General features: G+C 51.0%; 1 protein-coding gene across 1 annotated transcript; it reads right to left on the bottom strand.

Annotated features, from left to right (window-relative positions):
- Window positions 1–9493: 9493 nt before the first annotated feature.
- Window positions 9494–52261, bottom strand: LHX4 (LIM homeobox 4). The gene is made up of 6 exons (XM_032650704.1): window positions 52186–52261; window positions 34333–34504; window positions 17379–17581; window positions 12621–12775; window positions 12048–12219; window positions 9494–9888 (listed from the first exon to the last, which is right to left on the bottom strand). Exons 1-6 carry the CDS (start codon window positions 52259–52261, stop codon window positions 9494–9496), a joined length of 1173 nt encoding a protein of 390 aa, XP_032506595.1.
- Window positions 52262–52839: the final 578 nt, after the last annotated feature.

Below are 52839 nucleotides of genomic sequence, written 5' to 3'. Positions count from 1 at the left end.
ATATATACACATTGGACTTTCTCCTTATAGCATAAAAAGCCTTCAATGCAGTCTTTTATAATCATGTGATTTGAAAAATTATTATGATCATTACTGGAGCTTTACCTTGAGCATCTTTAACTATTTCGGTAACCATACACAGCTACTTAATCAGAGGGGTTTAGGTCAAAGTATAGTGATTATCAGACAGAAGAAAAAAAAAGCTTCCCTGTTATACTTATCATGTAAAGTTTATTATGCACCAAGTATGATCAGGTTTTCAAATATGCATTAATTGGCATTACACTAAAGGACTGAACAGGAAAAGCGATTTGATCTCATCTTTATTCACTTACCCTTGAAATATTGTTGTCACGCTCCTACTTGAAAAGCAGAACTTAATGGCTTAATCCTTGTACGGATCATCATAGTTATTAGGAGTTTATAGTTTTTTATTTATTAGTGTTTTTACTTTTATATATAAATTATTAAATTTTTTCTTTCCTGTGTTTTGTTACATCACTTTTTCTTCTCACAGTTATAAAATAAGTGATTGTTTTACATTTTTGCTCTCTCTTCTTTTGGAAATTCATGAACTGGAGTCATTTCTGAGGGCAGTATTCCTTCTTCCAGCAATAGAGAGCCCCCAGCCCTAAAAACCAGATCAGGATGTTCACAAGGTACATGCTCGTTTACACTCAGGACAGAATCTTCCTTGTTTCCTTCCTACATGTCTTAGAAGGAATGAACATGAGTTCTCAACTAGAACACTGAGGTTAAAACCAGAAGGGAAACATCCAAGGACCTGCCCCTATAACACGCATCTGCCTCGTAGTAGAACTCTAGGCACTCAGTGTGTGTTTCTCTTATAGGTGGAAAAAGACCATTTGAACCTAAAACTACTGGATGCAGTGGCTGAACTTAAAGGACTGTGAGGGCATTAAGGAATAGAGAGGTGCCTTTCAGTGGGCTGCCCTGGGCAGCAGCAGCAGCAAATTCATCATCCACGCTCAGCCAGGGTTTATTTTTCCTCTCACTTGTGTAGCAATCCCGGTTCCCATTTTAATGTTTAGAAGGTAAGTTCAGTTGATGGACACTTTGTGTAATAAAAAGCTCTTTTAAAGTACGTGCACACGTACACACACAGGATAAAAAGTGGCACCGCCAGTGCCCGTGGCTTTCACGGAGTACATTTGCAGAGCCCAAAGCTTAGTCCTGGATATGTTTATAGCACTTTAGCTCCGTTTGTGAGTTTGGAACCCTTCCAAAAAAAGAAGAGAAAGACATATATTATTGTTTATAATCTGCTTTATTCCGCCAAACCTTGACTGAACAGACTTGTGGATTGCTGTTTAAATCCCTCAGTGCCTTTAACTACTGATACAGAAAGTGGTTAATGCACATTCTAAACGAAGCTTGGCATCCACTCCAGGAAATCACTTTAATTGAGAAGCATTAAATGTTAAAATGATTCTGAAAATAATAATAAAGCCAGCAACATACTGAGTATAAAAGTCCTGGCCCATCAGTAATACAGGTTCTTGGTTACCATATTCCTGTAGACTGAGCGAGCTGTAGTTTGACAAGTGTCAAAAAACGTGACATTCAATTCCCTAGGTCACAGGCAGCCCCCCCATCAGCTTGCCAGTGAGAAGACAACCTTCACCGTCTCTATTTTAGAGATGAGGAGAGAGCTGTCAACTTTATAAATGTTGGTTTTTCTGGAATAATATGCCAGTCCCAGGTGACTAAAATAATGAGATTGAACCCCAAAGTCCTTGCCTGGGCTTTCCACTGCTGTGCTGAAGCCATCTGTTGAAACCTATTTACCATCTTAATGGCCTTTGGGAAAAAATACTGCTCATTTCCAACTCCAGGTGTGTGCCAAGACCACTTTGGGGGGTTTATATTATATCTTTCAGGAAGCAATAACCAGCCTTTCCAAAATCCCCAAGCCCCTCCCAACCAACAGGAGATCCTGGTCCAGGGTTGGCAAGCAAGTGAGAGAAACATAAATCTTAGCAAACGAACAAAACAAAAACAAAACCAAAAAACTCTCCCCCAACTCTAGAGGCAGCCTCGCCTGTGTCAGCCTTGGAAGTTCTGACCATTTCAGTGGTCTGCTAGACAACCTGAAGGATGAATAAGTCACGAGGCAACCTTTTTCTCCTAGGAGCCCCTTCCATGAGAAGGGAAAACATGGTTCTGTCAGGGGTGGCCTGTGACTGGTCCGTTTAATTACAGAATAACATACCAGTTAATAACATACCTAAATTCAGTCTTTGTGTTTAACAGGGGAGATGGCCAAAGGAAGAATCACCAAAGGAAAGGGTTTTAAAGGAAAATCCTGAAGTCACATTGGACAAAAACCAGAGAAGAAAATGAAAGAGTGACAAAGGGACAAATGTTACATGCAGAAGCCATACCCCCTTTCTCTGACAGGATGTAATACACCCTCCTAGGGCAGCAGCTGATCATTTGGAAGACTTAATTTAATAGTTTGGATGGGTTATTTTTATTACTTCTTTTAGAATTATGATAATAAAAAGTTCCCTCTTTCCTAATGATTTGGCCCCATTTTATAAACTTTGTGGGGTTCTTTCCTCCCTCCTAACTCACAGGGTCTCCCCAGCAGCAGTGGCTGACCATTGCTTATTTCCCTGAGGCAGTCACGACCCAAATAAGCATCCAGACCCAGCTCCATCCCTCCCCGCTCACAGCACAGCCATAATGAGGAGAGGCACCAGGAGTTCCAAATGATAAAACCGAAATAGCCTTTCTAGGAGGCTTGGCAAAGGGATGCAACAATTTTCCATTTAGACTGTAAGGGACAATTTTTAAACTATGTCTCAAATATCAAATCTGAGAAGATACATTCAGATACACTGAGGATCACCTCTCACGATTTTACTTCTAGTTTGGCAATTGGTTAAAATTTACAACATACTGACTTGCCTTTGATTGCTTTTTATCCTTTTCTGATTTGAGCTGTATAGCTGGGAAAGAGGTGGAAAACGCTGACTGTTGAGCCTTTGATCTCCTGAGTTTGCGTCTTATTTCATTCTTTCTAGCCAGTGATTTCTTTCCTTTACTTGTCTTTAAACAACTGTCCTTTTGAAAAGCCACTGTCAGGAGAATCACACTGCTCAGGAGCTGGTCTGAAGTGACCAAACCAAAGGTAAACTTAAAAAGGACCACATCCTCCCTCTGCTTCCTTTGTGAGCTGAGAACACATTTCATAATTCCAAAAAGTTACTAGATTATCATCGTGGTGGGAACTGTGTGCACTAGAGCACAAAGTGGAAATGGTCCAATGAATTGTCAGCCTGATACACTCAAAACAATTGTTAGTGTATGGAAAGCAAAGACTCAGCATAAACAGGCTGGTGATGAGGGGTTTGAGAACACCAGACTAGAGACATGGTGCATAGGGCACACACTGGCAGAATTCTCAAGCCCTGTTATTAGTGCCTCAGGAAAACGCATAGCCTCTTTACAAACTTCCCTAACAACCACCCAAGGGACTGAGCTAGTGAAGGAAAAAAAAGTCCCTGTGTACCTCCTGTGGTCCTCTACCCACACCTCACTCCATTAGATGCTGTCACCTTCACCTTCCGTAGTGCATAGCCCGGAAAGGTTTTTTTGCCTTTCTCAGCCTAGTCAAGTATTTACCACCAGAGATGATCTGACAAAGGACCATCAACCCCTTTCCTTGATAGCAGAGATCTGAGTTTCCACTAAAAGACTTTTAAACCCTCCAAGAGGCTCACTGGACATGCTGCCCAGGAGGCAGCATCCTTCCTATTGAACTGGGTAGACTGCGGGGCACAGGTGGGTCTAGGACTTGGGTTGAGTCAGGACATGAGACTGCTCAGAGGACCAGGGCCCAGCCTCCTGCTTCAGACCTAAGCAAGTGGTTCTGGTGTGTAGTGCCACACACAGAATCCAATGGCAGAGAAGTTGGTGCTACCCACAGAGTCTGAGAATACTTCAGCAAGTACTCCAGGATAACTAGTAGCTAAACAGGTGATGAGTTATCTCTGCCCATTCTCCTCAGCCAGACTGTCAGCACTGTCCAATAGAACTTTCTGCAATGATAGAAACGTTTTATATCTGTGTGTCCAAATACAGTAACCACTAGCCACATGTAGCTGTTGAGCACTTAAAATATGGCTGGTGTGAGGAACTAAACTTTTAATTTTATTTAATCAATTTAAATAGCCACAAGTGGCTAATAGCTACCGTCTTGCTCAGTGCACCTCTGTTCGGATCTTCTCTTCAACCAAACAGAACTAATCACTAATGCAGAAAGCACTCATTTTTCCTGGATGGAATCCCACCGCTAAAGAAATGCTATGACTTTAATTTTTTTTTTTTTTATTAAAGAATCTCTGTTGCTCTTTCCACTCTAGCTAAACTTCAGGTCCTGTACACTAATAAAGCCTCCTGCAGGGAAAAAACCTGAATGGAGATTTTCCTGGAAAAGCTTGTCCAGGAGCCCTGATGAGGTGCTTCTATCCCTCTGTCCACCTCTCACCCAAGTATAGACATTTGCACATGCTTGTCTAGGGAGAAAATGTACACATATAAAGGACTTTAAAATACAACAGGACATACAGTAACTAAAATTTATGTGATCAGCAGGTTTTCTCTGCCCATTCCTTAAGCCTAGAAACAGAGGACGGGGCCCCAGAAAATTGGTATTAGAAAAATCAGAGAACTTCCTCTATCCAACACTTATACAGAGTAGTGCAGGTATTCACAGTTGCAAGTGGTTCTGCATTCAGAGTTGTATCTTGAGTTTCCTTCTGGTGATGAAAGGAACCCATGTCAGCACAGCTTTTTCCTATGTCAAGAGAAAAACTTCCAGAAAACCAAATGAAAAGCAAGACACGCTGGCTTCTAAAGAATTTCCATATTTATTGGACATAGCTTTACCATACACATCTCATGCCAACACACAGGAGGCACATACAAACAAACGCACCAGCTTCTGTGTTCCAAAGTCACATGGCAATAAATAAGGATGGGTGGGTCCTTTTTTTTTTTCCTTTTTCTTTTTTTTTTTTTTCCAGGAAAGGAGACTTCATTTCTTTTTAACTGTACAAAATTTACACTGCGAAGGGTGAGGGCAACAATCCAGAGCTTAGGGGATCTGAGGCTTTGAGGTCTTGAGTGCAAGTTCAGAGCAGCTTCTGGGATCCTGCAGCCCTGAACCTGCGTGCTTGGCTCAACACCGTCCTCAAGTGGGGAACGAACGTACAAATGCTTCTTGTCTCTAGGTGGGCAGCGGATGAGCATGGGGTGTCCCGCTCTGTCCACCTGTGCTCTTCCTCCCGGGGTGAAGGATGCTTGGCGCACCTCCCAGACCTGCGGCTGACTCCTCACCAGAGCTAGCAGCGTGAAACTGTGCTTTCAGTGTGGTCCTACCAAGCAGCGTGTGGATGGGATGACTTTGCTGCGCTCTCTCTTTTTGGATCCAGTCAGTGTGTTAGAACAGTTGGAGCGACGACTGTGAAAAGGGCCAATTGACCAACCCAAGAAAGAGAGAGGCAGTGATGTGCTTTTTATTTAGCTTTCAGCATGCCCAGAGCCCTTCAGCAGCAGGCAATAAAACAAAACTCATTTCCGCTTAATTGAATTTTTCTTCATCTCACGGTTTCCAATTTCTAAAGTGCAATGTTTAAAAGTGAGCCTCCTCGGTCCTTCCAGACCCTGCTGGCTGAGGAGGTATGGTCATTATTTCCATGGCTATAACCAAGTTGTCGTTATAGTGAGTGGCGTGCGGGAGCGGGGGCGTGCGGGAGGGGGGCCGGACGGTGCCCTGTCACACAGCAGCAGCTTTTGCTAAGCTGAAGACTTAAACCCCTCCAGCCAGGAGGCAGTTGTTTCAGAATAACCAGCTCAAGCTTCAGAGACGGTAATGTCTTTTGTTTGTCAGATTTCTTATACTTCTTGCAAAGTGAACTTCATTGTGAAGATCTAATGGCCCCCAGGGATCTTACCAGATTTCATGTTTTACATTGGCCAAAAACAAACAAACAAACAAAAAAAACACCTTATTGAAAGACACTGCTAAATGCTTTTCTTCTGTCTTAATTTTATCCTCTTTTCCTGGTGTTTCATGGTATTAGTTTGCAGGAGTAATGTTATCAATGTGGTAGTTGATTTTCATTTTATATTTATAACTGTCAGATGAGGCAAGAAAGAGGAAACACAAGGACAGAAAAGAGTTGGCCTCAGGGTGCACAGCAAGTCCCTGAAAGGGCCGGGATCCAGGCTTCCCCACAATGCGATTTACCCAGTGGCCAGCTTAGCCTTTGCATTTGGTATTTCCTCCACGGTCTTACTACTTTTCAGCAAATATAGATTCTTCCATAGCCCCACAGATCCCGTTTTTGCTTATATCAGTTACCATTGGAAACTTGGGCTTGTTTTTTGTTGTTTTTTTTTTAAATATTATTCATTTGCTCCTGGATTCAGAAGCCTCCTACCCTCGGGTCCATCAGCCAAGCACTGCAGATAACAGTTGCTAGTAAACAGCTCTCCTAGAGCCAAAGACAGGTCCAAGTATTGTCAACGCCTCCAGAAGGTCTCATCTTGTTTTTAAAATTCATCCGTGTCATTTCGCAAAGGGGAAAAGAGCTTCCGTGTAACACCTTATACATCAATAACAGACTACTGAGCGATAGAGGAGTGCCTGGACCCGAATCTCAGGGTAGTTCTGTTCTTCTCCATCCCTGAGCCTCAGAAAAGCCAAGGAACCGTCTTGGCCTGCGGCTCATTGGTGGCACCAGCCCATGCATAACACTAATCCCACTTGCCAGGAGATCCACTTAAAATCTGAGACCGATTGTGACTGTGCTTCTAAATGCAGCACCAGTGTTTGCTGCTCTCTGGCGAGGTGGCCCTGGGGAACTTAAATCCAGCTCTCCTGGCTTTCTGACCAGGGCTCACTCAAGAGCTCTCCCAGCTAGCCAACCCCACCAAACCAAAGGAGCTCCTCCCGACATCATGACGTCACCTGCACTATTGACTGGGTTCCTCGAGAGACTCCTGTTATTGGATGAATGAGGAAGGCCTCCCATTTCTCCTGCCAGTGAATAGGGAGTGAGCACGATTAACCCATCTAAAAAACAAAAACTGGTCGATTTCATCTGGTCTCCAAAAGCAGTGCTACACAGGGGGATGTTCCCCCTTAAAGAGCCTGCTCTCATGGTACTGCACTCGCCAAAAATACGAAGCGCCTCTGACGCTTCGCCAAAAATACGAAGCGCCATGAGATACTACTCCAAGTAATCAAGCTGAGACAGTGGTCTGGGTGGGGCGGTTTTTAACTGGTTTTAACCCAGCAGTCTTTCTCCTGTGTTTTGTAAGCAGCCTGCTCAGAACAGTGAGCTTAAGAAGCTGTCCTCCAGAAAGATGGACACACGACTTGTTACCTTGTGTTTGTGTCTCCATCCCCACCCCGAATAGTCACATTATTGGGGAATTCCCCATAGCACAGAATTGGCCAGGCTTAATACACCATCATCCCTGCACCTGGAACCTCCGGCAGAGGGCCGACATTTGCAGACTCCCCAAGCAAAAAATCACAACAATCGAGCACATCAAAAAATAAGGGTACACTACAAAATTGATCAGAGAACAAAGATGGCCTGAAGGCTGACCCAGGAATTTACTGACCATATATTTTAAAGAAGCTTCACTGACCGTAGTTTAGTCCTGGAAAGGAGTTTACAAAAGATGAAGCATCCAAAAAAGGAAGTGTTTATCTCTTCCTTTAGTCTGCCTACCTTACGCCTAAATCTTTGCGGTCCTCAAAACCATTCCCGGAAGGAAGGGTCCTTAGGTGCTTTGGCCCCATCACTTGCTGTGAAAGAAAGGCAATACCATCTTACCCTTACCCACTCTGCTGATCTTGTTTAAGAGAATGGGAGGCCAGGAGAAGCAAACCACCATTTCCCAAGGGGACTGGAATAAATTCCACCTGGCTATATCCAGTATGCACATGGAGAGCTTCCTGATGGACAGATGTGTGGCATAAAGAGGGACTTGTAGCACCATTCGCAGCGGTATTTCCTGTAGAAGTGCAGTCTGTTGCAGAGAGACAGCAGCTCATAAAGCAGGGGTTGCCCTTGCCCTTGCCTCAGGCTTGGTGATGGGCTACTGCAGACCCGCAAGCTGAGAGTCTCTGCACTGCCACTGGCTGGAGAGCTCTGCCTTTCTGAGTGCAGAACTGGAGCAACCCAGGGCCTGGCATGAGTCCAGCCAGCAACCCAGAGGGATGCAGCCAAGGACCATTTGGAACCCTCTGGACAATATTAGGGCTGCTCCCTAAATGATTCCTCCCAACCAAGATAGGCCAAGAAGCATTGCTAGTGCTCGGAAGAGGCCAAGACCGTCCTCCAATTGAGTCAACTAGCACAGCAGAGAAAGCTCACATTTTTAAAGGGCTGAGGAGGGTTGGCTGCAGGTGAGCGGGGGCGGGTGGAGTTACAAGCTCATCTAAACCAAGTCCCTCAAAAGAGACACAATGTCATTTCGCCCTACCGGATGAGAACTCTGGGAGACTGGCATCTGCTGACTTGGCTAAACAGACTGCACTTTGGAATCCAAACGTCTACAAATGTTTTCACTGATTGTCGTTCTGTTCTCTCCATATTTTAGCTTTGATCATTTTGGAACCCACAGCCTGTCTTGTGGAATAAATAATACAGGCAAATTGAAAAGGCACATTGTGTACCAGGGGGACTTGTCATGCAGTCGCTGTGATGGTCCAGGGCCACTCAGCTCCAGCCTCAGAGTCACCTGCAATGAAAAGCACTTCTTGCCGTCAGGGATTCAGTGATATAGATGGGATTTCGTAAAAACCAAAACTGACCAAATGGTCTCCGGCATGTATTTCTGGGTAGGGAAGAAGTCATATTTTTCGCAGCAAAAAAAAAAGTAGGAGGGAGCATGTTTTCAACATCGAACTCTGGCCATCAAAGTTTTCCACTGACCTTTAATAAGTGACTTTTTATTTTGAAAATTAGGGTTCAATAAAGGTGGTCCAGAAATCACTTTTATCAATACTCAAGGGCCGTGATGCCTCTACCTCAGAAATCTCGGTTCTGGTGAGAGCAGTGGTTCGGGGGGGCATGATGAGACACTCCAGTTGGAGCAGAGTTCCCAAAGAGCAAGGTGGCCTGACACAGTCATGCCGTCAACCAAGCACTGTGCAGCCAAAGCCTGTAAGCAGGGCGGGGGAGGAGCCAACAAGCCAGCACCCTAGCGCTCTGGGCTCTGTGGCCCTGTGCTGTGTTCTGAGACGAGGCTGCTCTCCCACCACTTCCCAGGAAAACAAGCCCTAGTGGGGTCCCGCGACCTCCCCGGGATCGGCAGAGGACTTCCATTGAAAATAATGGAAATTCACATTGGCGCGCTTTTGATCCTTAAAAGGCAAGTCTCTTTTGATCCTTGAAGATATTCTGTCAAGCCAGAGGATGGGTAGGGTGGGGAGGAGAGGTGCTTAAAAAGGAGGAGGATCCATTTCATCGAGCCAAGAGGCTGGGCTAGTTGGAAAGTCGGGATAGCCTACACTGCTTCCTGTGGAGATGTCAGAGGTGGGTCCCCCAGCCATGGCTCTCAGCGTCTGGCTTACTCCCTGCCCTGCATGCGCAATGATGCCCAAATTACTGTCCACCGTGTAATCCAGCCCATTGAGCAAAGGAGCGTGGGATGGCAGGGACGAGATGGAGGATGGAGACTGGGGGATTCCATAGGGGCTCCCATCCCTCAAGTCCTGATAGGATTGTCCTGTCCCGTCCATGGAGAAGCTCCCATTCATTAACTGTCCGCCTGTAACGTCCCCCACGTTGCCATAAATCCTATTGGTGTGGCCAAGTTCTGAGAGAATTTGATCCTCTGTGGACAAAAGAACGGAGATTTATTGTCAGCCGCCAGGACTCCGGTGGTCCCCTGTTCTTCACAACCTAGGAATACACACGACCAGGAAAGAAGCCCAAGCATGAGCCAGACGCCAACACGTCAGCCTGGCATCCAGAGACTGACCCACGTCAAGGGGAAAAAACAGAACCCACACCTGCAGAGACCAAACGCCCAGGTCCCAGAAGGCTGGACAAATGTTTGGTGAGTTTGTTGGTCCCATGTGTGCTCAGGTATGAAGATGGCTACACTGAGGAATACGAACGCCTGAGGTTTGGTGGGTCATACGTTCTCCACATCACAAACGGAAGAAACTCTGTACTAACAAGATTTCATCTGAAAGTTTTCAAGCTGAGAAAAGTGCTTGGTTCAGTTAGTTGGGAAACAAGCAGGTCCATGCGGTCAGGGGGGCTGAGGACCTCTCTAAGACATGTGTACAAAAGCCTTCTGGTCTACCTGGGAAAGAGGTTCAATATTAAAGTACTTGGTTTCTCTGTGTACCAATAAGCTCTTCACTGGGGACAAAGTATTGGACTGATTAAGGCAAATGACCTTCTTGTTTTACGAAGAATTTCATTAAGGGGATCTAATGGAACCTTTGCCACCCGGAAGAATTCCTCTCTCCAACCGAGGTGAGCAATTTTAGTCTTAAGAAAAAGAAGATTATATAATTACCTGGAGAGACCAATGATATGTCTGGGGACCCACCTGCACCCAACAGAAAGGAGCTATGAAACAAGACTTAACAATCCTGTATGTTCCAGACATTGATTTCAGCAGCTTAGAGGAGATTAAGTGGCTTTCCCCCTCCCCCGCCAAGAGGCCTGGAAGGTGAGCATAGGGCCCTTGAACCCTCCCCAGGGCCCCACGGGCAGACCTCTGGGCTGGGCTACAGTCCTCTCAGGACATCACGGTCCTGGCGGGCAGCTCATGCCATCTGCTGCCCCACAGACTTCCTTTCTATTCCCACCTGGGCCTGTGCATCCATTCCTACCAAGGCCACCCCAGAGTGGACTTCAACACCCATCCCTTCTGACGACCTGCCCTAGGCTGTCCCTCACCCCACCCATAAAAATGAAGAGGGGGAGGGGAGTCATGCCCTTTAGAGGGGGCAGGGGTTGAAGGCTCAGCTCCACTGTAAAACGGCCATTACCTGGCCTTTTGCCTACACCTGTCATCCCGTGCGACCAGGGCCCTCTGTGGGAGCCACAGGCTCCCTAAAGGGGATGGTCGTGTCTTCCAAGTGTGAAAATGTGCTGAGCTTTCCCCAAACACATTCACAGTCAGTTGTGTTCGTGGATCCCCAAGAACACTGTGAGGTGGGCAAGGATGTGGTTATTTCCCCATTTACAGATGGGGAAACTGAGGCTCGAGAGAAGTGAATCCGTTTGACAGAGCCATAACCGGAAGCCAGATTTCTGATCCCCCAGCTCAGGACTCTTCCCTTCGCCCCACAACAGAAGACCTTCCACCTTTGAGGACTCATTGCATGAGAACCGTTATGGCTATCTGCAAACAACCGAAGGATCCAAAACATGCAGCCATTTGCAACTTTGCTGACGCACAAATTTGAATATAGCACATGCAGCAAAGCGCGTGCGCTGGACCGGATGACAGGAGCGGTGGGGGAAGGGATTTCAGAATGAGGCCGGTCCCCACCTCACGTGCACTCACAGTACTGACTTCCGGGGGCAAAGGGCCCGTTCAGCACATCCTCCCACCGCCAGGAGAGGAGGGGGCTCACTCTAGAGGGTCACGGGAGGGAGGCCAGTGCCCCGACCGAGGGGAGAAGTGCAGGAGGGGGGGCTCAGGGTGCAGGCAGAGACACAGCTGTCCTGCACAGCTGCGTGGGCTGGTGAGGGAGCCCCGGGCCGCAGGCAAGGAGGGGAGGCCTTGGGGCCCATGGGCCTGGGAACCCGGCTTCCATGTGTCCGCAGCAGAGCTCTGGTTTCCTCTGCCCTGTCCCCTCTGGAAGGGCCACTACCCTTTCCCCCCTGCCCTTTACCCCAAGTTGCAGGGAGGGCTGTGTTCGGGAGGGAGGTGGCCAGGCGTCCAGAAAGACCCCTCGTGAGCATCGGGGATGAGTTTCCCAGGGGCCTCTCCTAGGGCCTGGGCCTCACCCCGGCAGCCCTGCTCACCTCGGAAGCTCAGCTCACTGTCACTAACCCCACAGTCCTCTGCCGAGCTCTCCTTCTCCTGTTTGCTGCCTCCCCGGCTCCTCTTGACGCTCTTATAGAACTGCCCCCAGCGGTGCCGCCCCGCGTCCTTCTTCAGCCGCTTTTCCTTGGCCCTTCTGTTCTGAAACCAAACCTGCCACACAAGCACAAGGGACAGTCTCGGGGGGCGTCCACCACGAACCCAAAGCCCCCAGGGCCCCCGAGACAAAAGACAAAGACCGAAGCCTCAACAGAGCTCAGGGCAAGGAATGGGACGTGCCCACCACTCCCCCTGCCTGGGCCTCAGGAACCTATCTCTGATTCAGCAAATTTCCGGGGCTTGTGGCCCTGAGCCCAACTCCCCCAGGGGATCAGTGACACCGTTGATGAGGTGCCACGGTTACCACTCCCGAAGCCTCCCTCACGTGGAGGGCACAGATGCAGGGACCCGCAGGACAGCCTCCACCCCTGCCCCAGGACCGGCCTGGGTGGCGCCGGGCCTGGGATCCCCGGTCAGCAAAGGAGGCCCGGGGGCCAGGGTGGCTGGTGTCTCACCTGTACGACCCTCATGTCCAGGCCTGTCTCCGAGGACAGCTGCTCCCTCACGTGCCGGGCAGGCTTAGGGGAGTTCTTGTAGGCGTTCTTCAATGTCTCCAGCTGCTTCGCCGTGATGGTGGTCCGGGGTCGCTTAGCTCCGGCCTCTGAGTCATCTGCAATGAAAACCACTTCTTACTGGGTCCAGCCCATCTGAAGCAGCTGGGTCTCAACCCGCCTTCCTCCTATTGCCTGCTATGGGCAAGAGTGTGGGAAAATGGGAGAATACCAAAGGGGCGTGGTCCCAAACCCCAGGGAGCCCACAGGCCCTCTGAGTCACTGAAAAGTGAGGACCATGTCCTCCTTGCCTCAGCTCCCTGCCTCTCCCCTGCCAGCCCAGCCACACAGGGGCTTTCCTCAGACTGAAGGTGTACCATTCCATGCGTTTCCCCATCATGACAAACACTCTGACTGGCCAACCATGTGAGTTACTGCCAAGGCTGCAAAGGTGAAGGAGTCAGAATGAAGTCTGTGCTCTGGGCTGCCCCAGAGGCCTGCCCCTCCTCCCATCAGGATGGTCCGTTCCCCCAGGTCCCACCCACGGCTTCGCTGCCTTTCCACAGCCCTGGGCTCATAGCGGGGGTGACCTGTACATTCACCCTTCACCTAAGCAGTGTTCATAAATTATGGGTCAGAGCCCACTAGTGTGAAGTCAATTTAGTTGATCGCAAACTAAGAGAGGAAATAAAATGGGACGGGATGGAGTGAGATGGGATGGGTTGGGATGGGATGGACGAGGCCGATGAGAGCAAGTATTGTCTCATGAAACTCGATCAGTGCTTGCTGTATGAATATGTGTGCTGAGTTGAAACATAAAATGAGTCTCTTACTGTAGATCATAGTCAAAATTTTTGGAAAAACACTGGTCTGAAGAGTGTTCAGGACAACATGCTGACTGTCTTCAGTGGATTTTGAGCATCAAGTTCCTGTGGGTCAAAGGCTGTTTATTCTCAGTCAGAGTCAGGCACAGAGAGAGGCACTGGGTGTAAGCGGTTTGCTCCTCTCCCAGCACTTAGTCTTACTTCCGTTCTCTGCCTAGCACCCCCGAAGTCAAGCAAGAGGGAATGGGCAGCTGCGTCTGGCCCTCTGGGTTCTTTGTGCCCCTCCCACATGTGTACTTTGAAGGGGGTCTGCTCCATGCCTATCTTCCTGCCTTTCTTCCTTTCCACCCAAGAAAACCCTCTCTTAGGAACCACAATAAAAATAGCTAATGTTTATTAAGTGTTTACTGTGTGCCTGGTGTTGATCTAAGAGCTTTATGTGCCTATGAGCCTCACAACAATTCTAAAAGGTTTCTCTTGGAGTCAGAAGACCTGGGTTCACCATTCTCATTGAGTGAGTGACGTGGGCAAGTCCCCTCGCCCCTCTGAAGCCTGGATGGGTGGCACGTTGTAGGATTAAGTCATCCTTAATGACAGTAAGCCCAGGCTCACACTACGATCGATTGTGCACACAGCGGAGGGGGGACAAGGCCCCCAGTCCTCTCTCCTCCTTGGGCTGTTTTCTTCCCCAGCAGAGCACTGTCATCCTCAAAGCCCACCACTCAAGTCCCTCCCTGGGGTCCTGGACGCAGGACCAGGAGGAAGGATTCCAGAGCCACTGAGGCACACGCACTGAGGAAAACCTCCAAAATTCTTTAAATTCTGTCGTTAGGAATCACTCCCGTCTGCCCGTATTTACAGAGATAAGAGCACGACAGAACTTGATGCAAATACGAAACAGTGCACTTTAAAAGTATCCATACGGTCTTTACGAACAAAATTTGAAATGATAAAACCACCCAAAATGTTTTCAATTCATCGAGAATTGCTTAATTTCAAAATAGGTTGGCCTAGTGCAGTAGAGATTGTTCTCACCACGGCCAGATGGCAGCGCCACTGGACAAACCGCTGTCATCCTGGGCTGGTGGACCCTTGGTTCCGCATGCCTGGCTACGTACGCGGAACTTTCTTCTTGTGATTATGGGGACTATTATGCTGTTATTTTAACATTCACTGTTATTATAATTTAAAATCTTTTTTATATCCTATAACAATATCATCCAAGTATTCATTAAGTAGCGGTGGCAGTGCTCGTGCTGAGAAATGTACCCGAAAATCAATAACTTTGGTACGGAAGTTAAACGTGATAAAATGCTATGAGGAAGGCCAAGCAAGACCATGATACCCTAGGCTGTTAATTTAGGAGAGAGCATCCGGGAGAGACCGAGATAGTGCTGAGAAAATAAAAAGTAGCATTAAGGCAAAGATACACTTCACTGGTTATGGATTTATGTGCTCCCAGGATACATGCCCGCCCCTCGACTTTTTACATTAATTCCTATGGGAAAATTAGTCTTAAAATATGTTAGTTTTGAATTATGCAGGGTCTCCTAGCAGTTGTCCCTGGCATAAAATGCCACCTCATTATACTGAAAATGCAAATATCCAGGGAGACTAGCAAATGAACAAAGTCATTCACACCAAGATACAAATAGCTGATATTCAGTCTTTTGGGTAGCACCAGCGAGGGAACCTAAGCCTGAAAGAGGGTTTAGATTAGCAAGGGAGGAATTAAAACATAAAAAGAGAGAGCCAAATGCCCCACAGCAGACCAAGGCCCCTGCTGCACCAAGGAGCACCCAGATTTCAAGGGATGGAATGGCCGCTGCCTCACTGACAGTCAGAGGCAGGAGGAACGGACCAGAAACACTGTGTAAGCCCCAGCTGCTGGCAAACCTACAACAGATCTCACCTACTGTTTGCATTTCTTTTCCACGTTGGTCTCTCCCTCGTGGAACGTCCCATTCCACAAGTGTCAGCCTCTGGAAACCTCAGGACACAGCCCTATGTGACAGGCGCTCTGACCCACCCCTATGGAGCTGAGATGCCGAGGCTCAACCAGGTACACAACTTGCCGGGGGAACCCCCAAGTTAGTGCATGACCCGGCAGAGATGCCCACCAACCTCTGAGGCCAAATTCGGTGTCTTTCCACCATCCTACAGAGGTCTGCTGCGAGGCAAAGCATCCTCGATAAGAGCGTTAGCCCCACTGGGTCATTCTTGCCTCCCCAGCTGGTCTCCCCTTTCTCTCGACCCATCCACAGCAGCAGTGGACGCCGGGCTGCACGTGCTCAGGGTCTAAAGGAGGCCTCTGACTGCGAGAAGCAGCCACTGGCCCTGGGGGTGGCCTGCATCCTTGGGGTCTCTGGTGAAGGGCATCAGAGTTGCACAGGCAGCTTGGGCTCTCTGAGTCCATCTGCGCTGAGGGTTTATCCCTAATCTTCTGTGACACCATAAGTGACTCCAAAGTAACTGCACCAAGTGAGTTTTAAGGGGCCAGAGCAGATTAATACATTAAGGCAAAGAGCCTGGGAGCAGGTTTGCAGAGGCCCCAGAAAGAGGAGAAGAGACTGAAGGGCGGTCCATGTCAAACGCCAGAACTCTGGGGGTGGGGGCAGAAGAGAGAGGAGGCCCTGCCCCGCAGTCCCTCCCAGCCTGAGCTCGGTTCCCGCGGCCTCACCAACACAAACCCTTGAACTGCATTCGTTAGCAAAAGACTAATTTCTCCATGCATTGATCGTATCTATACAATATATATGTGGGGACCGAGGAAAGACCTGGAAGGAGATACATGAAATTGTCGTTCCTTTGTTTTTTCATCAAGTCCAGAGCCATCAACAAAAGTGTTCCGCAGTAACACCCTGAGTCGAAATAAACTCTAGTCAAAGGCAAATGACCTTGGATGTTTCACGAGTTTGTGCACCTGAGATTCCCAGGTTGACTTTGGCCAAATGCCATATTCAGGTGGAGGGCACAGCCGTGAGTGAGAAGCCTGAGGTGAGGCTGCAGGAGGTGCGGAGTCAGGCTTGGCTTCCCTGCGTGGAGCGCTGGGGATTTGGGGGTGGGGTCCGAGCCCTCTCTAGGCCCTGGGAAGGCCCAGCAAAGACCTAGGGCTGCCCAGGAGCAAGGCCTTGGAGGGCAGGAGCCGCTGCTGCCCAGGCCGCCCCTGTGAAGGCAGGCTTTCCAGGGTGGTTACTAAAGGCTGGGGCCCGACATCAGCCTCCGCCTGTGCTGCGAGCTTCTGTGCAGACCGTGCACAGGGCCCTGAGGCGGCCAGGGAAGGGTGGCGGGGTGCATGGGAGCAGATGGTTGAGATGGTTGGGTCTCCCTGAACGAGGAGACTGGCTGAGCATCTGCTCCCATATGAGGGGCTTGGGAGACACAAGAGTCGTCACCCCTAAGTCCCTGCCCTCGAGAAGCCCACAGTCTGAGAGGGGAAACACAATACAGTTAACTGAAAACCGAGCTGACCCGTTCCACGGGTGACCTAGGCCAGTGCCAGGGCTCCTGTTGGCCGAAGCCTCTGAGGTGGAGAGGTAAATGTGCACCCCGATATGTGACACTGATGCGCAGCTCCACTGTAGACGGAGCACCCTCCCAGCCCCGCCCCAAGCGAGAGGCCTCGAGATGATAGGCACGAGGTCCTCAACTGCTCCCCAGCCAACGTGCTGGCGCGCGAGACAGGCAGGCGCTCAGCGGCCGGAAACCGGTTGACGCTTCAGTGGAGCAGCGAGGGCCAAGGGCTGGGGGCTGGGGGTTCCCCCTCCCTGCAGGCATCTGGGAAGGTTCTAGAGGAGGCAGGGGGCGAGCAGGGCTCCGAGGGGTGGGCAGCCCGGACTCAGGCAGGACAGGGGGCACGGCCGGCACGGAGGCCGGGGGGAGGGGCCGCGCTGATTACCGTTCTGCTTGGCCGTCTCGTAGTCCTCCTTGCACACCAGCCGTCCGTCCTCCATGAGGTAGAACTCGTCCCCCGTGGCCAGCTGCCGGTTACAGATGATGCAGGCGAAGCAGTGCAGGTGGTAGACGAAGTCCTGCGCCTTCCTGACCACCTGGGTCGGGGGGATGCCCTGCTGGCAGGCCGTGCATTTCGTGCCGAAGCGCCTGTAAGGGCAGCGTGGTGTGAAAAGATTAGAGCGCACGGCAGGGAGGCGGGGTCTGGCTTTGCGCGCACTTTTCATCTGTCCCTCCCCCACCCCACCACTGCGGGGGGGTCCATGGGCCTCCACCCCTGGGCGACCCAACTGTCCGATTAACAGCTCGTCAGTTCACCCAGGGCTGTAGGATTTTCCAGGTCCCACTGAGCAGGCAGCTTCGCCCTCTGCCTCCTGATTTCTTCAGCTTGACGGTGAGGCCTAGAGGACCAGCCCCACGGGGCAACTGTGTGCACCCATGTGCATAAAGCATCAGGTGAAACGCCTCTTCCCGTGCTCCCCACGGGAGAGGCCCGTGTGGCTGGGACACGCCACACGCCAGGGTCCACACGGGGCTCCGGAGAAATCACACTTCGGCCGCAGAGCGGGCCTCTCACGATGGGTTCTCTCTCCTGCCTCTCCCCTCCATCTGGCAGACACCAAATCCTCTGTAGCAGACTCCGTCCCCTTCCCACGCACAGCCCCTGAGATGTGAGCCCGGGAATCTGCGTTTTATACCCCTGCCACCATTCGAGGTGCGGGGCCTGCAGACCTCAGTTTGAAAAATGCTACCTCAGACCTCTTCCCATCAATCCCTTTCTGGAGCAGCACCGAGGCAAGAGGAAGGTGCCCACCACCCAGGCCCAAGATTGGGAAAAGAAGAGAAGTAGACTCATTGCAACTATAGTCCAGCTGGGTCATTTAAGCCCCGTTCCCTGTCCTGGCCATACACACAGAGCCACGCCAGTGGTCGTAGAGGCCAGAGGGGAATTGGGGGCCAGTGCAGATGTGACGATGAGGCGGAGGTGCGTGGGGGGCTCTGCTGCAGGAGGGAGGTGGGAGGGTTGGGGAGGAAGGGGCAGAGTTTAAAACAGCAATCAACCTAATTATTCATGACATTTCACACAGCAGAACTTTATCTTCTTCAGGATGAAAGACTTTGCCTAATGGATCTGGGGAAGGTTTGATTTTAATGGTCCTTTTAACTAATGCTTATAGGCAGCCTGATTTCCCCTGAAAGGACAGTACATATTTCATCCCCATTAATACCAAATAAATTAATTATGGTCATGGCTATCATGATGAATCCCAGATTAATGCAGAATGATGGGTCTCTTGTGCAGTAATGATACCTGCCGGGGGCTGCAGGGGCCTGAAGCTGCGGCTTCAGCCCCGTCCCGGGGGCATGGGGTCACAGAGAGAAGTGGGGTTCTCTAAGTCTAGATGGGTAACCCCGAAAGAGCCAGGAGCGTGGCCCCAGGGACTGCTCTTCTGAGACGAGATCTGAGGAGGGTGTCGGGGTGTGAGGGCCTGAGCTGTTTGGCTCGGAAGGACCCCAGGCTTCTGAACTCCTGGAGTGCCCCTCGGTTTTGTGAGGACGGTGGCATGCATGGGAGCAGGCCTCTTTAGAGCAGGGTTTCTCAGCCCGGAGCTCAGGACGGGCTCTGTCAACTACCCCTGAGTTTTTTCAAAACTGTGCATCAGGAGGGGGGGCCTGGACTTTCAACACATTTTCAAAGGGTTTCAAGGGTTTCACCAGATTTCAAGTCCAGGACTCAGAAAAGTAGAGATCAAGTTTGTTGAAAAATAAATCAGTGAATAAAGAACCATGATTTTAGAGATTATGCAAGGAGATGGCTAAATCTGAGAATGGAGAACAAAGTCTACTGTCAGTCCTAGATGGTTCTGAACCTCCCAGACTGCTTCCACAGCTGCTGTCTAACCATGCCGCCTGTATTAGAGAGGAAGGCAGGCAGGCCCAGCTGGTGTGTGTGTGTGTGTGTGTGTGTGTGTGTGTGTGTGTGTGTGTGTGTGTGTGTGTGTAAGGAAGCCTGTATATGTGTTACTAGAGTGTGTTTTCAAATTGCCTGTAGTTTGCTATCCAGTCCAGGCCAATTCACAAAGCAGGTGTTCAAAATGAAACAATCCTGCTCACTGCAAAACCCTCCCAAATAAACCACCAAAACCCAAGCATCCAAATCCTTTGCTGCAAAGGCTGGAGCAGAAGCAGCTCCAGAGAAGAACTAGAGTGTTCCGAAAAGCAAGTCCTATTTTGTGGCCGAGTAACGGGGTGGAGACCGGGGGTGGGGTGGGGGGTTGGGGGGGGTGGGAGGAGGGCTGAGCAGACTCCAGAACAGAGTGGAGACCCTGCAGCGGCCCCGCCCACAGGCAGGGCCACATCCTCTCCCCACTACAATGCAGGCTGTGGCTTTCCGTAACCAGAAACCTAGTTGACACCAGAGCCCCAGAGACATGAAAGATAACGAGGGTATAAATTTAATCTACATACCGACAGTGATTCATGCGTGAGGGTGGCAAGTGCACAAGAAAAATGAAAAATAAATGGACTTTCCCACCGGTGTTTTTTAGCAATTGAAGCAATTTTCCTGATTGTGGGATTTATACCGATGGTAAGTGGAAGTTGCCCCTTATTACCCCTCTCCCCTGGAGCACGGCCAGCGGGACCCTCATCGAGGGGACTGCGTGCACCCCCTGGGCCCACAGGGCTCTCCCAGCATGGCCCAGTCCTGAGGGGCTCCCCACCCCAACTTCTGGTCAGAGCCAGCGGGCCCAGAATAAGGCGCCGTCCTGTGGGGCTGCAGATGTGGTGACGACACTGTCCTGAGTGTCCAGATCTCAGACCAGCCAGAGTCACAGGTGAGGCAGCCACGGCCTGGAGAGGCTACACAACTTGTTCTGTGGCGAGCAATAATGAGATGACCGCGGCTAAAACTCCCAGGTCCAAAACCAGGTAAAACTGTGAACCTGGCTGCTACACAGAACCAATAGTCTAACCAACCTGACCAAATCTGCAGGATGCTGGGGGCGGGGGCCGAGCAGGACACTGGCCAAGGAAGAGGCTTCCGAGGAATTTTCTAGTCAGCATTCCCTTCGTCCTATCACTGAGCCCCTACCGTGTGCAGGGCCCTGCCCACTCGGGTGCAAACCGCACTGGCCTTGCTCACCAGAAGGACAATCTCTCTCTGGTCAGCCCTGCCCGCTAGGCCTTCAGGGACGGCCGGTCTCCCCAGGGAAAGCAGCTGGAGCTGATCCAAAAGACAAAGAAAACACAAGAGAGGACTTGCTAATGGCTAACGTTACTTCCTTCTCAGAGCAACGTCACTGGCAATGCTCTTATCTCTGCCCCGCGAGCAGCAGGCAAGCCACAAAGACCCACCGAAGGAGGGAACGAATGCACACAGGGAGGAACGCGTGCACGAACTGCTCCTTCAAGCACGTGTCCGAAGCAGGAGGGGAAGGGTTAGCACTCACCATAATAACTGCAGCTCCCGGCAAAGGCTCTCCTAAGAAGGGAACTGAACCCCCCGGTGAAATGAGGCCCGAAGTTTACGAAAACATAAACTTTCCACCCCACTTTGCTCTCATCATTGCACTCATTCCACAGATGTCTCCTGAGTGCCCAACCTGGAAGGCGGGGATTATGATGCCTTCTGACAAATGAGAAACTGAGGCTCAGATGGGGGAGGTGCTGGCCTCAGCTCACACAGGCAAAGAGTAAAAAGACCAGGATTTGAACTCGGTGCTTCTGACAGCACAGCTGGCGCATGGTGGGCATCAAAGGCAGCAAACATCACGGAGCAGCCAGCCGTGGTGTCTCTACTCTGGACTGGAAGTGGATTCCAGGGGCCCTGTGCCCCTCAAGCATCCCCAGCTGCTCTGAGCCGCCGAGCATGCAGCTCCCAGGCCTGCGATGCGGGGCTGCCCCAAGAGCCTTCCCCCGCAGCGTTCACCTCAACACACCAACTGGTCCTATCCACACCTTCCTGCACCTGTAGCTCAGGCGTGAGGGGCCTGGGCTTCTGGAAATGCACCAGACGTCATGGCTGACATTCAGGGGCTGTCCCCGACCCTGGGAACAGGGCCAGGCCTGTGTCCTTGGCCTCCCCCTTCTGCTCCCGTGCTCAGCCTGAGTTCCCTCTGCCCATTCATCTGTCCACGCCAGCTGCTCTCGACAGGCCTGCCTGGCCCGCTGTCCACTTCAGGGTGTCTGGATGCTGCAGGAAGGGCGACAGGCAGGCCTGGCAGGCACCACATCTTCTAGAAACAGGTGCATGTAAATCCTACACCGCAGATGTTCCAGCACATTCCTGATTTTAAGTTCTGACCTACCATCAGGCCAGGTATCATATTCTGGTCACCAACACGATTAAAGAGCAGCTCCCGTTTACCAAGCACCTGCCATGTGCCCGCGTGGTACGTAACCTCACTTGATCCTTGCAACTGGCCCTCAGGCTACACCGCTACCTCCCCGGGGCAGTCATTGTCACCCAGGCCCACGCCCCACCCCGGGGCGAGTTTCCCTCCTGGCTCACTGTCGCTCTCACCGTCCCTGCTGCCGTAATTCTCAGTGGCATCAGTGTCCCCAGAGTCCCTCCTGCCCCTGCCCTCTCGTTTCCTTGACCTCTTCTCCTGAAAGGCATGGCCTCCCCCGTTCCTCAGCCACTCATGCCCATGGTCCGCCCCGGACCGTGTCACCAGGAACTGTGGTGCCTCCAGGAATAACTTCCAACCTTTGCACCGTCCTGTCCTTCCAGCTCAGTCCCCGCAGCAGCCTGACGCCCACAGCCCTGCAACCCGGCCCCTCTCACTGCCCCTCCCTCCCCTCGTGGCCTCACATCCCCTCCCTTAACCAGCAAAGACTCCGTGGTCCACCTTAGGAATCCCTCTCGCGCCCACACCCCGAACCCGCGCCCCGCTCTCAGTCCTCTGCTTCCTCCATGCAGCACCGGGCGTCTGACAGCGCCGAGGGAAACCTACCACCTCCCTGACCGGCCTCCCCTTAAACTCAGGCTCTGGACCTCAAGAGGGGCCGGGAAAGCACAGGGCGCTTCCCTAGTGCATTAGCCCCCCCACCTTCCCATACCTTCTCTCTCTCAGGCCCCTCATCTTCCGTCTCAGCTGGCGGCCCGGCCTCCTATTTCCAGGAGAAAAACGGAGCTCTAAGCAAAGGCCTGCCAGGCACTCCCACTGTCCCGTCCACACACACCCCACCCCCGCCCCGCCGCAGCTTGCCCAGGTCTCTCGGCTTCCTGCAGCTGACTCGGCTGTGCTCCTGGTCAAGGCCGACCGCCCGCCTGGGCACAGAGTCCGCTCCTTCCTGCCTAATAAGATCATTCACACAACAACTGGCCTCCTTGCCACCCACATCATTAACTTCCCCTCTCTACCACATCTACCCAGCAGCGGACAGCATGCTATTATCAACAGTTCCGCCACTTAAAAAAATAAAACCTCTCTTGACCCTACACCTCCTTGCATCTACCAGCCCTTTCTCTACTCCCCTTGGAGCAAAATCCCTCAGAAGACGGGTCTCTAGGCAGGGTCTCTAATGCCCCTGCTCTCAGTCTTCTCTTGAATCCACTCCGATGGTTAATTTCATGGGCAACCAGATGTTTGCTCAGACATTTTCCTGGGTGTGTCTGGAAGCGGTTTTGGACAGATTAACATCTGAATCAGTGACGGAGTAAAGCAGATTGCCCTCCTCAATGCGATGGGCCTCATCCAATCAGGTGAAGATCTGAAGAGAACAGAAAGGCTGGCCCTCCCAAGAGTGAGAGTGAACTCCCCTTGCCTGACTGCCGGGAGCTGGGACATCGGTCTTTTCCTGCCTTTAGACTCGAACTGAAATGCTGGCCCTTCCTGGGTCTTGAGCCTGCCATCTTTTGGATTGGGACTTACACCATCAACTCTCCTGGGTCTCCAGCCTGCTGACTGCAGATCTTGGGGCTTCTCAGCCTCCAAAATCATGTGAGCCAATCCTTAAATTAAATCTCTTTACACACACCCCACACACACACACCCCACACACACCCTGTTGGTTGCATTTCTGTGGAAAACCCTGAATAATACACGCTCCAGTCAAGGTGCCACCGACAAATCAACCCCAACTGCACTTGACCAGGTCAGCGTGGCCCCGGCATCGCTGAGTCCAGTGGTCAGGTCTAATCTTCCCTGACCTTCTACCACATCGGCCATCCCTCTTCCTAGAACGCTGCGCTCACTTGGCCTCGGGACCTGACTCTCCTGGGTCTGCTCCTTCCTCGGACAGCCCCTCCTCCACCTCCCACACCTCTTCTCTGTCCCCCCCTACACCCCAAGCCCAGACCTCCCCGCCCAACTCCAGACGGGTACATCCCATGACGTCCTCAGTATCTCGATTTGGACGCCCAAGACCAAACTCCTGATCCAGATGCAGATCCCAGCATCTGTTCCTCAGGAACAGGAACATTTGCAATAGCATCAAAAAGAATCAAATATTTTAGGATAAATTTAACCAAACAGGTGCAGGACATGCACACTAAAAACCACAAAATAGGGCTTCCCTGGCGGCGCAGTGGATGAGAGTCTGCCTGCCGATGCAGGAGACACGGGTTCGTGCCCCGGTCCGGGAAGATCCCACGTGCTGCGGAGCGGCTGGGCCTGTGAGCCATGGCCACTGAGCCTGTGTGTCTGGAGCCTGTGCTCCGCAACGGGAGAGGCCACAACAGTGAGAGGCCGCGTACCGAAGAAAAAATAATAAATAAATAAAATTCAAAAAAAAAAAAAAAAACCACAAAATATTTCTGAAAGAAATTTTAAAAGACCAAGACAAATGGAAAGATATTCTATGTTCATGGCTTTAAAAACTTCATATTGTTAATATGGCAATACTATTCAAAGGGATTTACAGATTTAATGCAATTCCTATCAAAATCCCAACAGCACATTTTGCAGGAATTGAAAAGCCAATCTTAACCCTAATTTCATGGGCAACCAGATGTTTGCTCAAACAAACATCTATTGCAAATGTGTCTGTTCCTCCAGTGACCTTCCCCGTCTCAGAGAAGGGTGATTTCATTCCTCCAGTTGCTCAGGCCGACGGCCTCGGACACCCGCATCTGATCTGTCAGCAAATCGCGTTGGCACCACTCAGTTATGCCAAGAACTGGACCACCCCTCGCCGTCTCCACCACTGCCTCCCCAGCTGAGGCCACCCTCTCCCCTTGCCCACAGCTCCCCTAAAGCATCCCCTGGCTACAGCCCTTGCCCCACCATCTATCCTCCACACAGTGACCCTGAGTCAGACCATCTCACTCCCCTGCTCAAAACCTTCCGGGGGCTCCCCTCTCACTCAGAGTAAAAGCCAAAGTCCCCTAACTGGCCTCTACAATCCTGCACCATCCGGCCTGCTTCCTAGGCTCGGAGCTCTTTCCCCAGATATCTACATGGCTCACTCCTGCATTTTCTACAGGTCTCCCCTCAGATGTATCCTTCTCAGGGGGCAGTCCTTAACCACCTCTCCTGCACCCCACCCCAGCACTTCCTTTCCCTTCTCTAAAGCACTCATCTCCCATGGATGTACTGTGCGTTTCGTTTGTTTATCGTATTGTCTTTTCCCCTCTCTAGAAGGCGAGCTCCGTGACAGCGGGGCTGGATCTATTTGGTTCACCAGTGGACCCAGCGCCTGGAGCAGTGCCTGGCCTGGGATATGCGTTCAGTGACTATTTGGTCATACGTAGTGAATGACCCACTCCTATGGTATGCATTAATGCACAATTCCCCCATTTGTAGATGAGGAAACAAGTTCAGAAAGGGTAAGAAACGTGCCAGGGGCCTCACAGCCATAGACCGTGGAGCTGGGATTTGAACCCAATGTTCTTCCTTTCTCTGGGCCGTTGAGAGCAGTCAGTGGAAGCCAGCCCGAGCCCACGCCAGCCTCCCATGTGTGGGAGCTGCCACAGTGCGGTGCACTGTCCCGAGGAAAGAAAATACCACACAACTTAATTTTATGCTTTAATTGCTTGGTGGTGATTTACTGCCGGCCGTATATTTTTTTTCCAGTTGACACTTCCCTCCATGTATTTCTTTTATCTATCACCACACTTGACAGGTAAGTCGCTGTTATTTACTGTTACTGTATGTACCAATATTTCCAACATATATCACCACCACAGCCATGTCACGGCACACAGAGCTCTGCCCCAGAACGGTCAGCCTTCTCCAGACATAAACGGGGGCCATATTTGGAGAAGGCCTGACACCGGAGAATGTTAGAGCCTTAGAGAATACGGACACAGCTCCCCCATACACATACTCACACATAAAGCTCCCAGGCCCACCAGAACTGCCCCCTCAGGCTCTGCTTTTTGTTTTTAATATAATGTTTTTCTTTTCAGCAAGCATTCAATATTACTTTGAGATGAATACAACGGGAAAAGCTGTAGAACCAGTGACGTAGTCCAACCTCCTCATTTAACACAGAAGCAAACTGGGGAAGCCCAGAGAGGGTCAGGTGCTTGCCCAAGATCACACAGCCCAGATAGTGGCAGAAAAAGGTCTACAGCACAACTCTCCCTTCCCCCAGCCATCCTTCCCCGCTTTCCCTGCTGGGGGGAGATTTGCTTCCCAAGAGGCAATGGGACGTGTAGGATCTGACCCTCTTCTACGAGAGTGCAGCCCATCTCTCCTAATTTTTGTGAACATGCATTAGGCAGTCAGTAGGCACCAGGGGATTTCACGTGAGCTATTTCATTGAAAGCGCACAACAGCCCTTATCGGTAGCTATTATTATTCCCGTTTCACAGATGGGACAGGCTGCCAGCTGGCCCAACAACATCGTCCCTCCTTCCCACTCCTCTCCTCTAGGCACCTAATCGGCTCTCCTTACTCCAGACTAATTCTTCTCTGCCAAGGTGTTAGCCCAGCTGTCACCAAATTACCCTGTGCAGAAGTACCACCTGGGATGTTTGCTTAGAAGCAGAAAAGCCACCCCAGACTCCTGATTCTGGGCCCAGAACCCACACTTTTAACAAGCCCCACATGGACGACCCCAGTACAGCTGTGGCATGGACCACTCTTTGAGAAACCCTGCGTAGTGGACGCTCTTGGCCCTCTCGCAGCGTCTGCAGCTTGCTTGTTGACTCTTGAGCCCTTCAAGACCTAAGGACTCACTCTCAACAGTGGTGCGGCAGACACGGGGACAGGCAGCAGGATGGACGTTCGGGGACAGAGGCCCCATCCCACCCCCTCCCACCATACCCCCGGCCAGCCCGCTGCATGGACCCATGATGCCCGCCGCAGGGTCCAAGGCTGGTCTGTGGCTTCTCCGAAAGCAGCGCTTCCAGGGGCACCGACGGACCCCAGGAGCCAGATCGGCAAGTCAGAGACTGGCTCTCCCTGGACCTTCGTGTGACCTCGGCCAGAGAAACAGCAGGAAACGTGGTGGAGCCAGGCCACGGGTTCCTGAGCACTGGGCTCGGGAGATTCAGGAGCCATGGGGGCAACGTGGCCAAAGATGGGCTGCAGCAGGAAGGCATAGACTGGCAGAGAGGGGATCGAGAGGGGAAGGACAGCCGATTAGAAAAGCTTCCAGCGGTGCAGAGGTGTGGTGACAGGGGACGGAGAGAGGAGAGAGGCAGTGGGAATGGAAAGAGAGGCCCTTTGGAGGTGGGACCCCGTGTCTCGGTACCTGAATGGCTGGGGGTGGGAAGTAAAGGAGGGAGGAGGTTGAGCCCCAGTGATTAAGAGAACGGGACTTGCTGCTGCCAGCTGGTGTGTTTTAAGCTGCCCCCATCTCCCATTCCCATGTCACCCCATCCCTCTTTGCCTGGGGACCGTGTTCCCACAGCCCAGATGCCATCTGACTCCCAGGCTGATTTGCAACTATTCGGTTCCAAACAGATTCTCCCAAGGCAGAAAGGTCTCCAGTATGCAGGTTCCAGAGATGTCAGGAGGCCTTCACTGAGAGCCTGGGCTCTGGGAGGGGGGGCAGGCACCGCTGAACGGGGAGGCCTCTGGGGCAGGCAGACAGATAATCCGTGGACTCATCACCGCCTGATATACCGCCTCAGGTCCCAGGGGGAACTGCTCAGCTAAGTAATTGCTTCTGCCTTGATTACAGGCCTTTGCAAATGACTATGGGCCTGGTCCCACCAGTGCTTGAATCTTACAAATGTCCACGTGCACAGCTACTATCTGGACCATCTGATCGTTACCTTAAGAGGTTTAATTTGCTTAGTGAGGGAATTAGACTATAAACTATTCGGAAATTATGGAAAGTCACACGTCAAAGAGACCCTCCCCTTGTGAGTTCTTCAAGCACATTTTGCTAGAGTGTGTGTGTGTGTGTGTGTGTGTCCTAACAGGTGTGTGGTTATCAAAAATAACAAGTGGCTCAGCAAGAACCTGGCCCCAGATTGGACCACAACCAGCCCCAGAACTGAAGTGGCCTCTTCCTGGGGCAACAGAGTACAAGCTAGCTAGAGGCGGCCACACAAGCACAGGCGGGACCTCCCGCCAGAGTTGGGAACCCAGCTGTGGGAAGCGAAGGCTGAGGGCTGCGGTCACTGCCACAGAGCTCTGGACCACACAGGGAGGGATGGTCTCCTGTGGGGAAGACTCACAGCAGCTCCGCACACCAAGAGGTGGACAGTTGTTCCAATCACCTGACCTGCCATTGCCACTGGACAGGCCCCACCTCCCTCCCCAGGACCCCTGTCTGGCCCAAGGCCTTTTGTAGCCTCTGCCCCAGGACCCTCCTTTTCTCTATTTTTCTCCTCCCTACATAGATATGCCATCACGGCCTTAATAGGAATAGCTGCCAATAATGATGGCTACCGAACACTTCATTTGACTCAGTCCTCATAGTAACTTGTGAAAAGTAGACATTTTTATTCCCATCCCTTTTTCGAGATGGGAGAGTGAGGCTCAGAGAGGTCTAATGCCCCAAATTCACACTGAGCCTGGATCCAAACCCAGCGCCTGGTCCCTCTTCAACGTCCACCTCGGAGAGAGGTTTCTGGGCCCTTATCAGCCCATCAGGCCCATATTGCCCGATGTCCTGTGGGCGTCTGCCCAGCTGAGGAATAGAGGCCCTGGTCACCGGAGTGACTGGCCCAAGGTCACTAACAAAGACCTGGCCAGAGCCAGCAAAACTACCCTGCAGCTGGGCCAAACTCAGAGCGAGCCAGAGCTGAAACAGGCTGTTCTGAACTGCGGGGATAAATCAGCAGCTCCCAGGCTCCCAGGGACGCCACTTACCTGCCCTTAGCTGACAGCCGCCTGGAGACTGACCGGCTGGGGGAGCGGACACAGCTCCCCAGTGACAACGGCGCAGCACCCCTCCATCCCGCTGGGTCCCCGCAGTGTCAGGCAGGTGAGGGCCTCAGGGACAGGGAGACACCCCCAGAGAAGCATGAAGCTTTAGATAGGAGCCCCCGGAGTGGCAGTCACCCCAGAACGCCTCCGACTCTTCCCCACGGCTCCCTCTGGCAGGCAGATGCCAGCACACACACCTGGCGGCCAGGGCGTGGCTTGAAGCTCCCCTCAAGCCTGGGATGTTCTTAAAGGCTGTGCTTTGCCTTAAAAACATACACGGACTCTTGCCCTTTCTTTGATTCTATAGCTGTTTGTTTTCATATTATAATAATCACGGGTTTGTTTCTCAAGTCTTCATGTAAATTGGCATGGCATCTTTGTCACCGGCCCACTGCCATGTACCCTCTCCACCTGCCAGGCTACCCCCGCCTCCATCTGAGGAGTTCTAGGCCTTTAAATGTCATCTAAGTGGGAAGGTCTCAAAGCTGGAGGGAGCAGCGGGCAGGAGAGGTCAGCTCAGGCCCAGCCCGAGGGACAACTCTGCCAGCTGGCCCTCCATGGCCGCAGGTCAGGTGAACAGGGCCAGAAACCCAGATATACAGCACCTAGCATGAAGCACCCAGCAGTGCTAGACACAGTTTACACACTGTCTTCTTCCATTGATGGCGCAGTGGTTGAGAGTCCGCCTGCCGATGCAGGGGACGCGGGTTCGTGCCCTGGTCTGGGAAGATCCCACATGCCGCGGAGCGGCTGGACCCGTGAGCCATGGCCGCTGAGCCCGCACGTTCCAAAACCTCATTCCCTTACCTGTTAAGAGGTGACATTCTAACCCACAGAGTTGCATTTCACAGCAACTCTGTGGGTTAGAATGTCACCTCTTAACAGATAAGGGAATGAGGTTTTCAGGAAGGCCTAGTCACTTGTTTGCTGACAAACAGCTTGTAAAACACAGGACAGGAATTCGGTCAAGCTCCGTTTGGGTTCACCAGACCACTCCACTGATAAAATAACTCCCCTTTGCGAAATGCTACTGTGTACCAGGTCTTCTAAAGCAGCCACCGTTAGCGTTCCCATTTTTCCTGCAGAGGACACTGGAGCTCAGAGATGTTAAGGAACTTGCCTAAGGACCCCAGCACTTGAACCAGTTCCTGGAGCAGAAAACCTGTTTTCACCACGCCTCAGAGTAAGGGAGCTGCCAGGCTCATCCCAGGACCAAATCAGTGATGAAAAGGGGGACCCGGAAGCCCAAATCCCAGACCCCTGCTCTCCCCAGGCTCTAGTCCTTTTGCAAGGAGCCAGGGATCCTCCACATGCTGGGTGCACAGTCCAGAAAAGACCTGCTCAGCAAATGCAACCCAAGGAGTTGTTGGCCCCCTGGCTTGCGATTCAAATTGTAATAATCTTAGAAGCACGCTGTATGAGTCAACTAAGCCTCTGCTCTCAGGCCCCAGAATGTTATTTCCTTTGGAGAAGGGGATCCGAGGACCCAAGAGTCAAAACAACAAACAACAGCAAAAATCAGCCAATGTTACTGAGCAAGACAGAGTTTAACAGCCCCCGCCCTTCAAACAACATAACAACCACAGAGTGCAACCTTCCGACAGTACTTCTTTCTGCCTGTGCACACATCAACATCGCCCTCTGCTGCCAGTCACCAGTACGACCATGTCTCACAGGCTGGAAGCTAGTGGGAGCCAACCTCCAGCTTTCCTCTCTGTCCCCCTCCCCCACTTTTGGGGTATTACACACCTCCAGCGGGGCACTCCTCACATTACAGTCTTGAGTCACAAAGCTTCACACAGAATAAAAGATGCCCCTGGAATTGTGCAAAGCAGTGGCCCTGCCCCTTGTTATAGGCAAAGAGATTTAAAATATTGATCCTGGAACTTAGAACCACAGTGTTGATCGGTGAGGTCAATGAATCCTGCCCTCTGCCTCCGAGCCGGGCTTTGGGGCAGATATCATAAAAGGACACTGCTTTTTCTTTTTTCTTTTTCTCTTTTACTTCAAGGAGCATAGAGAAGATACCTCTGACCAGGCATCTTCCAAGTGCCACGGGCACAAGTGACAGGCAAATCCAAGTGCACGGCACCTGCTGGCCCTCTCTTGAGGCTGTTGGTGGTGACACCTGCAGCCTGGTGTGAGACGAGGGAGGGACCGGGGCTGCCTGGGACTGCCCTCCCCTCCTGCCCCGCCTCTTGTTCTCTCTGCTCCCAGTGTCCCTCTGCACATGTGCCATCTGAAAGCAGGTGCCTGGTGACCTTTAATGAGCTGTAATGAGGAGCAGACCCACGCATTCTGTGACCAAATCACAGCCTGAGCCCCAAGTGGGCAGCAGGTCCCAAGACCCCTGTGGATGGGAGGCGAGGCCGCTCTGACCGTAGACAATTCTCCCTCTCTGTCCTCACCAAGGACTGTGACTTGCAGTGACCAAACCGTACTGTAGATGTGCCTTCCTGTACCAAACAGCCATGGTCTCCAAAAGCTGGGTGAGGCCTGACTGCCTGTAAATCCATGTGGCCTCCCAATAGGGCTTCGGAGGTGCCCGATCTTCGTGTCTGATTGCCCCTCCATTGGCAGTGGGGAGAATCACTTCAGTTTTAAATTTCTCTCCACCCAGCAGCCCCATCACAGAGGTAATGACCTGGTTTCAGCACTGAATATGCGGCCAGCTCCCCTGCTTTACAAGAGGATCCAGTCCTGAGAGTGGGCTACTTTAGGAAGCAGAGCAGTCCTGTGGAAGGAGAACTGGGGCTAAATAACGGAGGCATCCTGGGCCTCTGTGACTCGCAGGACGCCAAGCCAGGTATGGAAGAAACTGGTCCCCACAGTGCGTTGTGAATTCACTATGTAATCCACTCTCTGTTGCGTCAAACCCAGTGATGGCCTGTGGGCAAGGCTCGGGGCCAGGTGCGTGGGGAAGACAGAAACATGACTGACTCATAAGCCTTTCCTCAAGCCAACGGGGAAGATCAAACAGGTGCGTGAGGAAGGAGCAAAGCAAGCAGCTCGCGCTGAGTCATCGGGAGAGACAAGGGGCAAGGTGGCCAGGCCACTGAGGGGCTGGACTCACCGTCATGGAAGGATGCGGAGACCCTGAGAGGGTGGACCTCATCCCTGGACGATGAAATCGCTGGGAAATGGGGCATCTTGCTGGGGACATCGGGCACCCAAGGAAAGCAGTGAGCTGGATGGGAGGCTGGGCACAGGGTGGAAGGCTCTGACGGCACAGTGCTTCTGGGATATTCTGTAGGCAGAGGGGGCCCTGCCGAAGGAGCTGGGGTCGGGGCGTCAGGAGCTGAGCTGTGAGGCGGGGGGATGCTGGTCTGGTGGGGCGGTGTGTGGGCAGCAAGGGGTGGGGAGATGAGTAGGGACATTACTGATAAGCAAGGCCATGGAGACAGGGGCCCAGGGCAACGGCCTGGGTGAGTAATTGTCACTTGTATTTCTGGTCTTGGGCTAACGGCTCACAGGCCTGTGCTAATCTCTCCTTAGCCCATACCCTGGGCTCCTCCCGGGTCTAGAGCGATCCTCTGTCCTTACCATTACTTCTCCCAAACCCAAATCTACACTTCAGCTGCCGCCATCTCCCTTTCCCCCACCCGGAGGCAGCCAGTCGAGGGCCAAACATCAGATAGGGCCCTAGGGCAAGGCCCGGGGCTCAAAGGAGCTTCTCTGATGACAGAGCCCTAGGTCTGTGGTCCTGACAGGTCTTGCCTGAACCCCAGCCAGAATTCTGACCCAGGGACATCTCAGCACCTATCCTGGAGCTGAGGATTTCCAAATAGGAGGATGATGCGCTGGCCCCGGAAGCAGGGACCAGCTCAGCAAACCCCGATGGCCAGGCCCACCCACCTACTTCCTCCTGCCCTCCTCCCCCCACACACGATGACACTCTGTCCCATCCAGGGGCCCATAAGAGCTGCCATGGTGCTTGGCCACGGCACCCATGAGGGAGGAAGGCAGAGGCAAACGTGTTGCTGAGAAAGGATGTGGGTAGAGGGGACAGAACCACGTAAATGCCAAAATAAAGGCAACAGGGCAAGGGTCAGAGGTGGGGAGAGCAAAAGGAAGATTGGGAGAAAGGGGAACAGTCCACAAAAAAGACTTAGAGGAAGAAGCAGAGGCCCATCCTCTCAACTGGAACCATCAAGGATTCATTGGGTATGCCTGTGCTAGCTACTGCCCCACTCTCAGGGAGCTCAGACATGCACACACACACACAGACATGTGCCCCCCACACACACACACACACACTCCTAAGGAGAGAGCAGTGCTTATTTGACCAAAGTGTGATGGTGACAATGAGTGCTACCTTCTGAACACAAGCCATGGACGCAGCCCCTGTGGTTACCAAGATCATCTTTAAAGTGCTTTTTGACTCATATTGGAGAAACCAAATTTGTGAATCCTCAGAAATTCAAATCACTTATTCCCCGCAGTTAAATCTTGGGGAGGATTTGTGAGAAATCATATTCTGTATCAGGACTGGCACTTCTCCCTATTTCTCCTCCCTGTCTCCAGAAAACACATCCTCTGAAGGATGCACACCATCTCTCCGGGGCTTGTTCATTTGTGCCCAGTGTGTCCCGGTGCTGGCGAGCCTCCCGGCAGTCCCACCACGCTCCACGCACCCCATGGGCCACCCACACTGGGCTCTGTGTCGCTGGCAGACACCCCCCACCTCCTGCTCTTGGCTTTGCTGTTACCAGCTGGCCCACGTCATTTGAGGCATCAGCCTAAGTGCCTCAGGTAATAAATTCTTGGAGAGAAGTCTCAGACTAAACGCCATGGAAAATAAATTCTAGGAGATCCCCTCACTTTGACCTAAAGTTCCAACATGATTTGTTTCTGATGGACCCAACCCCGGGATGAAAAATCAAGGACAGTCTTAAGAGCTAATACGCATGTATCAGGCAAGTATCCTAAGGAATTTACACGACTCATTCAAAACTAACAACCCTATTATTATCAGCCCCATTTTACAGATGAGCAAACTGAGACACAGAGAAGTTAAATGACTTGCCCAAGAGCACACTGCTAATAAATGAGTTCAAACCCAGGCAGGGTCTGGGCTCTAAACCGTCACACAAAACTGTCTCTTTGTCATATTTCCATTGAAGTTGATGACACTGTCTGAGCCTGGCTCAACCCCTACCAGGAGCAACACTTCTCTGAGACCCTAGGAGCAACCATAGAGATGCCTCTAGATTTGGGGCACAAAATTCAAAGTACCACTCTGAAAGCTGCAGGAATGATACAGCCAAGTGCCCTGAGGCACCAACTCACCAAGACAGACAGAGCAACTCGTTCTAGGATTTGCAGGGATCCCTTGTCAGCCACCCTGGAGAAGTCTGGCTCTTGCCTCCTGCTGGCTCCCCACCCATGGCCCTTGCAGAGCTCAAGTGAGGCCGAGATTCTGGGCCTCAGGGGGTGATGGGGCCGGTGATCAAAAGGGGGCCCTCAATGAGGAACAGCCTCTCGGCACCAGGATTCACCCACCCCACCCACGGTGGACCCCCCCCACCTCCCCCCTGCCTTACTGAGAGCTTCCCCCTCACTGCATGGGGGAGGCAGTTAGATCAGGGCAAGGAGAGCAAGGTGCAGCCCCCAGCTCTGACTTACTTGAAGAAGTCCTCCTTGCAGTAGACGCTCCCGGCCCTGGAGAAGCACCTGTCAGCTAGCTGCATCTGGCAGTCTGCACACTTGAGGCAGGAGCTGTGCCAGTGTCTGTCCAGGACCTTCAGGATGAACTTGTCCAGGATATGCTGGTTGCAGCCAGCACACTGGGGGATCTCTGTGGAGAGAGGAGAGAGAGGCAATGTAAGATTTCTGTACGGCACCACTAACCAGGTGCTGTTTGGATGCCTTCTCATTCTGTTTGTTTTGGGAAAGGACATAAGCCAAACCCTCAGGTCTGCCACATACAGTTGTACAGGTTGTACACTGCACAAAGGTGCCTGGTCAAAGGAGTAGGTTGGGACTGAAATCCAATCCATGCTTTGCTGGCCTGGCTTTGGGTGGCTTTGACCCAAAGGGGTTGCCTGTTTCTAAGAGCACCACAAGGTTAGCAGCATCAGCTAACTCCACTTTTGCCAGCTGCAATTCCACAGCCAATGGCCAGGAAGACCCAATAACATTCACCTTTATTTCTATGACATTTTCACTACTGGGTAGAATCTGTGCTAAAAACCTCAGCCTCTAAAGTAAGCCCTGCCTGAGCATGGACTGAGAGGTCATCTGGCATAAAAAGCAAATGATATGTTGGGGGTGGGTAGTGACCAAAGTCCATACCTGAAGGTATTCCTGGAGAGAGAACCTCAGTAGTTTTTTAAATTTAATTTTATTTATTTTTTTATACAGCAGGTTATTAGTCATCAATTTTATACACATCAGTGTATGCATGTCAATCCCAATCGCCCAGTTCATCACACCACCCCCCTTGGTGTCCATACGTTTGTTCTCTACATCTGTGTCTCAATTTCTGCCCTGCAAACCGGTTCCTCTGTACCATTTCTCTAGGTTCCACATATATGCGTTAATATACGATATATGTTTTTCTCTGTCTGACTTACTTCACTCTGTATTACAGTCTCTAGATCCATCTACGTCTCTACAAATGACCCAATTTCGTTCCTTTTTATGGCTGAGTAATATTCCATTGTGTATATATGCCACATCTTCTTTATCCATTCGTCTGTTGATGGGCATTTAGGTTGCTTCCATGACCTGGCTATTGTAAACAGTGCTGCAATGAACATTGGGGTGCATGTGTCTTTTTGAATTATGGTTTTCTCTGGGTATATGCCCAGTAGTGGGATTGCTGGGTCATATGGTAATTCTATTTTTAGTTTTCTAAGGAACCTCCATACTGTTCTCCATAGTGGCTGTATCAATTTACATTCCCACCAACAGTGCAAGAGGATTCCCTTTTCTCCACACCCTCTCCAGCATTTGTTGATTGTAGATTTTCTGATGATGCCCATTCTAACTGGTGTGAGGTGATACCTCACTGTAGTTTTGATTTGCATTTCTCTAATGATTAGTGATGTTGAGCAGCTTTTCATGTGCCTCTTGTCCATCTGTATGTCTTCTTTGGAGAAATGTCTATTTAGGTCTTCTGCTCATTTTTGGATTGGGTTGTTTGTTTTTTTAATATTGAGCTACATGAGCTGTTTATATATTTTGGAGATTAATCCATTGTCCATTGGAGAATCTCAGTATTTTGAGAGAGTCTCCTGAGAGAGAATCTCAGCATTTTAATGAAATGCAAAAGATACCATCGATTAACTCAATCAACATACTCAACTAACATGCCTTCATGTACTGCAGACAGGAAAACTAGAAACTGCTTTTCCAGATTCCCTTGCAGCTTGGGTTCCGAAAGTGATTTAGAGTCTGCCAATCAGGTGAACTTAGAAGAGACTTGAATTCAGAACCGAGTTGAATGGAGCCTGCCAAGAGGCAGGCTCCCACTAGGCCGGTGTGGATCACGGCAGAGGCTACAGGGTTCTCTGGCTTTAATGTCCTGAGCAATCATGGTAGAAGCAACAACATTCTGGGGGCTGGGAGTTATTCCCAGCAGCTTGGTCCAGAACTGGCTCCACTGAGTTAAAAGTCATCTACTACATATCTGGTAACTGATCACTCTCCACTTAAATAGTGAAAATGGATTCTGTTGTCTGCAACTGAACATGAACCACTACCGCACCCTGTTCCTGTGCTGGGTGACTTCCTATCCAAGGTCTGTTTCTCTGCCATCCCATCTCTACCAAGGGATTGCTCAGGGGGTTGATAGTATTTTGAGTCACTGAATTAGTTTCAAAATGGTCAGGCTTTCACAGCTGGATGAACAAATAGTGCTAGCATCTCTAGCCATTTTCCCTGGTCCTTTTCCTCAAAAAAGGGAAGGTAACAAATGTTAAGAACAAAAACATAAAAGTGCGAGCATTTGGCCTCCTATGGTAGCCTCATGATATAGCATGTCATAAGACTGGTAACCCTGGGGTTTCTCACCTCTATTATAAATAGCATTTTTGCTAATTGTTTTTTTTACACACCATCTTTCCCATCAGAAGGCGAGATCCTCAAGGAACAGGAACAGCATTTCTTTCTCAGTTTTGTATCATCTGTGCCTAGCACAATGTTTGGCACACAAGAGTAACTCCACAGATATTTTTCACCAAATAAATTACTGATCAAATCCTCTCTAAGAAGCTCACTTGAAACAGTTCTTCACTAGTTTTTCCTGCACACCCCAAAATGTCAACAAAAGTACTAAAACCAAATCTCTCGTGAGATTTCGTGAATCTAGTGTTTCTTGATTCATAACAAGTTTGTTGGTTGTGATATAATTTTAAAGTGTTGAAATAGGGAATTAGTCTCAAAGCATTAGGGGGAAATTTTAAGCACATCTAAACCTATGTAGAGAGAAAGCCTTCTCAAGTATTAAGTCATCTGCATCTAAAACTTACAGACACACTGTTGGGACATTCGTTAACTGTCATCATTAGCCCTGTACACACAATTGTCTATCTTGGACCCAATTAAACCCCAGCACAGCTTGTTTCCTTCATGGTCTTGGCAGCCACCACCATTTGCCCAAAAGTCATACTCACTAAATTCCTTGCCCTTTGGCCTGATTCTCAGACCAAAATGCCCCATGAAAACTACCAGATACATGTAGCCCTGGACACTTGGTACCTGTCCCAGTTCAGATGGGACTTTCTTTTTATCTCAAAACATTTCCTCCTTGGCAAAGAAATTGTTCAACCAATAAGTACTTACCAAGGAGCCCCAGAAAAGTGCTAAACACATGACAGCTACACGAATTCCCATCAAATAAGAAGGGCTAGGTAGGACACAGATGAAGACCACGGATTCTGAAACCAGACTGCCTAATTTTGTGTCCTGGCTCCGCTTTCTAAGATTGAACAAATTACTTTGCCTCTCTCTGCCTCAGTTTTCTCACCTGTAAAAGTGGGGTGATGATAACAATAGTACCTGGTAGAGTTGTTGTCAAGGTAAATGAATCCATATACGTAGGATGGGACTTGGTATACAGTAGGTGCTCAGTAAAGGTTTGCTATTATTAGGAGATAAGATAACTGCAGTAACCAGGTGCTCGAGGTGGTGCCGCTGGACTGAGAGTAAGGAAAGTTAGGGGCCCACGATCCTGGGCTTGACCTCATTGAACTCCCACCAAGAATCTCCGCAAAGATGTCAAGATCCCCCCACGGAGGTTCAGAGAGGGCCCACATCACACAGCAACTATGCCGTGGTTGGGGGGGAGGCGTGCTTGGCACCTCCAGGCAGGTGCCCGTTCAACCACACGCCTGCCTCTCTCCGGGGACCATCAGGGACTGGCATCCCTGGAGCAGCCAGGGAGGGTTCCGAGAGCAGGGCCCTTACCAGCTGGAGGTTGGGAAAGAAGAGGTGAGACTCTAGGGAATGAGGGGAGGATAACCTGGAGCTGCTGTGGTATGACAAGTCCAGCCTGGCCAAGCGGTGGAGACAACACAGGTAAACCTGGCCATTAAGCGGGAAAGGGTGTGGGTCTCCCCTGCAGGAATTCGCGTTCGGAGCTGTGGCAGCTGCGGAGCCAGGGGCTTGAGGAAGGAGGTGTGGAGGAAGATTGCTCAGGCATCTTTTTCAAAAAGGAGGGGAAGGAAGCCCTAACGAGAAGCCCTCTGGCTCAGGGAAGAGGTGTGCCGACGGGCGGGTGCCGAGCTGCAGGAACCTTTGCCCCCGGAGCCGAGAGTGCCCGGCCCGACCTGTGTGTCGCCGTGGACCATAGGCCCCGGGGACACGACCCGCTAGGGATGTCTTTGTCCCAGGAGCCAGGCAGCCGGCCAGCGGGGGCAAATTAACCCCTGGAGAGCCCGACGGTTGGGGGTTGGGGTCTGGGGACGACCCTCGGGGCGTGAGCCCGCTCCTTCCTTGCACCCCGCCCTCCCCCCGGGCCAGAGGGCCGCCAATTCCCACCTAATTGTTGTTTGGCCTCCGAGGAAAGCGGTTATATTTCTCCTCCTGGCCACAAATGCATGGGGATGAGGGCGAGGATGCATGCCCGTAAAATTTATTTCGAGCAAGGTATCTACCGGGAGCTTTAATATGATGAGTATTCAAGAGAGAATACATTAAGGCTAATGTATGCGGGAAGGGCGGGCAGGGGAGTTTTAGAGGCTTGGAAGCTGAGGCAACATCATATTTAGGAACAACACTAAAAGCAGTAGACAGCCATTTCTTTCGACCTCCAGCTTGCTGGGGATGTATCCGGCAGGGACAGGCTGGGCTGGCCAAACTAGGGGTTCTCAGAGAGAGGCCTTGGGACCCAACTGGGGGGTCCTTGAGTCTGGCAAAAATGTAAGGGACATACTAAGGGTGCTTTTTAAGTTAAAAGAAAACAAAACCTTTCCCACTGTATTCCACTGTAGATTTTGAGAGAGAGAGCATTCTTTAAAACAGAGATAATGTAGAAATGGTTTAAGAGACCCACAATATACCCATAGTAATAGTAAAACCAGGCAACAAGAGCCTGTTATAAACTGTGCCAGGTCCTAAATGTATGTTTCCTCAATCCGCACAACTTGGTGAGGGAGGTGTTATTATCCCCAATTTACAGATGAGGAAATGGAGCCTGGGAGAGATCAAGCAAAGTGTCCAAGGTCCCACAACGGGGGAACCAGGATTTCAACTGGGCCTGTGTGCAAGACGGGCTCACCCAACCCCAGAGCTGGAGGGTCTGAGACATCACCCCACCCTGGCTGGTTCTACCCTGTCACTTTATGGAGGGTAAATGGAGGTGGCTCAAAGCTGCTCTGTGTGCAGTGACAGGAGTAGACGAGCCACTGGCCTCTGGTGCTGCCCAACGATTAGGCAAACGGAAATGTCTGAGGGACAGATTTCCATCCTTTGGACAGAGTATGCATGTGTTGTAGGGGACAAACACCTAATGCCCAAGGAGGGCTGGGAGTGGGAACCCCTGTCCGGCTGATCGCCTCCACCCAGCTGCAAAGTGCCAGCTTGTTGATGGCGTCTGTCAAGTTCAGATTCATCCCTGCCTGTGAGGGGGTGGGGACCTGTGAACTCAACCCCACACTTTAGGAGACGGTGCTCCATGCAATTATTTAGATGAAATAAATGTGTGAAATATGAACAAGCTAGAAAATTTTAAAGAGCAACAAAACAAATCTTTTTTTTTAACCTACAATAAATTATGATTTTTAAAAAATAATTTAGAGTCTGAACAGGACAGAAGTTATATAGGTTTCCTAAGAGAAATAAAGTCATAACCAAAATTTCCAAATCCCTAGTAAACTCAACTTATTCATGCAGTATTTGATATCACGAAATTTTACTTTAAAAACTGGAGTTTAAGCAGATCCTTGCACTCACTAAGACAGCATTTGATCTATAAACTCAGTTCCTGATCCAAGGAGTCATTTCATTTAAAATGAAAGTTTTTATCTTATCTGCAGGAAAGTGTTCTGTGGTGATGCTGTCTGCTGGGGCTCTGCAGAGGGTAAACCCAGGCATGAAAAGACAGCAACATCCCTTGAAAAGACAAGGAATCTGTGGAGATGCTGGACCACACAGTACAATACACTCCCATCTGCAGGGCCATCCACCAGCACCCAGGAGAGACACGGCCCAAGGCACAGACCTAAGCCCACAGGGAGAACAGCTGTGTGTACACAGCTATCCAAGCAGACACCATCACACACACTCACACAGACACATACACAAGTCAGATGAACACACATTCACACATACTTACAACATACACAAAGACACAACACAGACATAATCACATATACACTCAGACACACAGAGGAAAACATAATCACAAATAGAGATACACTGAGACATACACATACATAGACAAAGGCACCCACACATACCACATTCACTTAGACACAAACGCACCTGCACATATTCACATATACTGAGACATGCATATTTAGCACACACACATACTCATATGTACACACACATATACCACAGATACTAACACACACTCACACATGCACACAAACACATGCACACACATATCCTGATACAAGGGCTAAGGCATTGTGATTCCAGGAAAAAGCCAATTCTTCTGAAGTCAAGCTGTGTCTATGGAAAGGAAGCCATCTCCGAAATGAGGGAGCTGTCCAACTCTGGAGCGGTGGGGAGAGTGGGCAGTGAGTGAAATAGAAAACTAGGGGGAACTAGAAAATTTTGCTCAAAGACCTTTTGGGAAAACTATTGAGGGAATTTGAAAGTTTTCAGTTCTGTTAAGAGTTTAGATCTTCAAATTTTTAGGTCTGCCAAATCGTTTACAATAAATCCCAGGCCAGATTCTGAGATTCTGATTCTACCATGTATGTGATTTTGGACAAATTGCTTACCCTCTTTGAGCCTCAATTTTCTTATCTGTAAAATGGAGATAATAACACCAGTCTCTGGGGTTGTGGTGTTGTGTGATCATATCAGTTAATGAGTATAAGACCCTCAGCCCCATGATACATTTGTCCAAGCTCAATGGCCAGCTCCCTTCTCCCTTTTCCTGACCAGCCAACAGCAAGATGGATTTATATATTTAAAGTGTATCAAAATTATTTCATGCTTCTTTATTTCCCAATATAATTTCCCCCACCGCCCCCTCCAAAACACTCAAAACTCTCCTCCACACCCCTAGTTCTAAAGCATCTGGAAAATGTACAACCCTTTCTAATCCCAGAGTATGAACAGCACATAATGCAACATTACAGGATTCGGTCTTTTTGGAATAAAGAAATCTGTCAGATTCTCTCTTCCATAGAATGAGGGCAAATTTGCCAGACCTTGGCCCCTCCTCACATGTGAATGGTGAGAGTGGGGCGGTTAGGACCACCAACTACCTGACCTCACTTCACTTTTGCTGTAATGTATTCAGGTAAGAAAGGGCTGAGTTCATATTAACATTTGAGGCTTCTAGTATTTTTCTTAGAGACATCTAAATGCCCAATGGTGAAGTGACTATTTCTTATTTGATATGAAATAACTAAAAACCCTTTGCCTGTAGCCATAACCTATTTCTTCATCAAGGAAGCTTATAAAATACACAACGTGATGCCCAGCGCTCAGATCACCTGAGTGCCCTAGTGGAGGTACAAGGGGCTTGTTTTTCAGAGTGGCCCATCAAACAATGGACTCTGTTTTAAATCCCCAAATTCCTCCGTTAGTGAAGTTTCAGAAAGCTGGGAAGTGGAAGAGATCAAAGGTCTGATGTGGTCTGTGGTAGATCAAATTGCCCTCAGCCCTCTGGTGATATAGAATAAGTATTGTACATTTTTATTCCCCACTCAATGTTTCTTCATTTCCAAGAAACTGCTCTCAAGGAACCAGGGGCCACCATGAAACATTTCAGAAATGGTTTGTGTTTGTCTGATCGATTTTAATTCTTTGAAAAAGTGTGCTTTCTGTCTCTTTGGTCACAGAAGATGAACAACGTGAGGAAAAACATTTTTTTCCACTAAAGAGACTAAAACTAGAACGAACATACTTGACGATGACTTCAAAAATGTATTTAACAAAGTGTACCTTTCTGGGAAAGTGGTTTAGAATTCCAGATATTTCCATTAGACTCATAATGCAAGTGAATACTGTAATATTTTAAAGACAGGTATTCTGTACTGGTCGGAATAGTGTTCAGAACAGATTAATATTTTGTAAAATTTGGACTTTGATGGGCCGCTTTGGAATCTTGCAAGACATTGCTTTTTTCACTGCCTTTTGGACAAATAAGAGTTCTTCTTTTTGTTTCACAGACAATTTGGCTTGACAGCCTAGTGCCCAGGAAAAGGTTTTCCTTGCTTCTTTCTGGATAGGGAGCTGGTCCAGGGGAGATGCTTCCAGGGTCCCCCGTTTGCAGACCCCACAAAGCTCCCTATCGGCTTGGCCATCCCCTTGACACCCAGGAGCACTCCAGCCCGCAGAGGGTGACTCCCTCTGCAAAACGGAACCATGATCTTCCTCTTTAAGTTTACCAACACTTTGAACTTTGTCAAGTACTTGCAAATCTGCAAGCTCATTTACTCCTCCTAGAGATCTTGAGAAAAGTGAACCTCTAATCTACATTTAAAAGGGTTTCCCTTAGGGTACACAGTTGGGGGCCAAACTAGGGCTGGAACCCTCTTTTTCTCTGGGATAGATTCTGGGGCTGACTGAAGACCAAGGTTTCCAACTGTGTTCACCAAAGCCACCTCTGTCTGGTGGGTTTCATCCCAAATCCTTTCGCTGGTAAGTAGTTTTTTTGCACTCTGTCTTAAATAACATTTGGCCAATGTATGTTTCCAAAACTACACAATTTTATTTATTTGTTAAGTTTTTTTTACTGACTACAAAAAAAGCCAAATGGGGCTTTAAGGAAACACACATATAATTGAAATATTATGCAAATGTTTTTCTTGGAATTCTCTAGTCCTTCCCCACATAGAAGGGGGAGAAAAATTAACGGCAGACAATGCTGCTCTGTTACCTAAGGTTCTCTGAGTAAGAAGGAAGATGGTTTTGAAAAGGCGGGTTGGGAAAATAATCTCAGTGGGGGCTCCTTGATTTCGTCTGGGAATGACTAATTCTAAAGTGTGTCAACATAAAGCCACAGGACATAAGTATGACACCAGGCCTGCCTAAACTCATACCTAAGTTCTGGAATATCCAAATCTAAGAATAATAACAGAGGTACAGTTAAATTATTTTAATTAAAAGTTCTGTTATTCGATACATATTTTAAAAATAAAACTTTCCAAATCAAAGTCACTGCCATCACCATTGACAATAAAATCCTGTTTTCTGGTCACAACTCCCCTTTTAAATCACCTGCTAACTGTGGCTGAAGGAACAGAGGACTGAGACCAAGGATGCAGTTTATATGACAAATCATAACTAGATGTGTCTGGTGTTTTTCCCCCTCCTGGCTCTTTATTTGCTCTTTCCCTATTAAAGACACTCCATTTTTATTGAACAGTTTAGGGTTTCCTTATTTACATGTTCCCTTATTCTAAACCAATGTATCTTGAAGAGCCCATAACATAATTTTCCAAAATGTTTTCATTAACTTTCTCTTAAGGGATCTCAATAACCTAGTAAGAATAATCTCATAAACAACACAGCTGAAGCATAAAATTCCAATATTAATTCTTTTAAACTTAAGGATAAAAGGTTTATTGAACTTTGTGATGGTGATGGCAGCATTAAATATAGTAGTAATCTGGGCCAGCCACAAAAATATTGGGAAAAGTAAAACAAACAAACAAAAACACTGGTATCACATTTAAGGTAAATTATATTCTCTAATATAATTCTATTCACTTACGTACTTTGAAAATATTTCAGTCTACATCTTATCTAATTTCTAGTTTGTTTTCTAATTTGTCTTGACAAATGACTCACAACTAGGAAGAAGTCAGAAAATCCTTTTCATATCAGAAATGATCACGCCTAACGTTCTATTTTCCCTCCATTTCTCCTCCAGAAGCCTTCCCACCGCGGGTCCTATTTGTTTCATTTGGTGGTTTGACGACCCTTTGAAAATCTCCTTTGTTCTTCTGCTTAGCTCAAAAAATAGTAACCTCTTCAATAAAAGATCAAATTCAAAAGTATCCTGGAGACAATTTTGATGTTACCATTTTAAGGCTGAATCTGAATAACATTTTAATAGGAGGAGTCCCATAGTCAATAAAATAACAAATGTAAACATATATTTGGGGGTATAGAATTATCTTCTAGATTATATACTGACACAGAATTAGTAATCTTCAGTAGGATATTGAATATTCTCAGTAATTGCAAATAAAACAGAAAAATCACATTAAACAAATCCATGACAGTCTATGGAAATGCCGTACACATCTATTTCCACTCCATTTTTCACATTTAATCATTGCTAAATCTCCACAACGTATTTTTCTGATGTCTCATTCTGTGGCAATATTCCATATGTTTGGCAACCGGTCCCTCATAAGAAGAAACTTTCAATTAATTTGGCCACAAGTTTTCTCTCTATTAAGCTATTCCCAGAACCAATCCCTTAACCCCCTAACATTATAATGAAAACAAATTATACTTTAAAGGCATTTGGGCGTGAGATGCCGCAGTAAAACATCTGTGACTAGACCCAGATTGACAGAGGGAAGGGGAGTGGGGCGATCTGAGAAAAGAAATCCACCAAAATAACAACAGTGGTTAGGAGTTGCCTCCCAAGATGATTTTCCAGTCCGCCACTAACACAGTTAACCCGAAGTCCATTTTCCAAGGGAGAATCAATTTCAATTTTGCCAATTAAACCCAACCTGTCCACCTACCCCCAACTGCAGTGCCTCGGAATGGCTGATCTGTGTTCCATTTTGATCAGGGTTCCGTAAAACTGAGGACTAAAACAGGTAAAACCTCACAGCGGCATGTGAGGTTTTCTTCCTACAGCAAACAATAGCCCAGCTCCAGGGCTGCTTCTGGTTCTGGACCCAGAAACTGCTCTTCCCTCCCAGGCCTCCTGGGAACACAGTGAGAGAGATGGATCTCACCTCTCTGTAGCTTGCTGGGCACTCAACCCCCAATGGCACCCCGGTGCTCAGAATTCCTGCACAAACCCATGCTCCTCCCCGCAAAGATCTCACAAAGGAAAGAAGGAAGAGACAGAGGAAGGAAGGGATAAAGGAAGAAGAGAGAGAGAAGGAATACAGATATTCAAGCCACGATGGAATTTTACTAAAAACAGTAGACCCTGTTCGCTCACATTTGGGTTACAGGCATTGTTAACAACGCATTCCAGGAAGGGAGGAAAGGCGGAAAACCATTACAAAAGTAAGCCCCACCCCCAGCCATCTCGGAACCCAGCAATCTATATACAGTAATGCATCTGTCGCTGCCATAGCAAACTGCTGTTTCAGTCTGTCTCCAACCTTAGGTTTCCCAAAGTGGGTAAGATGACTCCTTGCATCCACTCAGCAGCTAAACTGGTTCCAAGTCTCGCTGCATTCCAAAGCTTCTCAGCCCGAATCCTGATAAATTTCCCTAATGGCACAAGGTCCCTCCATCCAACTCCACCAACCCTCCCCCTCCACAACTCCTTAATTTGGAGAAGATTAGTTTCCCAGGGAAAACCACAAGATATCCACCATTACTGACTAAATCAAGAGGCTCGAAGGAGATTCCTTAACAACGTGATAGAAAGAAAGGTGAGTCCCTGTTAACTAATTTCCCAATCTGGATGACTACAGGTGTGACTGTCTCCCTCCCCTTCCTCCGCTGCAGCCCTCCCAGCGCCTGAGTCTCTCTGGGTTCTGTCTGCTAATGCGGTGCTAAGTAATCACTGATTGACTGTAGCACAGAGTGAAAGGACACTAAAATCCGAGGCAAAAGGGAAGTGTTAGGACAATGGAAATATTTAGGACTTGAGGCTGTCTACACCTGGTCAGCGGGGTCATCAGGTCACTGTTCAAAATCCAAGACGCCCCTGTGGGCTGTGTTTTGTCTACTCAATGGAAAGCCATTGCTTTGCCGGTTTCCCGCCTGCCTCGACCCCCACCTCACCTCTAGGACTCGATTTTTTAAAAATCGACCCTGGTATTTGGTCGCGTAGGCGGTCCCCAAGACGTCTTGAGGACTCACGTTGCTCTAATCCCCAGAGCGTTCAGCCTACATTCTTGTCTTAACCCCGCTTTGTTTTCGACGTGTCAAGAGGGAGGTACAACTAGCTTTGGTACTCCTTCCTCTAACTTCCGCCGCTCCTGGTTTCATCCCGCCCGGGGTTTTGCTAGTAATTCTTCTTCCTGATAAGTTTCACCCTTCAGAATCCTTTAAAAGACATTCGCCCTGCCTTCTTTTAAAAAAACAAAAGGTCTCATCCGTGATGAAGCTAACCGCTGAGCCCCAAAGAGTGAAGCCTGCGCTTAGTGCCAGGCCAGCCGCGGCTTCCTCTGTAGGATGGTGGGTACAACCCGCGACCCGCTCCATTTCTCGCCGGGCACACAGTGTTACCAATTCCCTCCCCATATCGAATTTAATTTACAACAACGGCTGCGCAGGTACAGACCTCGTCTCTCTTGAGCCTGCCACATTTCAAGCGCTCTTCAAGTTCCGCTGAGCGCTGGGAGCCCAGACGAGAATGCGGGCAGGGCGCGCGCAGCGCAGGGACCCGCCAGCTGCCTCCAGGCTCTGTGCCGGAGGAGCCGCTCCCAAAATGTGAGAACAGCTTTCTAAGGGTTAAAAAGTCACGGAAAGACTTGTGCCGCCAGCGTAGGGGGTTAATTTTGTCTTCCCAAATTCTTGGTGCGAAATGGGTATGCGCAAGAAAAGAGCTTACCGTCTCCGCTCTCTGGCCGCGCTCCCACCTGCCGCGCCTCTTCGCGCGAAAAAAGTCTGCCCGGCTGCAAACAGGTAGGAAACTGGTTCCGGATTTGGCCAATCCCAGACCGCTAGGGATAATAAACTAGTAAGAGGAACGGGCAAGGTGGACGGTGGGAAAGGGCCAAAGAGCAGAAATGCCTAATGCGCCGTGCGGTGGCCGTCCCTCTTTTGCCCCCTGCGCAGTTGCGACCTCCACTCGGGGCGGCTGGACGCGGTGCGTGCGAAGCCGGCTCCACGGGAAGGGCCGCCCTGTCCGCACCTGCCTCCCCTAGCGAGCCCTCAAAAACCCAGGGCGCGCGGCAGGCTCGCTCAGGACCTTGGGCCGCCCATAGGTGCGCAGCAAACGCTTTTGGATGCAATTCATCATCAGTCCCCCGGGCCACCCAGGCCGGCGCCTGCCCGCGGGGCGGAGGAGCTCTGCCCTGGTGGCGGCGAGGTCACGCAGGTCGCGCTCCCAGACCCGAGGACGCCGCTCCCGCCCGGCCCCGCCTGGCTCTGGTTTTCCGCGAGGATGGACCGCGACCGAGCGAGGAAACCACTCGAGTTAGGTCCTGTCTCCTCTCTTCAGTCCCGACTTTTCGTCTTACCTAGACACGGACATGGGACCGCTCAGTGCAGACCTTCGCCCCTCACCCGCCCCACCTGCCTGCTCTTTGTCCTGGTTAAATCGTTAATTCCTCTCCCTGAGCGCCCTGAGTCTGCGGCTTCCCAGGCGGGCTCCCCTCCGCCCTCTCTGCCCTCTCCGATCTAGGCAAGGGAACGGAGGAGGCCGGAGCCAGCGCGCCCCTCGGGCGCCCTCGGCCTCCCGCCACCCCAAGCGAGGCACGGCCGCAGTCACCCGGGTTTCTCCAAACTCCCTCTGACTGGTGCGTGGCTCTAGCCCGACGCTGGGACGGGATCCTCACGGTTGGAGAATTTGAATCCCCAACCCGCGAGGCCCGAATCTGCCGACGGGGACAGCCAGTCTGACCTTTAAAAGTTGGCCCGCCCCTGACAATATTTTTGTGACGCGGGGAAGGAGGTTTGTGGCGTCGGGGGCTGCTGTTTGGATATCTGTACTGGAATCTGATGGAATTTCAATCTCTATATTCTTTTCCGTTTTTTTTTTTTTTTTCCTGGCACCACAAGAAACGACAGGAATGGGACTAAGAGCAAATCCCTGCTCTAGAGTTTGAGAGAACTGCCCACCGGGAAGTGAGTTCACTCCACCCTTAAGAAATGGCCCGCAAGAGGATAAGGTCGGGGACGAGGATTCTAACGCGACCAGTGCAGGGAGCCTCACCCCGCGCAGGAGCGCCGGGAAGGGAAGAAAGGGTAGTGAGGCGTCCTGAGGAGTCCTTCGCCCAGATCCTGCCAAATACAAAATCAAATGCCCTCCCCCCACAGCTTCGGGGTTCACATGAGCGCAAGACAGATCTTTTAGGAGACAAGGAAGGGATGGGAGACGCCCGGGCTGGCTTCTCATTTACCACTCCCAGCCTGGACCCGGCGAATCACTCCTTCCTCCCGCGGGGCTGGCCTGCTCCCTAGCCAGCATTCCGGGATGTCCGTTGTCCTTTCCTGCGAGCCCCGGGAGACTACGTGTGAGATGGACCAAAACCGAGGGCAAGGGGCGGATAAAACGCCCACCTCCCTGGACGTCCCCCACTATTCCCAAACGTCTTGGTCAGCAAGAGGGGCCGACAGGACCCAGGTGCGTGGGGGAACTGCTGGATTCGGGGAGGAGAGAGGTTCGGAGGAGGCTAAGAAGCCAGCGCACCCAGCGCTGGGTTAGGCGCTGTGGGAACTCGGACCTCGGCAGCCCTGGGGGAGGCAGCGGGGACGACCCCGGACAAAGGCAGGTTGTGCCGGAAACAAGAGAAACCAGCCACCCTAAATCGTGGGCCAAGTAGCTGGGACGCATCAGTTTAGGACGAAGTCCTTTTTTGAACCTACCCACTGGCGCCCACAAAACAAGGAACTCTGCGCGTGCTGGATGTGACCCCGAGGGTGTCGAGGGTGTTGCCTCCTGCAGAGCACTCCCACCATTCAGAGCAAGGAGCCGGGGTTCGAATTCCTTAAAAAACACTGACCTGAGGCAGCGGGAGGGGGGCTGCCCCGCCCACCAGTCCGCGCTTTGGGGGGGCGCGGGGTGTTCTATTTCTCTACCCAAAGTTGGTCTCAGATTGCTCCCAGCCTCCTCCCTCCGGATTCTCCCGAGCTTCTTGCTCAGGCCTACACCCCTCAAACGGATAAAGACCCCCGAGTTTGTCCGGAGAAGCCCCAGCCAGGCATGGCCCGATCGGGCGACCCAGGGGCTCTCGGAGCGGGAAGGCCGGGACCTGCTCCGCAACCTCTGCACAGAAAAGCAGAAGGCCAGCAATCGCTTCAAAGACCAGGCCACCCAGGAGTGAGCAGTGTCGGGAGGCGCTGTGTGTGGGGGGCGTACAGGGTGTAAGGAAGAAGGCCACCAAAAGAGAGAAATGATTACATAATTTGATAACGTTTTCCTGAAGGGAATGCACCTCACCCATCCCTCCAAAGCAAAAGACTATACTGGATTCCAACCCCTAAAACACCCCTAGAGGCCAGGGCACCAGAGGCACTGAGGTTGGGGAATCTCTAGACCTGCGCTGCCAAGTGCTCCATCTGTGGTGGCCCAGAGTGAAGAAGCAGAACCTGGTGGTGGGGTGGCGGGCGACCCTTCCAGCTGGCAGGTTGGAGGGATCCCTGTGGGAGAGCCTTTCTGTTGTCTCCTCCACTACCAGGTTTAAACAGCCACAGCCGGAGATTAACCCCTCTTCCTCCCTGAGACCCAAGGGCATGTCCACCCCCCTCCATGGAATTCTTAGGCTACTGGGTCCGATGCCCCAAGAAAGAGAATGATTGGGTATATGTGCCAGAGGGGACCAGTCCCCCAGTGCCCAGCACCAACAACTTAATAGCCAGAAGCCAGATCTGCTGCAATGGGGGAGGGTAAAATCCACACACATCCCCAAAAGAAAAAAAAAAAAGCTGATCCCAAAGCCTTCAGGGATTGGTCCCCTAAATTTTGGCCAGTGCCTCCTCCAACCCAGGCCACAGAACCACGGCAAGACAAAAGGAAGGTCAGACCAACCCCTCCTGGTTCAGCCTTGCCTCACTGGACCACCCTGGGATGAGAGTCCCCTTCTCTACCTCGTTAAGTTTTCCACAGTTCCAACCCAGACGCCGAGGCCTGGCGAACTGTAGCTCTGAAGGTGAGTTCTAGGCAATTTAGGAAATCGAGTTCCTGACGACAAAATCAAAGCTGCCTCTGAGTAAGAAAAACGAAGAGTGAGACCTTCTGAGAGTGTGTCCTGCGCATCCAAAGAAAGGCTGTCAGAGCAAAACCCACCGTCTTACATTGCGGTCCTAACAGAGGCCACCTATGGACCACAACTATTAAAGCACAGCTGTATTGGGTAACAAGGACGTGAGTCACACACACCTGCGCCCACTCACACACTCCCCTCGCTCGCGCAAAGGTACAATCAACTTAAGGTGCAGCACCTTGGCCAGGGTTTGTGTTTGTGCAGGGGCTGACAATCCACTCCCTCCCTGCCCTCGGTGGGCTGGGGTAGTAAGGAGTCAGTGAATCCCCCACGCCTTCCACAGACACATCTTAACGGTAAATTCCCCAAGGCACAGCGCAGACTTGGAACTGTTTGCCAACAGTTGACAGAAAAAGATACAAAACATAGCTGTAGTATATAGTCAAAGAGCAACCTAAGTAGGTTTGAGTGAAGCTATCCTCTTCTAGTCCCTTCTCACAAACTTCCCAGGAAGTCGCGGGGTAGGGGTGTGAGGGGACAGACAGGCTCGCCAGCCTGCCTTGGAGGTACTGCTGGGGCAGAAACCATGTCATGGAGAGCCGGGGCGCAGGAGGGCGCCCTGCTGCGCCCTAGTTCCTAGGTAGGCACCCTCTGTGGATGAGCCGGTCCTTACTTAAACCTCAAGGATGTAGCTACCGGTCCACTGAAGAAGTCGCGGGCGGAAGCACAGCCCCTTGGCGAGCGGAGTGAGGGAGCCCCTCTTCTCTCTACCGTGCCCAGAGGCTTTCCGCAGAACCCGCGAGCCTGCGGGGCAGGGCTCACGCGGCGCCAGCCAAGCGAGCGCGACGCCACGGGACCTGCTCTGGCCTCCGCACAGACTCTCCACCGAAGACCTCGTTCACCAGCAAGGAACAGAGAAAATTCTCACTGGGAAAATCCCTGCGCGTGCGCGCGCGCGCACACACACACACACACACACACACACACACACGCACGCACCTGAGGATAAACAAGCCCCGAGCTCCGGCCGCCTTCCTAATTTCGGGCACGGGAAAGAAAGCGCCCGCACACCCTTATCTCTCTCCTTTCGAATCTGAACCATACTGAGAGCCTGCTCTCGCGTGCACCAAGGCTGTACCCCGAGTTCACAACTTCGTCGCGGTGCTTCTCCCTCCCTTCATTCCTCGGCTAGCTGGAATATGGCGAGTGGACTTCCTCACCAGGAGCCGGCAGTCCCTGGCGGCGCAGGCGGCGGGCGCCGCGGGCAGCAGCGGCTGCGGACGCACCAGGCGCGCACGCCCTGCGCGCGGGGACAGCGCGTGTGGCCTGGGCTTCTGCGCCGCCAGCCTGGGCGGCGGGGGACGCGCTCTCTAACTTCCCGCCAGCTGGGGTGAAGTTGCACTAGCGGTACTGCGAGCTTTGACCGTAGCCCCCTCCCCCGGCGGGGGAGGAGGGTTTGGGGGACCACCCCAGCGCTTAGGCCTGGCCTGCAGCTCTTTCCTCTGGTGTCTGTCCCCAGACAGCACTCTCCCCAAGGCTCCTAGAAAAAACATGGGCTGGGGATGCGGGGTTCGGTATCCCTAGGCTCGCCTCAAGCACCATCCGGGAGGCTTTCACTTTCGGCCCCCAAAAGCCAAGGGCCAGGCCCTTCAAACGCACTCTAGCTGGTGCCCCTGCCCTGTGACCGCCTCTGCGCCCGGGCCGCCGGCCCCTCGCCCCGCCCGTCCTCTCCGGTCCAGGCTACGCGCAGCGTCCGGCCCGCCCCAAACCGGCCAAAGCTGCCGGCCGTCTTGTTATCAAATTAAGTCAGCGAGAAAGGGGGGTGTCTTACGTTGCATCGGCACACCAAGCATCTCCGGGAGCCCCTTGACAGCCCCCTCCGCGGGGACAGCTGCGCTCTGCATCATCTCCGAGCGAGAGCCAGCGAGTCGCAGTCTACGGAGATTTCTCGTTCTCTCGCTCAAGCTGGATTCAGAAATTTGAAAATAATAAAAAACCCAACCAGACCGCCGAAGTCACGGTGGAAGCCGGACCCTCCGCCTCTACAGGAGGATTCCACAGGCTGCCTGCCCCCCTCCCCCCGCCAGTCCTCAGTCTGTTTCAAATCCCTTTGATCTCGCTCTCCCGGGTTGGTGCACATCCCGGGTTGAGGAGACGCTGTTGCTGCAGCTCTGGCTTTTTTCCCCTCCTCCCTCCCCCCGCCCGCTTCTCTCCCCCTCCCCCTCCACCCTTCGCGTGCCGGCCGCCCAGGAGGCCGCGGTCACCCAGGCATTTTGATTCATTCACCCTGCAGGAACGGCCGTGACGTCGCTTTCCGCAGGGCGGCCCGCCCTTCAGCCAAGCCCCCCCACCCAGCAGCGAGCGGCGGACCCAGGCCCGAGTGGTGGTGCGAGAGGCCGGCCGGGCAGGAGGGCCGGACCGCATGGAGCGGGGCGGGGCCTCATGGGCCGTTCCCCCTGCTCCCCGCGGTGCGGGCTAGCGCCCC

Source organism: Phocoena sinus, chromosome 1 (assembly GCF_008692025.1).
Source record: "Phocoena sinus isolate mPhoSin1 chromosome 1, mPhoSin1.pri, whole genome shotgun sequence".
NCBI lineage: Eukaryota > Metazoa > Chordata > Mammalia > Artiodactyla > Phocoenidae > Phocoena > Phocoena sinus.
This window is presented reverse-complemented; position numbering and strand designations above follow the sequence as displayed.

Coding starts and splice junctions, on each gene's coding strand:
- LHX4 (XM_032650704.1), bottom strand. CDS start 52,261: ATGATGCAGAGCGCAGCTGTCCCCGCGGAGGGGGCTGTCAAGGGGCTC. Junction 12,776..17,378: donor CGAGACGGCCAAGCAGAACG/GTAATCAGCGCG, acceptor TTTTCATTGCAG/ATGACTCAGAGGCCGGAGCT. Junction 9,889..12,047: donor CAGTGAGCTGAGCTTCCGAG/GTGAGCAGGGCT, acceptor TTTTGTCCACAG/AGGATCAAATTCTCTCAGAA.